This window comes from Cyanistes caeruleus, chromosome 2, assembly GCF_971803275.1.
Source record: "Cyanistes caeruleus chromosome 2, bCyaCae1.hap1.1, whole genome shotgun sequence".
Lineage (NCBI taxonomy): Eukaryota > Metazoa > Chordata > Aves > Passeriformes > Paridae > Cyanistes > Cyanistes caeruleus.
The window spans coordinates 73,448,787-73,520,875 of record NC_141702.1 but is presented as its reverse complement, the minus strand read 5'-3'; the positions used below and the strand labels follow the sequence as shown (position 1 = coordinate 73,520,875).

At 42.0% G+C, this 72,089-nt stretch overlaps 1 protein-coding gene across 1 annotated transcript; it reads right to left on the bottom strand.

Moving 5' to 3' along the window:
- Positions 1 to 57,502: 57,502 nt before the first annotated feature.
- On the bottom strand, positions 57,503 to 71,506 carry DACT2 (dishevelled binding antagonist of beta catenin 2). Its single transcript, XM_086877881.1, has 4 exons — positions 70,063 to 71,506; positions 64,289 to 64,421; positions 62,586 to 62,873; positions 57,503 to 60,113 (listed from the first exon to the last, which is right to left on the bottom strand). Exons 1-4 carry the CDS (start codon positions 70,633 to 70,635, stop codon positions 58,315 to 58,317), a joined length of 2,793 nt encoding a protein of 930 aa, XP_086734007.1. The 5' UTR covers positions 70,636 to 71,506; the 3' UTR covers positions 57,503 to 58,314.
- Positions 71,507 to 72,089: the final 583 nt, after the last annotated feature.

Here is a 72,089-nt window from a genome sequence, read left to right as displayed (position 1 = left end):
TTATGTAGTAGCTTTCCTGTTGGTTCCCCGTACAAAAATTGCGCAGGGTTTTGTGCAGAGGTTGTCCTTAATTCCAATCCTGGCGAACTGATTAACATGGCTTCATATTTCAGAAGCCTTGAATCGGTCAACCATTTCTCCGCTTTTTGTTGTAAGATATTTCTTACATCATGTGGAGTATAAACTATCAGGGGAGCTCCAAACGTTACCTTTTTGGCTTCCCCAACCAACAGTGCTACTGCCACAATTGCTTGCAGACACGTGGGCCAGCCCCGACTGACTGGATCTAGGATTTTGGACAAAAACCCTATAGGTTTCTTCTTTTCTGCCCATTCCTGGGTTAAAACTCCTTGTGCTGTTTGTCCACTTATGTCGACAAACAGTTGAAACTCTTTTCTGATGTCTGGTAATGTTAAAACTGGAGCAGTGACAAGGGCATTCTTTAGTTCTTGAAATTTAATTTCGTCTTGCCCTGTCCATTTTAATCGATCTGTATTTAGCCTTTCATACAGAAATTTCACCTTTTCACTGTATCCCTCAATCCACTGTCTGCAATATCCCATGAGCCCTAAAACTTGCCTAATTTGTCTCTTGGTTTGTGGGGCAGGAAGTTCAAGGATTCCCATCACCCTTTCGGGATCTAATTTCTTTTTCCCTTGTGATATCCAATGTCCAAGATATTTTACTTCGGGCTCAGTGAATTGCAGCTTGGATTTAGACACTTTCAACCCCTTTTGTCCCAGAAAATTCAGCAGGGAAATGGTACATTTCTTCACCTGCTCTTCCGTGATCCCGGCGATTAGCAAATCGCCTACATATTGTAACAGTTTTGTCCCTTCCTCTGGAGTGAATTGGGTGAGTAGCTGCTCTAAGGCTTGTCCGAACAAGTTCGGAGATTCAACGAATCCTTGTGGAAGGACCGTCCACCGCAATTGCTGATTTCGATTGGTATCTGGGTCCTCCCACTGGAAAGCGAAAAAATCCCTACTCCCTTCATCTAGAGGACATGTCCAGAAAGCATCTTTTAAATCAATTACACTATACCATACATCCTCTGGTGAGAGTCTGTTTAGTAAAGTGTAAGGATTTGCTACTACCGGAAACCTGGTTCGGGTTCTAGCATTTACAGCTCTCAAGTCCTGAACCAATCGGAAGTTCCCATCGGCTTTCTTTACTGCCAGGATGGGGGTGTTATGTGGGGACATGCAGGGCTCGAGCGTGCCTCCTTTAAGCAGCTCGTCAATTATTAATTTCAAACCCTTCCTCCCTTCGGCGGGGATGGGGTATTGTCGGATCCTTATCGGATTCTCTGGATTCTCAATTTCAATTTTGATGGGAGCAATATCTAATTTTCCCACTTCCCCCTTTGAGTGCCATACTCGGGGGTCAATTTCCTTTTCATCTTTTGAAGTTAAATGCAACACCTTCACTACTAATTCTGAATTTTTCACAATGATATTTATTCCTAAAGCTATAATCATATCTCTTCCCAATAGGTTGTAGTCGGCTTCTTCTACAAGCAACAAATTTCCTAAACATATCTTATTTTCTGACTCGATTTCTACCTCCTTGATTACCGAGACTTTGAATGGATCTCCTTTTGCGCCAATTACAATTACTTTTTCTTTACTCGTTTCACACCCTATAGGCAATTTCTGCAGGGTGCTTCTCTCAGCCCCGGTATCAACCAGGAAACTCATTTCCTGGCGGTGGGGACCTACCTTCAATTTTATCAAGGGCTCCTTTGCTGTTACTGTCCCCATTTGGAAGAGCCCAAGACCCCCCTAATCTTCTTTAAATATTTGTTCATCTTTTATTCGTTTCCTGCAATCCTTTTTTATGTGTCCTACTTTCTTACAGTAGAAGCACTCAGGAGGATCCTTTCGAGGAGGAGTTTCCTCCTTTTGGGATCCTTTTTGTTTTTTAGGTATCGGCTTTCCCTGTTTCTGTTCGTGTTTTTGAACTTCTTTTACTGCAGCCACTAATATTTTGGCTTGAAGTTTCTGTTTTTCGTCTTCTCTCCTCATATAAACCTTCTGAGCTTCCCTTAGAAGCTCTTGGAGACTCTTCTCCTGCCATCCATCAATTTTCTCCAATTTCTTCCTAATGTCCTCCCATGATTTAGCCACAAACTGCGTTTTCAGCAGGACCTCCCCCACCGGAGAACTGGGATCAGTCCCGGAATAAATTTGCAGACTTCTCCGCAGCCTTTCTACCCATTCGGTAGGGGATTCCTCTTTTCCCTGACATTCCCCAAATACTTTGCTAATGTTCTGTCCTCTGGGGACCGCCTCTCTTATTCCTTGCACGATGATATTCCTCAAATCCATCATGCTTCTTCTCCCTTCTTCGGTCTGGGCGCTCCAACTCGGGCTTACGCTCGGCCACTTTTGGTCACCGGGTGTTCCCTGCGGGTGCCGCCTTTCCCAATCCCTGATGCCCGCCTGTTTAATCATCTCTCTCTCTTCCTGGCTAAACAGGGATCTCAGGATGGCCATGAGATCTTCATAGGTGTAAATACTACTCCCTAGAAAATCGTCTAATCTTTCGGCCACTCCAAATGGGTCATCTAGCAGTCGCCCCATTTCTTTTTTGAATGCTCGTACATCCCCTGAGTTAAGGGGCACGTTTACAAATCCAATTACTCCGGGGGCGGTTGGCACTTCCCTGAGAGGGAACATTCGGTGCCCACTTTCTGTCTCTCCCCATTCTCCATTCCCTATTTTTGATTTCCACCGAGTCCTGCCTGCAGGAGGGGAACTGGAGTTTGCGGGAGGGTTTCCCCTTATTGCTGGCGGGATGTCTGCCGCAGCTAAATGACTCAGAGGGTTCCCTTCGGATACTTTCGGTGGTCCCAGCTGTGGTGGCCGGACCGGGATTTGTGGAGGGGGTAAGCCCCATCCTTGCGTCAACACCGACTCCAAAGAGGGTGCGGTGGCTGGGTTTTCTGCAGGTGGGGGGGTAGTGAGGGTTTCTGGCACTACTCCCGGTGGTTGAGGGGAGCGTGCCTCTGCTAGTTGCCCCATGGAACCCTCGGGTGCTGATGGTACTACTTGGTCCATCACCGGAGGCTCTACTGGCCCGCGGTACGGAGGGAGTAAGTGATCCAGGGGTTCCCAGGTCTCTGTCTTATGTTCGTTTTTCTGTTTCACTGGAAACAGCCGCACTCTGGTATTTAACCAGAGTTTGGCATACTCTTTCTCCTCGCCGTCTGGCGAGACCTTTTTCTCTACGTGTGCGAGTAATTCCCTGCACGTCCATTTATCAAATGTTCCCAATACTGGCCAAGTGAGACATTTTCTCAATTCTTGTCCTCCCCAGATCTCGGCACAGTAGTAAATCATTTTTGCCTTTGATTTTTCTCGTCTCTCGGGACAAATTTCCCAATTTCTCAACATCCACCCTAAAGGACTCTCTGGTGGGATGTCTAGCATTTGCTTTGATTCTTCTGATGGACTTTTCTCGTTATCTAGTTTCTGCGTTTTACTTTTTCTCTGTCCCATTTTCTTACGATTCTTACCTGCTCTGCGTTGTGTTCGTCTTTTTCTTCGTCTGAAAGTCCTAGATCGCACCAATACTTACCTCTCGGTTAGCTGTACCGGGGTTTTCTCGATGTTCCGACTTTCTAAATCTTTTGGCTGAGAGAGTTTACCAGTTCCAGAGCTCGACTGGACGTCCCTTCCTCTCTCAGCCCCCTTTGATCGGTCCCCTGAGACTCCCTTTAGCCTCAGGCTTTACGAGTAAGGAAAGAGAGACACTTTCACACAGAATCGCTTCCTTCGCGGCCGGCCAATTCCCTCGCGGGAGGATGGAAACGCGGCCTTGAAGTCCACACTCGCTTCGTGACCAGGTCACGTCTCTCACAAACTCGCCCGATCACCCGCTCAACCTCACAGTACTTACAGCAATTTTCCTGCGAGGGCGTCTTCGTGCACGTATGACTTTTTATGAGCTACCAAGCCGCGGCTTTCCCGAAGGCTCCTGCCTTCCCGAGCTCTCTGGATCCGTTCCTCTTTATTATGGTTTTTCCTCAGCCTAAATTTGGTTCGGCAATCGGAGCGAACTGCGGAGGGTCTCTGCTCCCCAGGCCGCTGAAATCAGCGGGGGTACCCCCCTGGACAGCGAGATTCTCCCACAGTTTCTTCCGATCCGAGTCACGGCACCAATCTGTTATAAATGCAACGGCAAATTAAAGATTAACAAAGATTAATTTATTATAAATTAATAAAGCAACAAACAGTGAGGAAAAAACCACAATAAATGGACAGCGCAGCGCTGGGTGGACAGGGTCTATACGCAAGGTATAGGTGTTCCCAAATCCACGTCTGAGGGTCCCCTGGCCTGGGTTTTTATAGGGATTTTATGTCCCCAGGCTAGAATTCCAACCAGTTTCCATTCACCAAATGTCCCTGATTGTCGGGTGAATGGATTTCCTGGCCTAGAACACTGAGTCAGTAAGTATCCGGGCAGAGTCTCCTCAAATGCAAAGTGAGTCTGTATGTATTTTAACATATTTCATCACAGCAGGATTGAGAGATCCGGGCTGGTGCCGATGGATATCTCAGAGGAGTAGTCTCTTCTTTGTCTTTCTTGATTGAGTTTCTGTAGTATGGGTTTGGCAGGTGTGGTGTTCGATTCTGGCAACGACCGTCCCTTTTGTCTTGCTTGATGGTCTCCGGCCGAAATCGGCCGGGCGTTGCCTTTCTCTGGAGGTAGACTTTTAGGCTGGTTCTTTTGTTTCTGTGATGGCCTGTGTCCTGTCTTTTCCTCCGAGTTGATGAGTCTGCTGAAACCTGTTATCTGGGGGGGGTTCTTTTGCAATTCGTGGTTTTTGGAAAAGGAATTCTATCTCGACCGGGAGGAGAATTCCTTATTCCATACTTACATTTAGTTATAATTATACATACTTTATTTAAACTTCTTATTCCGAATTTTTATTTACCCAATTCTTTATTACACCTCTTTTTTCATGTCAAGCTCTCAGACAGGCTGCAATTTTTCCCCTTTGGTAGCTTAAGCTCTGTAGAGCCAGGATATATTCTTTTCTGTGGTGCGTTCCTTTAGAGGGCCTTTAGGGACTGTTGTAGTAAAGGCAGTTTTATCCTTTTCTGTGCAGCAATGTAAGTAAGGGGGGGGGAGACAAATTCAGCAGCTCCTTACTGAAGGAGATGAGATGATGATTAGCAGAGACAGTCACCCCATGAGACTGATGCCTCCCTCCCACCTGGCTGAACTTCTCTACAGACATACATACATATATCTCACATTTCTTTTAGTATGAGTTGAAAGAAGAGGGTGAAAACCCAATAATTATACAAGTATGCTTTGAGATTTGAATTGTGCTTATGCCTTCAAATGTCTTATTTAGCCCCAGGCTTAGTTTACCAGCTGCTTACCAGAAACCAATTCAGGTTCCCGTTTGGTGCCTCTTCTTGCAGGATGCCTCTGCAAGAGCTTTTAAATGATGGTCCCAGCACAAAGAGAAGTCAGAAGGCACAGCACAGTAACCCAAAAATTGAGAAGGTCTTTTGTTCTTTCAGAGGGAGTGGAAGTTGAAATTATTTACAAGAGGTGATTCAATGGGATTTTCAGAGCTGGTCTACATGGATGGGTGCAAACAGGTCCAAGTTTCTTTTCTCTGACTAAACCTGGTTCAGAAACTCTGGAGCTGTGCTACTGCTGTGCTTAAGTTGACTTGCCTTGTTGAGAAGCTAATATAGAGTTGTGTGGCTTTCAAGCCGAAGCTGGCTCCTGGCCAACCAGCCTGGAGCACAGGCAGAGTGAGCTTGTGTCTGCCTCCACCCACCTGTGGAGACAGGGCATAGAGGTTATGTTTAACATAACTGCAAAGATACTGCTCTGACATATTCCAGGCCTCAGTGAGCATCAGGGCTTTGGGTTTGCCTTGACCAGAAAGGAAAACTGATGCCAAGGATGTTCCAGGGAACATGAGCTGAAGGCAATGGAGAAAAAGAGGACGCTTGAATTTTTGAATCACTTGGAAAATCTTGGGTAAACTCCTTTCCAGCTGTAGCTTACTGTATGACAGTGCTACCTCAGCAGAGGATATAATCTTGTTGAAGCTTTAAGTGTTTTGAATTTTTCCAAAATTAAATTAGTTTCAAATTGGTTTGTTTTCTTCCAGTATCTTCTGCTTTTGTTTATCTTACACCAATCTGAGGGTTCTGCCTTGAAGTTTCAAACATTTCAAGATCTATCACTTAAGACTTTGTAAAATCAATCTGCTAGACTCTGTAGACAGAATCTGTTTATGTATGCTCAGGCAGCAATTGCAGCTTGTTCTTGTTCTAACATCTCAAAAAAGAAATATTTGCTTTCTCTATTCTGTTAGCTTTAGTAAAGCAGACAAAGAAAAAATTTGCATCTGTTTTCTGGAATCTTTTTCCATTACTTAGCTATAATCTTTTTGAAATCATGAAGTTCCTCTCAAAATACTAAAGTATGATTAGGTTGTGAAATCTGAATCAAATAAAAGAAGACCCTGTGCTTGAAGGATGCATTGCTGTCATGAAGCATGAATTAAATTCCAAAAAAAACCAATATTTAAAAAGTGGTATCAATTTACTGACATGTTTTCTTGTAATTAGCTTGAGTACAATAGCCATCTGAATATGTAGATACTTCTTAAAATCTCTCTTAAGTGGCAAAATGAAGTTGATTTCAAAACAGAAAATCAGTAAGGCTATAACTTCATAATTAATTTTTCATTAAAGTTCCCAAGCTTTAATAAAGCAGTAGCATCATGTCAGTTTGGACACAGGTACCTAAAAAATTGTTCTCTTCTTAGGTAGGGTCACACTACTCCTGTGGGGAGTGACATGAAGATGTAAAGTTGCCTTAGGGGTGTGGTGCTGCCGCCTGCATGAGAGATCTGAAACTCAGAGCAAACTGAAAGGTGGCAAGTCCTGGTTCTCAAGGATTTCTGAGATGTTCTGTCCCAGATTTGGAGTCAATGAAGTTTTATCACAATGGCTTCCCCAGATCTTCCTTGTTTTGGGATAGCTTTCCAGCCTGGCTGTCACAGCTTCTTCTCCTAGTTGCTCAAACATTAATATTCTTTTCTGAACCTTGCTGAATCTTTGGGCACACAACGAAACCTTGAAGTAGCAGTAAGTGTTTTCTTAGGAGTCTGGTCTATTTGCATTTTTATTTTAAAAGTCCTTTCAGCCTTGATTTACACATGAAGAGCAAGCACATGTAGCAATGGTTCTGAACTATTAATTTTTTGTTACCACTATAGTGTCCAATATACATCTCTTAAGAGTGAAGACTTTTATGCTTCTTAAACTCAGCTCTTGGCCAGGCTCTATTAATTTTTTCCCCTCAAAAAAAACTTGGGAGTTTTTTTGAGATGCTGAACAGAATAGGATGTTCATAGAGAGTGCTTATTTTCTCAAAATAGTAGCATGTTTTCAGCATTGTATTATGGCAACACAGTAATTTTATTAATTTACCAGATTGCAATTGAGGACTGATCAGAGACACTGTTCCTATGATCCCTGAAATAGGTTTCCAATCTCTCCATCCTCCCATGTTAAGCAGATTTCATCAAAAGTAGCTGTGATTTCACCATGAAGCTAGTATTAAAATTAATATTTTATTTATATATATATATATAAAGAATGCAACCTGTTAGAGGACTGTGTTTTCACCAAGGGATTCCAATGACTTTTTAAAGCCAATGTCATGACTTTCAAAGGCTGGACTTGCCTGTGTTTGTGAAGCTTGTCTGAACAATGGTTAGTGAATGTATACAAACATACATTCATATCTCCTTCAGGCATCGATGATGAGCGCTATAGGTCATAATAAACACCTTACGTTTGAAATCAGACATAAGGTTTCACAGAAATAGTAGCAAGTCCCCACTGTCTTTTTCTGTGTTAAGCCAGGATTTGGTCCTTGATGTTGGAATAGTGTAAGAGGTTGCCAGATCAGCAACCTTTAAGGTCTGTTGTTAACTACAGAGTTGCCTAAAAATGTATGTCTCACTTGCAGAGCAATCCTGGTTATACACTGGAGAACTGAATTCATTCCACATACATGGATCCCCCACTAGCATGGAAGAAGAGCAAACAGGCACAGATATAGATGAAACAGTTCCTATGTCCATTGTTTCCTAAAGTCTTGTCAGTGAGAGGGAGGGTATCCACTCAATATGAGTGATATCAAGTGAATCATAAGGAAACTCACACTTTTGTGGTTGCTATTGCAGTCGAGCTCCCCACAGGCACCATGAGCAACTAAGGTCTAAGGGCTGACAAGGCTAACTTAAGACCAGCCTTTGGAGGTTAAGCGCCTGCTTTGCATGGAAGACAAACACTGGAGAGTGTCTCTGGCAGTGTGCCACGTATGCTAGGACATCTGCTCTGTGCCCAGACATCTCCTGGGATGCTACCAGGGAGTCCCCTCCCTACTAGAGGGTGGCCCCTCCAGGAGCCAGCAGAAACACAGACAGATGGCACGGCACTTCACAGAATAATAGAATAATTTAGGTTGTAAGAGACCTCTAAAATCATTGAGTTCAACCATTAACCCAGCTTTGCTATGCTCACCATATCCCTCAGTGCCACATCTATGCTTCTTTTAAATACTTCCAGGAATGGTGACTCAACCACTTCCCTGTACCGTTCTGCACAGTACTGTTCCAGTGCTTGACAACTCTTTCAGTGAAGAAATGTTTCCTAATATCCAATATCAGCCTCCTCTGAAGCAACTTGGAGCCATTTCCTCTTGTCCAGTTTGCTCAGCTCTGCTCAAGTGCGCTGCTTGGGTATTGAGGACTCTCTCATCAAGCTGGTGGACTCTGCGCCCTGACAGAGGTATGAAGATCTCCCTCTCCTCATGAGTTTTATCACCCAGATGTCTCTCTGCTTGCTCTGATGCCTCTTGCATTTATTGTGCAGACCCCTGGCCAGCCTAACCATGAGTTAAACTTCTGTCTGCAGCCCTCAGGGTGGCCCTGTTTCTGGCCTGAGTATCTCCCAGACAATCTGGCAGAAGCTTTATACTCTGCTATACTCTCCTGCCACTCTGAAAATATTTGAGAGGACCAAGAAAAGATGATCAGCAACCTCATTTTACCCAATGGGATAAGTTGGTCTAACTTAAGATTTCTGGGCTGCCTCTAGATAATTTGTCCTTGTTATGTCTGTTTTAGCTGGACAGGAGATGTGACTATACTGCCATAGTTTTTTGCACTGTACCTGAGAAACATCAGAGTCTCATTTAGCTATGGGATAATATCATATTAGACCCTGATAAAAGGGCATTTAAATGCTGAAAACATTTCTATAAGGACATCTACATGTGTCAGGCCTTTTCTTAATTCACCCATTAGTTGAAGAGTTTGAGCCAAACTAATGTTTGTTTGGGCTGGTGATTTTAAAAGGTGTATGTTTACAGGGGGCTGACAGGATGTACTCAAGGGTTTTATGAGTAACTTTGTTTTCCTCCACGCTGCTGAAGAAAATGCTGGAACTGCACTTTTGAACAGCAAAGAGCTACATGGAAAATTACATGTCCCTCTTGCTTTTTTCCCTAGATTATGAAATCAACTTAATTTGTAACTGTCACCTGTCCAACCCATTATCAATATTACACGGTAACACTTACAGAAGGACTGGTAGGACTGAAGTGGGCAGAAATGTCAAAATAGAATAGGCAACGGCCAATCTCTACCCTCACAAATATTGAATTTTGTGCTTAATTTCTTGTTGAAAAAAACATGAGGCATGACTTGTGACAAAGTGGGGAGCTACCACGTTACTTGTCATATGATTAAGTGCCTGATCTTCCCAAGTTGTTTTCAGTAGGAAATTATGGAATTAAAAATGCTGAAATGAAGGATACATCATAGCAACCATTGGAGAGCTACAGGATATATAAGACCATCTTAATCCTAAATTCCCATCCATGACTTTATGAAGAGCGGTCAAAAGTGACGGTGGACAAGGAGTTGGCAGCAGGGGAAGACAGCTGATCTTGAAAGGAATAGGAAAGGAATGGGCAGATCATGCTACAGTGAAGGTACAATAAAATCACATAAAAATCAGTATTGGGCCAGATCAGATGTCCGTATCTCCTACGTGGCCAACAGGAGCCATGAACACAGGCAAGCAGATAACAAACTTCTGCAGTATTCCCCCAAATATTCCTCAACCTCCAACAAATCTCATCGCAAGGACTTACCAAGTTTGATTCCTCTCACCTTCCCAAGCTGTTCATGCACAGACTCCCCTAAACCAGGGCACCTGGTCCACTATAGGGGCCTGTTCTCCATAATTCTTCCTTGGCAATAATTTTCCTGTCTCCAGTTACTATCATGCTGAAGTTTTAAAGTTACATTTAATTGATAATGTCATATTTTGCTCTGGGTTTTGTGTACGTCCACAATGTCTACACTAACAACCAGTTATTATTAATTAATACAGATATTGATATGCATATACACATGGGTATAAAGATATGTATGAAGTAAATAATTTTAAAATGCTATTAACTAAAATTCTTTGAACAGCCTAATACAGAGTAAAAAAAAAAAAAAAAAAGCAGAAACTCTCAAACTAAGCATAGCCAAAGTTGTCAGAATTTGAAATCTTATCCTGAACATAAACCTCTCTGACAGTACATAGTTTGAGAGACTCAGAGAATGCTGACTAAAATTATTCCTAGTTGTGTAATGTAATATTGAATATTTACTTTACAGATGATTGCTATTGTTACAGAATGCACATAATCATGTTAAATTCAATAACATCCAGTACCACAGTACTGTATAAGGGATGATTTTAATTTCTTTAGGAGGGCAAATCCATTGATTTTCCAGGTCTCATTGCTACTATAAAGAAATTGAAATTTTATAAGACTCTCAGCATATCCTTTTTCTTGCATTGATTTGCTCTTTTCAGTAAGCCAGGAAGATGTGAAACATTTTAAATCCCTTTCTTTCCATATTCCCATTAGTGAATAAAAAATCAGCTTTGTTGCTGAAGTTTACAGGCAAGAGGCAAAGGAACACAGCACATCTCCTTTCAGAAGATGGGTACTTCAGCTCAAAGCATCTTCTTCCTGAGTGGATTCGACAAGTCCACAAAGTAATGAAGCATTCATGTTCAAAGTCTCTTCTCTTCACCTTGTCTCTAAGGGTACTCATTGGCGTTTGGAAGAAGTCTAATTGCAATGAGCTAAATTTCCACAAACTGAACTGGCAGAATTAGATCATAATGGGTTTGCATATGAAATGGCCAGAAAATGTCACCAGGAAACAAAACCAGAATACTACCTGTGGATTCTTGTATACTGATGTATCAGAAAAACTCTGTTACAGTGTAAAATACCTCTGAATTATATTCAGTGTCCCTTTCGAGAAGGTGTGCTTAGGGCAAATGAAAACAATTAGAAGATATATATTAAAAGATAGATTATATAACTTTCTGGGCAAGGTGATCACATTTTTCTACACACAGGATATAACAGAATGCAGCAAGTTAAAATTTTGTAGCATCTCCGGCCACTGATTAATCTTTCATCCGAAGGGTGTTGGATAAGGATTAAATGGAGCATTTTCAACTCTGGGAGAATCAATGCCCACCTCACATTAAAAAAGAAGAGTGGGTGAAGAAACAGCTGCAGAAATGAGCTGAGGTGGGTTTACTAGAACTAAAGAAAGGATGGCTCATTTATAATGCATTAAGAGCCTTGGTCTTATTGAAAGATAAGTATTCTGTCTTCAATACTGCCTTACCCCAGCATCTTTATGTCCTTGGTTTTGGAAAATACCCAGATGAAGGCCATAAGGATATGTAAGGGGAGAATGTGATAATGGCTTTGAGATTGTAACTTGCTCAGCCTATGCGACATGTAAAGGGAATCCAGCTGGGATACACAAGCCCTCATGAGAGAAGTGAGAACTAAATTGCCATGGAAGTTACGTCAGGTGCCTCCACCGCAAAGCCCAAGGTGGGTGTGCAGGTGCAGTCAGCGGTGAAGGTGACCGAGGATGGAGGAATCTGCTCTGACAGGGAAACAATACCAGGGACAGAGATGGTCTGCAGACAGACTCTCTGCTCAGGGCCATGCAGTGGGGATGTGTGTTGAAAAGCAACTTTTGGCTTCTACATGTCCCTGAAGAAGTGCTTTGAGGTGAAAAACTCAGGGAATATCTGCCTAGCCAGTCGGCTTTGCTGCCTGACTGGTTGTTGCAAGATAGAAAGTAGGGAAAAGTGGGGGGAGTTAAGCTGAATTAGAGAGAAAAGACACTAGGTGTACCTGCCAGACATTACAGACAAAGCCTGCAGTTAAAGTAGAAGGTGTTCAACAGGTTAGTCAGACTAATTTTTCAGCTGTTCATGAACATTGCACTGAATACATAGAATTGGGTGGGAATTTCCATGCATCAATGCATACATGACTAAAGGCCATTATGAAGGAGTTAAATTCTTCTACTGACAAGCTGAAATTAACGTGACTAGAAACATAACCATCTATAGATGCAGAGGATGTTGTAAAAGAAGCTGTTAAGCTTCTTTTAAAAAGCAAGCATTAAAATCAATTGCTAAACTGTAGGCCTGAAGAACAGTGAATTTGAAATTTAAATTTGTGGGGTAGTTAGAGCAGCAATAGAATGATGAGTCTTCAGTGGGTGGCATGCTATTTTAAATAGCTCTTATAAAACCACCTAGCTGAAAATTAGATGATTACAGTAATAGTGCTGATTTATGCCAGAGGAAAACCTTCCTTCCAACTATAAAGATTCATAAAGTGTCAACAAATTAGTGAGTAAAGGAGCACTTGCATATATAATTATTTGGATTTGTCTCAAAGTCCCTCAGCGAGGCTATTAAAGAAAACCAGGCACCTAGAGGGTGAAAGGTAATGTTCTGCTGTGCTTTGGAAGTGGGCTAGGAGACAGCAAAATTCAAAGGAAAAAGAGAGAGCTTTCATCTTGAAATGAGATTAATAGTGAAGTGTTTGCAATGCATCTGCTGTAACTGAGTCTGTTTATTAATAATCTCACAGCAGGACATAGAAGCAAAATTTGCAGATGACGCTAAGTGATTTAGATCAGTCAGGGGTTAAGATATGCAGACATGACAAAATAAAGGCACCAGGCAATGTATGTGAGTTTGAGTCTTGTTCTGTTTTTGTTTGGTTTGGGGGGTTTTTGGGTGGGAGATTTTTTTGTGGGATTTTTTTTTTAAGGCTTTTTTTGTGAGGTTTCTTTTTTGTTTTGTGTTTTTTGGGTTTTTTTTTAATTCAAATCAAATTCATAAGCATTGAAAGAAACTGTGAAGTTCCTTGCAGCACTGGACTATATTCTAAATGAAGTGATGAGAGTTTCAGAGTGAGTCTTGCAAGTTGTTACAGATGGTCCAGAAGAAAACTCTACTTAATACCAATGAAAGAAAAAGGACTTTGATTTAAAAAGGGGCAACAAGAACAGAGCAGAATTCTATATGACTGTCATATCTCAGTCCTTATCACCCCCTCACTCTTAATAATGTTTGCAGTTGTAGTCTGCCAGTCCTCATCAAAGTGCAGACAGTGAAGGAAATCAGTTCCATGTAAAGAGCAGCAGATATGATCTCCAACAAGGAAATATTCCCAGAGACTAAGAAAGATCAATGAAGACAGTAATAAGAGGGAACAGAAGCTGAGAGGCTCATGAGAAGTAAAGGAATGCTCATCAGCTTGAAATAAAACAGCTTCAATACAAGAAAAAGGAGAAACTGGCGAAGACTCACAGTTTTGAGATAGAAAAATAGCTATTCATGCAGAGAATGTAATGAACTTGCATAATTTTCTGCAGGAAATATTAAAGCAAATAGTTCATGAAGACTGTCAAACTGAAAAATAAGTGTGCCATCAAAATTCAGTATAATAGTCAATGGATAAAATTTGGAAAGATGCATTTTTACAATAGTGCTGACTCAGAGATATGAGTTAACCTCTATATAGGGTTAGGAAAATTATTTTCGCTGTAAAGATTTTTCATATCCTTGAACAATAACAGTTACATCTGCAGTGAGGCACACAATTTATCACAGACCTCTATTGTGCTTTTATTCTCCTCCATTGAAAGACTCAGGCCAATGGTACCCTCCAGCCTGGAATATCTATATTTTTATTTAATTATCTCAGAAATAATTTCAGGCAGCAATTGACCCTCTTCAATGTTCAAAAGCTTTGCATTAAATATGCCATCTGAATGGTACTCAAGCTGTTGTCTGCTTCCTTGGAAAAAGTAATTTTGGAAAGACTGGATGGTACTTAATATGGGAACATTATTTCAATTGTGTTATTATCGTCCATAACTTAAAATTAAATGAGAAGGAAAAGAAATGTAGAGAAACTCCAAAGAGAAATAGAGGAGTGTAAGAGTTCTGAAGATACAAAATTAATATAAAGGTCAACAGGATGAAGATGAGACACCTGGAAATTCAGAAATGCCTTGTCTTAATGTATTGTGGCAATGCCCATTGACAGTCAGGTAACTTTTCCTTGCTGCCTTCCTTCTTCTCACCCCAAATTATTTAAAAACAGCCATCTACTTCTGTATGATTTCACTTCCCAACAGGTCCAGTCCAGTCCCACCTCACACAAAGTGTATCAGCACCAACTGCTTTTGAAGGTCACGTAATGCCACTGCAGAAGGAAAGTCAGAAGCCTTTATTTCACACTAGAACCATCCACTCTCATTTATGGACATGGAGGCTCCATGCAGAGATGTAATTTCCATTTTGCAGGCAGAGACCTGGCAGTGAGGATCCTTTCCCAAAGGAATAGAGCCTGCGGAATCCAAGGCTGCAAACCAGTCACCGCATGCCTTAGGTCAGGCTCAGCTGTTCTGTGTCTGGGAACTATCTGGGTCCAGGTGGGAGAGAGGGGTAAGAGATTAACCCTGGGTTCATGCTGCTGAGCTACAGCTGTGTTGTCCTACCCATCCCTTGGCATTTGGAGCAGAGGAAGTTCCTGTATGCCACTTTCAGCACGGTTACAGCTTGCTGAGCTCACTGAAACAGAGAGATAGCCAGTTTGGACTGTATGAAGATTTGCTTTATGCTCTTTATCATGGTTTTAATTCATGCAATGCAGTGCCATTTTAAGGTGTTTGTAAACTTGAGCAAGCATTTATAAACTGAACTGGGGGGATTCACAAACTGATGTGCATAGAAAGCACTCTGCTCTGGACATACAGTAGTGAGGTTGAGGCAGAAGATACAGATTTTTACACTAAGACAAACAGCTCTGGCTAAATAACCTGGTAAATAAGGAAATGTTCCTAGTGCCAAGGTGCAGGTAGTCATACATGGTCAAGTTCCCTCCTTTCCTAGGGTAGATCAGGGCACATCTCACCGCTATTCTTTCCCATCTCCCCAGCACATCTTCCCCATGCTGAGGATCCCTACCCATGACAGGAATTCAAGAGAATGACAGATACACTGACTAATTCAGTAGAACCCCAAATAGGCACTATGCTGTTGTTTTCCACTTAGTAGGGCTATTCCCCAGCTTTCTGAAGTCTTAACAGAGAGCAAACTACAGAAATCCTAAGTGAAACATGGATTTGAGAGGTTGTGCTGGTTGCGCACGCTTATCCTTTTTCTCTTCCCTTGTCTGAATTTTCCACTGGATACCTCACCAAATGCTTTGTTTTGCACAAAAACAAAACAAAAGCTTTCTCTGAGGCTGCTTAACTGGCACAATCTGCCTGGAGGTGTACCAGGACCTGGGCAAGCTGTGTCAAAGGCCATGTCCTCAAGGTCACAGCAGGGCAATGTGAGATGTTTCCCTTCACAAGCCCTTGTGCTCCTGGGCTGCCGTGCACACTCCAGAGACAAGGGAGCTCTGCTCTCAGGGAGCAATGTAAGAATGCAGCTCTGAGTGCCTTCCTAATGCAGTTTTGATTTATCTGCTGAGCAGCCATCAGACTCCAGCTTTATGCTTATTTATAAGCAGGCTTTTAAAAAGAAAAGGTTTTTCTGTAAATGGCTACTACTGGACTTATAAAAGTCTGTAAGGCCCTTTGAAGCTACCACATGGCTCAGGGTAATATCATCACACAGTAATACCCACCTGCAGGCTCGCTCTTTTTCACATCTGCTCATTCCTCTCTGCACTTATTGAGATGCAAGAGAGACAGCCAGGTTCAGAAGTCACTGACAGAGCCATCACTAGGGGATGTGTTGAGATGAGGAGGAACAGGATTCATGTCCCAGACTTCAATAAGGTTTTAAGGTTTTAATGACCATCATAGGAAGTAGGTTCATATTTTCAGCTGTGATCAATTAGGATAGTTCTGCATATTTCCAAACACTCAGGAAAATTCATACCTCCCTGGTTTTGTACTAACTGAAGGTGTAAAGCAGGGTCATAATTCAGTAATAACAGCATTAATTTTGCTGTTGAGGTCAATGGGATCCCACCATCACAACTTTAGAGCAGTAACACAGCACATGACTGATTTCAATGTACTGTCCTCTTCTTGCTGAGGATACTTTTTTCCTTTGATGTTGTATTTGAAGAGCTTATAGAAACACACCGGTAGCAGAAAAAAATGAAGTTTGGAGTTTAGCTAATTTTGACCTCGTCATGGTGACAGGAAAGTCACTGTGGGAAATATCAGCAGCATTCTGCAACCCAAATCAATAAATCGATTTTCTAAGTTAAAAGCACCAGGGAAAAAGGGTCTTGCTCTTCTGCAGCACTTCCAGAGAAAACACTCCTGACTGGACTACTATCACAGAGAGTTCGAGTTTTGTCCTAAAATTCCAGAGATTATGATTTCCTTTTGTATTAGAAACTGGCTAGCACTGAGGCTTTGGAGAGAATTAAACCGAATTTAGCTGATCAATACACAAAGCTTAGGTAACCATGCTTTCTTCTGGGTGGGGGAAATTCTTCGATCCATTATTGTTCAGCTTCATTCTTCAGTGAATTAACATCTCAAATGGCTATTCAGGTCATTTAGGTTCAAGTCGCTAAGGCAGGAGCATCTTTGCCTCTTGAGGACGACTATTGGGCAGCAGGGAAGGTAAATAAAGGGGTTTGTTTAATGTTTAAAAGAGCCTACTAATGGACAATTAGCCAGGAGAATTGAGAGTAGTTTTTAAATCCACAAAAAAAGCAAAGCTTCAAACACTCAGCAAACTCTGGGCTGTGTTTCGGGCTAACACCACAGTACACATCAGGGAACCCGTGATTGTCACAGCTTCTGCCGGGAAGTGGTGACAAAAAGTCGCAGGTCTCTTGAAGAGAGTAGTAGATAAGCGAAATGAGTTTGCAGGGCAAGGAAACCTCTATGCTAAAGTGTTGGACCAAACTTCCAACTTTGACTGACTCCCATCTCTATCACGGCTGCGATGCCATTGTTTATAATCTAGGTGATGTGGGAAGAAACACCGAACATCTGGTTCAAGGAAGTGTAATTAATAAAATTAATAAAAGAAACAGCTTATTTTTGAGGTCTTTCAGTGAAGTTCTGCCTCTGAAAATAAGGTGAGGCAGTACAATACGACTGGCATTTCACCGTGTCCGAAGTGAGATGGCATCTCCACTAGAAATGAAAAGCAAAAGGGAAAAAAGAGGAAAAGATGGCACATGTGCTTAGGAAAAAAAAAAAAAAAAAGAAAAAAAAGAAGAAAAAAAAAGCGCTATGTTCCAAGATACTATTTTTTTTATTATTTTTAAGTTGCTTTTAGAGGTCACGATTTTTATTATTGGGGTTTTTAGTTCTGTTGCAAAAACATAGCCTGCTTCCAAAATAAAATTAAGTAAGAAACAATTAACTAAATTATAGATTTTTGTCTCATATGTATCAGATAACTTCTCAGTTTTCTGAACTCTAAGCGGGTTACTTGATCTCTGATGAAATTGGGTGACAAGAGAAAAAAAAAATATATTGAAAAAAAGAAATGAGAAACAGAATCCAAATAGTCAAGATTACTGCTGTGAACCTGCCCGTGAAACATATGAAAAAAAATTAAATTCAATAAAGCAAAAAGATCTGAGACAAAAACTTCTTTCAAATTAGGTTCAACAGGTATGAGACATTAATTTGTCCATCAATCTGTTAAAATAAATCTCAGAGAAAAGTCTTAAAGGCTTTCTGCTGATACTATCATCTCAATGAATTATTCAGCTGCTGTGAAAAGCAGGGCATTTAGTGTTGCCTGTTTGTGATAGTAGCTGCTAATTAGGAATTTTACTTCCTCACAGGTTGCCATTTTCTAAGCCATACTCATCCACTTTTGAGATGCCCTGCTAAAGTGTAGAGTGTGGTAACAAGTTAACGTTTTCCAGACATTGGGTCGATTCTTGTTTTCTGTACATGAATAGACCCAACTGAATCCTTAGTCCACATGAGACCAGGACAAGGATGTCAATAAAATAAAGTCTTCTCAGCTGGAAACTCAATGAGCTGGCATTTCCCGAGAAGTTCAAATTTCTCAAAATGAGTCAGTAAGTCAGGTTCCAGGCAAGGCTCACACCATGCATGGGCAAACCTTGAAGCTGTGGGTACATTGTGTTTGTATTTATACTTCTGTAAATCCATATGTACACTTCTGTGTACATAAAATGAGCTGCATGTTCCCATTATGGACATGTCAAACCTGAAGAAATGACTTATTGTGTCAAGATAAAGCCCTTACAAACCTTTACTAATTTTAAACTGTCAGAGAGGAAAGGTTATAGTACATGTTGAGGACTTCATTTGAGCACATCTTATTGCATTATTTTCTTCCAGATTTACTAATAAAAGATTATTTATTTTTTTTATTGCACCTTCAGCAGTATAGATACTACAGCAGAAACAAGTTGTGTTTAGTCCTTCCCAGACACAGCACACATGATCTGTGAATATTCAAGTGTTTACAACCTGTGAACATCTTTGAGATCTAAAGAAACCTAAAAAGAGAGAGACTCAGAAACTGGATACTTTTATTGCTGAAAGGTATTAAACTCTCAGCGAAAATATTATTAAAAGATTATCCAGTACTTTAAAACACATGAACTGTTTCATCTAAAACCCTCTGCAAATATCTGTATTTTTATTGGATATGTGTGTGATGCTAGAATCAATTTCTTGTTTGTCAAAATCCAGTGAAATCACATTCTTTCTTGAATCTGTAGCCAGGTTTTCAAAGTAATAACATTTTTTAAAATGTTCCTTATGCAAGTATTTTGGTAGCAGTACCAGCTGTGAATTGTGCTGAAGCTGTAAGGAGCTGATGGCTACAAAGGCATTTGTGTGTTAGGGGCTGCATCACAGGTCCCAGTAACTCTGCAGCCATGGCCAGTCCTGCAGCTGCTCCTGGCAGCCCACCAGCCAGCCCAAGAGCCAAATGCAGCTCTGAGGTGTTTAGAGGTGTACCAGACTGACTGACCTCTCTGACAGATGTGTAGCTTGGGACAGACAGCAGCAGTGATTACAACCCCAGTTATTCCATGACCCTTCCTTGTCCCACCCCAGGCTGGTGTCTGTTCCAGTAAGGAGTGCTCTAGTCCCTGGGGCTATGCATCATTAAAAGGTCCAGGGGTGGGTCTGAGCTGTGACATCAGCGATCAGCACTTGTTCCCAGGCTTCATTCAGACACTGGCATGGGGCTGGAGCTGGTGCCATCCTGTGTTGAGAGGCTGCTCTGTTCTTGCTGGCTGAGGACAGGGGACAGCAGCAGCTGAACCTCAGGAGAAGCCCTTCATCCAGTTCAGATGAAAACCTGAGAGCAGCCTGTTATCAGCAGGAAGGCAGCAGGAGGAGAGCACAGATAAGGTGATACTGTGGTCAGTAAGAGCACAGCGAGTGCCAGGAACGTGTGCCACCCCAGGTTTTTAACATTTCATCTGCCTTTAGTGGGAAGAGTGATGGGCTCACCACTGGTGCTATGAACTTCTCAGCTGCTACCACACTTACAGGATGCAATGCATCTTCTCTTGTCTAATACTTAATTCTTTTATAATGTAGTCTAACTGCCACTTAATCAGGACAAAACTACCATTGTAAGATAGGCAGGAGCAGAACAGATGTTTGGAAACAAATTTTTCTCCTTAGGAGCTGTGGCTGTGCCTCAGACAGTCTCAATAAACCATTTTTTATTCTCCCTACATTTTTGTATGATGGCAGCCAGGTGTAAATGTATGCTTCACATCTGTGGAGCTTCTAACCCACTTTCATGGTCCATAAGAGACTTTTCTAAGCTGAAAACTCTTTTTTGTTCCAAGAGTGACTGGTGGAAGCTTCTGAGGGAGACCAGAACAGCCCTGTGCTCACTGCTTTGCCCTGGAGACACTCAGTGTCTTGTGGGAAGAGTAATCAGCCTAATTTAAGGCCAGTAGGTAACAAGAGAGAAGCAAACTCAAATTATTCCTGGTGAATGATGTAAATAAGGTTTGTGCATAGTTTTTAGAAAGTTAATTCAGTCTCCTATGCTCAAAGGACAGCCAAAGAATTTAGATTAAGGTTCTTTCCAAAGAACTAGTGTTTAAAGTGTTATGAATAGTTAGAATTAAGCAGCAAGAAGGTTCAGTGCGTTTGTAGCCTTGGTAAAGTAATTTCTCACCTGGAATGTTAAGGGAAATAAATATTTTTCAGACAGTAAGGAATTAAAGCTGAGGTGACAAACTGGAGTTATAAATTGGAAGTGAGGGTTTCCAACAGATACACCTTAGGCTTAACTGGCCTGTAGGTATGCAACTCAATTAATAGCTTTATCACTCCTTTACACTCGATAATTTGCCTTTTTATGTAGCTATGTACTTTGCACATTCAAAGAGTACTTGAGAGCAAGGAAGTCTGCCAGTTTGGAGGATTTTCAATTCCAGCATTATCTTGCTTAGTTTACACTTCCTCCCTTTATTGCTAGACTGATCCAAGTGTCTGCTTTCTATCCTGCAGATGTACCTTCTCCAAACACATCACTAACTTCAGGTATTTTTGCCTCACAGTGTAACCTGGGAGCCAACATTATCCCCACTGCACACATGCAAGACAAGGGAGAAACACATCAAAATAATCTGCCTGGGTCTTGGAAAGCTTGTCTCAGACCCAGCAGCAAAGCCGAATCCCCATGCACAGGGATGAGCCAAAGAGGGTGAGCATTTGTAAAGAATCTTAAGAGCCTCCAGCCACAAGCTCTGAGAAAGAGGAAGGATCCAGGCTAAACCACTTCACTAAGGGAGCATCAGATCAGCTCTCTGCTCTGCCTCATTCCTGAAGGGATGCCTGACCAACTGGTTATATCCTCTGCAGCCATCTCTCTTATAGGATGTGTAGGAGATGACTGTGCCCATCCCATAACTGCAGCAACACCAAATGGGTATGAAGTGGCCTGAGGGTGACTGCAATCTTTGCAAGCTCTCCAGCTGGTGTGACACAGCCTATCCTTTGTCTCCAGGATCAGCTCTCACAGAACAAGGCTGCATTGTACCAGTACCTGACCACAGCTTATTTGAGTCCTCACAGCTCCCATTGCAAGAGAGGAATAAAAAATCTTTTTAGGGTTATCAGTCTAGAATCTCTCATAAGGAAAGCTCTCTACACAGCCCACCCCAACCAAATCTTGAGACTGAGTCCTTATTTTTTTACTGAATTGTTTTAAAATTAATAAAAACTGAGAATACTACACTACTTAGAAACCCTTGGTATCTGTAACTCAAGAAGATGGGTTAATATTTCAGTACTCAGCATCAAGAACTGTGGAGTTGTGTCTAAAACAGACAAACCTTCATTTTTCCAGAGGTAGAACTGCTGCTGACTAGCATGAGAGAACCAGGATCACCCTCTGATGTTTGGATTTGTGTCAAAAAGAGGTGATCAGTAAAGTCACAATATCAGATGATAAAACTGCCTTACACTATTGGATTTTGCAGAGGTTTTTTTCTTTTCTGCTACTGAGGAAGCACATCTACCCAATGACAACTAGGAATGAAGCTGTGGCCTGGAAAAATAGAGTTGTACCATCTGAGCACAACTGATGAGGTGATGAGGTGACATGGGCAGGGGCCAGGCATCTGCTTCCTGACTGCAGGCTCGTGTCTCTGCCAGGTCAGAACTGGGCTGGGTAAACCTGTCCTGTAGGCTGGCTTTTCCTTACTGTCAGTGGTACTGGCCAGCACTCCTACACTTAGTGAGGAGGCCTGTAGGGAAACATGTTCCTTGTAATGAACCTTTGCCTTTTGCTAAATATGTTTGTTTAGTCCTGAGGGAATCAGCCTGTCACTGATCTAATATAATCACTGATCTAATATATGAGATTTGACTTTGAAAATACAGCACCATGCTCTGTAAATTTCAGCCAGGTGTATTTGGCTCCATTTCATTCATTGTTCCCTATGAGAATTCTCTTTCATATTTTCCACAGGCAAAAACATGAGGGATAGTTTACTGCACTGCTCTAACATACAACTCTGGGACAGCTTGAAAGACTTTGATCATAAACCAGGAAACATTTCTCAGACCTCAGACAAAATTCACTGCAAGAAAAATGTTATGGAAAGAAAAACACCCAAACCCTCTGCGAAGCAGACTTTAAATCTGCAGCTGGCCTCATGGAAGAAGGTAATTGATACATGCCTTGAACACTCTTTTCCATGTGCACTGGCCATTAGTTGATAGTGCTTAATTATTCCTTTTGCTACCACAATGTTTATTTTCTGGATGACTATCACACATTTTTTTATATTTTGAATCTATTTACCTTCACAGTCTGCTGACAAGATGCTAGAAAATAGTGTGCCTGTTCCTTTTGATTCAAAGGAATATTGATTTCTAAACAACTTATTTGATAGCTGACAGCTTTTTACCAGTACTTGATGTGGATGGTGCATGAAGAATCGGCTGCTGACTGCTGGACTGGCATTTATTTTTATTGTCTACCATATAAATGTGTCTATGATTCACAATTAGTGTAAAAGCAAGACTTCTCATTATGAAAAACAAGGTGAGTCAGATGTTGATGGGAGAAAACAAATTAAAACATACTCAGGATAAGAAAACAAAACGGGCCAACCACGTCAATTTGATAGCTGCTCTGTTGCAAGACTGAATTGCTATTACTCAGTTATTACATGTGCAAAAACGTTTTTCTCCTCTTATTTATGTAAGAAATTTTATTCATACTTGAAAGAACACTTAAGCTCCAAACAGAGACTGGAACTTGAGGTTATGTGTCTCTGAATACAGATGGCAACAAGAATGTGGTCAAGCTCTTGTACTGGAGTAGGTGAATACCTGCAGTCCCATTCTGAGCTGTCAACAAAGAGCAGTTTATCGTACAGACAGAGAGGGATAAAGCCTGCACCTCCTGATTTTGGTCCACACAGACTGTCCAAGCAGACTGGCTCCCTTTTGCTACAGATGCGCAGTAAAACCACACAAAGAACAACCACGACTGTAGGTGAAGAGACTCAATTTCCTGAGTGCACAGACATGGATCTGCTCTGTACTTGGTGTTACAGAGGAAGGTAACCTCTGTGGCCTTTTGTGACTGCAACTGAACATTTTAAGTAGCAACATTTAGAGAAGAAAGAGGCAAGCAGCTCTTTGTCACCGGAGTTTCATTGTCAGAAATGAAGGTACTGTGGTAAAGGGCTGGCATGAAGCACTTGCTCCATTGCTCATTCTAGAGTAGTTTCTGTGGCAGAAACTGTAATGAGGGGGAATTAAACTTACACACAGCTCACAGTGACCCAGTTTCATCTTATGCCTCTAATGAGGATTGATCACAAGATCATTTTTGAACAAAGTGCTAAAATCAGTACTTACATATCACACTTTTTAATCCTGAGAGATTCGGTGTACTTAGAAGACAAGTAAGTAATTTATCTTTACACTGTCTAAGCACCTGGCCTGTTGAGAGTGAACGTGAAGTGTTTTAGCATTCATCACTAACCCTTTGAAACATCAAAATTATGCCAGTCCTTCACAGTGTTAGTGCTGACAGAGAAAGGTGTCCTCTTCATGTGCATCTCTTGCCCAGAGAAAAGAGAATGCTTGCAGGGCTGAATGAACAGCCAAATTGGCCAGGTGATTTTTGCCTAGCTGCTGTACACATTGAACACTGGGTAGCCTCTCTGATTTGTTCTAAGAAGCACTGAAAATAGAGTCCTACTGCTCTTTTCATTTTACACAAAGCCCTGAGGACTGCTCTAGCAATTTAACAATGAACTGTTGAATTACATTGCTCAGGAATGTTCCCTTGCACTGTTTAATTTACTAGTGTAGGCATAGCCCAAGTCCCCCTAAGGAAACAGCCCTTGAAAGATCACGTAGCTGTAAGTAGTAAAGTCTGAGCAGAATGGAGTGCTGCAGTACATGTAGGTGGAGGGGGTGCCTTTACCACTCCTGGGTTGATTTCCTGGGCATTGTAAGTGTTGGCTGGTTGCTTCAACTGCTGAGAAAGAATGGTTCTGTCTTTTGACACACACACATAAGATACTGTCTCTCCTCCTCTCATTTCCACCCTTTGCAAATGAAAGCCTTTCTTGAAGCTTTTAGCTCTCCTTGGAAAGACTCAAAGGGATGACAGGAGAGAAATGTGTCTGAGAATCCTTTCTTCTAGTTCCTGATAATGGCAAAATTCCCTGATGTGAACGAACTTCTACTGCTGTAGATTTACTGTACATTCTTAAACCCAACTGCCCTGAGACAAGAAGATCTTCAAATAGTTGCATGTTCTCCATTTCCTAACAAGCAATACTTTTTTCTGATTTAAAAGCCAAAAATCTGTAAGGTATGACTTTTTGAACCAACTCAGCTGAAGAGAATGGTTTTCCTGCTTTCATGCAGATCCAAGTTCTGGAAGTACTGCACTAGTTCTTCTTATTAATATTCTGCTCTTGTTTTTATCAATCTCTTTTCCAGCACAAAAGCTCATCTGCAAACTATTAGAGTCCCACCTTTGGAGCTCAGATCAGAACATCTGTTGCTTGTGAGTGGGGTTTGATACCAGTGAGAGTTGACTGTATCATCCATCAGATTTATAATTTTAAGTGGGAGAAAACCTGCCCAGCTGAATATGCTGCTAGAAAGCATACCTGTCCCTTAAGTAAATATACCTCTGTTTGAATTTCCTATTAGTCTGGAGACTAACAAAATAAAAATCATGGGCTTTAACTGCTCCCGATAAATCACCATGTGCTGTTCTTGTCAAGGTGGGCAGACAATATAATTTCAATATTTCCAAAAAGGGTTTACTGGAAAAAAACCCCACTTTTTCTTTCATATTTTCAGTCATTATTTGGATCTATTATATTATTAAAGCATGTTATAGTTTGGTTTACAGTTAATTTTAGATTTAAGAATACAGAGGTGATTTTTCTTGGTAAGGTATTTAGACATGTTCTTCTGCTGTGTGCTGCATTAGACCTTGCTGTAGAATTGGTTTTGGTGTGAATACTTGGCATTCAGAAGTCAAAATCTGCCTGTTGGAGAATATTTTTAAAAGTAAGTGAATCAGTATTATGGTGCTTGCAACAACTTTTTTTCCCTGTTCACTTATAGGAATAGGTTATGTTTGCTACAACAATCATTAATTAAAATATAGTATTAAGGTGTACTTAGTAGTTCTTCAGGGGTTTAGTGCCAGGACTTCATTCAAGAAAGCAAGCAGAAGCTCATTTCACAGCACTAGGAGTCTTGATAACAGATAAGCAAGGATATATCTGCCATGAAAAATGTGACCACATCCTCCCAGACCTCCCAGGACTGTTAGAAGTGTTGCAAGCACTTGTGTAGGCACACTTGACAGAAATAGACTAGCTGGAATCTTTAATTTATAAAAGCTCTTGGTATTTTGTCCCCAAATATCAGCTTGCTCCGTGCAGGCTTCACCTTGGCATGTTAGCTGAGTATGGCTAGAGGTGCTCAGCCCCAGAGCACCCCAAGTTTGAAGGCTTCAGCTCAGCTGGGAGCACTGGCAGCCCTCACTTGCTCCTGGCTCCAAGGTTTTGGCAGCAATATTTACTCAGCTTCAACTGCAGAGCAGCACTGGATGCTGGACAACAGCAAAAATCACTTGCAAAAATCACAAGCTTGCTTGCAAAATTATAGGCTGAACTTGCTCTGCATGGAAAGGTACTCAAGTCATGTTTTATGTATTTCCACACACAAGCAATAGAGGTTGTTTTCAGACAATTTGTTAGAGGAAGAATCTACATTTGTTAAAGCAGTTATTGCAAATGCAGTACTAGCAGTACAATAAAGCTTCCTTATCTCTTTCAGAGCTGGTCAATAGAATGTCAAGAGAAATTGAGGAACAAATGGGAAATTACCTCATTCAGGGGCATGGTGAAGATGTATGACTTTTTTATAGTCAAAATCTCCCATTTTAGGGAAGGATTACTCTGAAGTACTGGAATATAGAATATATAGCTTGTACCTGGATCCATGAACCCCCAAACCTCAATTCATTCTCTGATTCAGAGTTTAGAAGGCAGATAAAATGGACACTCCTATTCAGACTTCAGTGATGTATATTCCAGAGATTGACTAGAGGCCAAAGAAAGTCTCTGGCAACGTAGAGACTCTCCTCTACTTGCTCTGATGTGCACAAGAGTTCTCTATTGTATCTAGTATGTTAAACAGCTTAAGAAAAATGTGATTTGCCCTTACCAACCTTGCTCTGCTTATGAACAAAGGTACAGGGAGGAAAGAAAAAAAAAAGGTAAGACTTAAAACAACTACAACTATTGAGGATGTTGTAGCATAAGTACCCAGTAGAGACCTATCATGCCCTTGTTCAAGCTGAGTTAGCACAAAGTCTTCTTTCATTCATGAAAAGAAATAAACTTAGGTACCTCAGTTATTGCTGTTCAGTAACTGATTAGTTTGCAGTATAAAATAAGTGCAGCTCCTGGGATGCTTTGTTCTGGCTGCTCCCATCATGCATTCACTTTACTTCTGTTTTCACAAAGTAATATGTTCCTTGACTTGCCCTTACGGATGAATGAAAGCTCAGTTACCAACCCAGGAGTTACCGCTGGTGAGGAAATGTTTACTCAGAATAGAAGTATTGTGCCACCAGCTGTGTTAAATTGCTGCCTCTAAGCTATTGCCAGACAATTCAAGCCTGTTGTAAAATAGATAGCAGGAAGGCACGTGTGTTGCCTAGGAAACCCCTGGCTGCAAGTTTATTGTATAAATAACACCGGAGTGGGGAAAATGTGGCTAACGGAAGAGTGGGGGAAAAAAAATGAAGTGCCTGGCATGTCTCAGTGTCTGAGGGAGGGTCGTGAGCAGAAGCAGTGAGACAGATTTACCAGTAGAGCAGTTGATCTTTCTTCAGCTGGGAAAAGCAAGGAAAACAGGTCCATCATACAGAGGTGACTGGGGAAGAAAATAGAGGCTGTCGGTAGTAACATGACCATGATGGGCAAGTCCGTGCACCGAGGGGTGGAGAAGCAAGAGTAGCCCTGCACCTTATCATATTCACTAGAGGAAAAGAGGCTGGTGTAAAACCACTGCTGGATTTACAGGAGCTATGCAGGAGAAGAAGCAGATGAAGGTCGTAGTGGCAAGTAGGAAAGTAAGGGAAATTTGAAAGATGGAATCATCATAATTATATATCTAAGCACTGGGACAGATTCAAAACCAAGAGCAAAACATTTATGTTCTATGTTCTCCAAAGATTATCTGTGTACAACGTCTTAAGGTTGTGGACAAGGATGCTACTAGAATTCAAAGAAAAGCAGCATGCAATGAATCCAACACACTGAACATCACACGTATGCCAAGACATGAGGAGTGTGTGCTGAAAGCTTGTCTCTTCTTTCAGCCTTTTCAGAGAGTGTCTGTAGCTCATCAGCAATTTCAACAGTCATTAGTGAAGTAGTCATATTAGCTTTCATTTATTTTATGGGCTTTACTGCTTCATGCATAGAATCTGAGCAGTTTGGTGCTATGAGAAGTCCAGCTTGGGCTGTGGGGTCTTTGGGAGAAATGAAATGGCTTACAGCTCAGGTGAAGGGCTGGTTTCCTTCCTGCCAGTGATGGGAACAGGTCATTTCAGCTCCTCATACCTTACATGAGTCATTCAGTAAAATGGGATGACACTGCTCTCCCTGTAAAGCACTTTGAGCTATGGGTCAGAAGAGTACTCTATGAATTACAGCATTATTAATTTCAATCCAAATTGGATGCTTCAGGGCAGATGAGCGACAAAAGTACTTGCTGGGCTATGGCACACTGGATGCTCCAGCATCCTGGTCACAGTGACCAGAATGATTTTGCTGATCTGGACTCCTTTCATACTGCAGATGCTTACAGCAAAGACAGACTGGATGGGAGGCAGTAAGCACTTGACACTTGTGATCCTTGCTGTTCACCTTAGGCAACCGGCTTTGGTCACTGGTGAAGTGTGCTGCTATTCCTGAGCTGTACCAGATACCACCTATGCTCAGAGAAAACCCACTGCTCTTCCAGTGGGATGATCTGCCAGATTCCTTGACATCTGGCTGTCATGGCTAGCACCCATCCAGCAGCCTGGACTGATGAGCACAGTCTGTGCAAGGTGGTGCTGCTCTGTCGGTGTGTTCCAGGCGGTGCCCCTTGGGCACTCACCACTCAGCTACTGCAGGAGGAAGACACAACGCTCCTGCCCTTGCCCATGGTTCTTCTTTGTTCTCCTGTAGTTGTTTTTTTTTGGGTTGTTTTTTCTTTTTTTCTTTTTTTTTAGCATAATACCTCACAGTTCTAACTGCCTATTTAATACCCTTGTATGAGGGTTGTTGGTCCCTTTGGAACCATTACAGAGCAGGACCTCAGCATGGGAAAACTGCTTCTGGCTGTGGAAGACTACTGAGATCTGCTCTGTGCAATTTGCAGGACTGAACCCACACTGCCCAGAAATATTATGAAACTAAGTCCAGGCATTTGCAAACATCTTCCAAATGCTTCAAGCCAAGTTAGTAAGCATCTGGTTTAACAAAAGTTGTTCGAAATACAATGTTCCATTCATGAACTTCATCAGGTCTCCTCAGAAACCAGGGCAAATGGATGAGCCCTTTAGGTATTTTGCTTTTGGAAGCTGTCATGCACTATTCAGCACCATCATATTTAGTGCTTATACAACAGCACTTCCTTGAAGTCACAGTTGCTAGATTTATGATACAATTTCATGAACTGGGCAAGCTTCAGAACATATTGTAAAGTGACTTGGGGAGAAAAATAATCTCTCATGCTTAATTTATTAAGTGAGCTACAAATGAACCTATTAGATTCCTGCAATAAATTGTTTTATTTTTCAATTAAGCTGGAAATAATTCATCCAATTTTACCTTAATGAATGAATGCCCCAAGTCAGCAACCATTAAAAAAAAAAAAAAAGTATTTCAGAGCAAGTTATATTTACTAAAAGAGATGGTAACTTTTTTCCTGTTTCAGATATTCCATTGCTTTCAGAGGTATAAGATGGAGAATCCAGGATGAAATAGATACTGAAATTAAAAGTGTATGTCACTGTCAGTAGATCTTGGGGGATTCCTTGCCTTCCCAGACTATCTGTCCTTATTTTAACAAAATACTTATGTCTAGGTGGTGCTACACTATTCCAGTAATTTCTCTGGAATTTTAATAAATACTTACTTTGTTCCATTTCATTTCAGTCCTCAATAGTGTCAGGGTCTTTAAATGTTAGGTTGAACTGCAGCTAAAAATCCCATATTCTTTAATGTTAGTCTGAACTGTTCCTTTAATTCAGTTTCATTTTGCTGTCTCTACACAGGTAATAAATATCAGTTTTACATGAAGAGTTCTTTCATGTAGTAATTTATAGACATATGGTATTTTAAGCTTTGATGAGTTCAGAATTCCTCAGATGAAGAAATATTAGAATAATTCTCAATGGAGAAGCTGGTAGGTCTTGTATACTTGCTGGGCACTGAAAAATCTAGGATTTCTTTTCATTTTTATTTAGATGAGAAGAAACAAGCAGTTTACATGGATTCCTGCTTCATGGGAATTTAAATATTTCACACTAATCACCATCCTTTATTTGCCTATAAAGCACATTCCAATTTTTTATTGTGAATTTTGGTAAGATTTCAGATATTCAATTCCAAACTAGAGGAAAGCCAGAGATTTCACGTTTTCTCCTCTAAATGAGTGATTCATATTTATTTCCTCCAACATCAGCAAACCTTTTAAATACTGGGGTTTCAAAATCTGTTATGGATTTTGTCCTTGCTATGGTGATTGTTCTGAGTGATAAAGTGCAACCTAACATATGATACAAGACTGGCAGCCAGGGAAGTGGGATGTTGGGTGAAACCCAGGTCATGCTCTACCCTGTTTTATTGTGGATTTGGGTGGGACTAAGACTTTACTTCTGTTCCCAACCTTGAGTTACATCTGAGTTCATGAAAAGGGTTCTGATGAATTTGGATAGCTGGACTGAAGCGACTTATAGCCAAGACTGCTACTCAATCCTAGAATACTTTTGCTGAAGAAATGGTGATGGCGCAATGTGCTTAAATGTTTGGTACTGTGGAATTTTCCACTCCTGCTGTACAAACCATCAGATGTATACTGTGTCTCTAAACTGTTGGATTGTTTAAGAGCAGCAATTGCCCCTGGTTCCTGCTCCCAGGGCATTCAGTGTTGACTGTGGTACACATGAACAATGATCCAGGTGAAGAGAGTAGCAGAAGCATCTACATATGAAGAGGGCAATTGTTTCAGGTTGGCTTTGTCTTGTCTTTACATGTTTTCAGAGGCTACATGTTCCAACAGGGGCCGCATATCAAATATAATGCTGCTAGTGGACTTCATGGAGTGACATCCGTTATTCATCTCTTGTTTTCATTTTCTCTTGACATTCTGCTTGTCAAAAACCACCTTCCTGAAGTTGAAAAAAGTCAAATAATCCTTGTGGAAAGGCAGAAATAGAGAAAAGAGAGTGATTATATATGCAAACAGATGCAAACAAAGCCCTAATAAATTCTTAAAGACTCTCATTATCAAAGTGCATTGAAAAACACAAACAGATCAGTGCTGAGGTGTGTGAATGCCAGAGGTCTCCTCCACTGAAGGGCCACAGTCAAATGCCTCTTTCCTTTTTCTAGTCAATCTTTGTATCCTTTCTGAAAAGCATTCTCAAGTGCATCTCTTAAAACCATTTCAGGCAGCTGCCCCAACTTTCCCTTGCCTATCAGTTGTGCTCACACATTAGCCTCCTTGCCTTCAGAAGAAGTGAAAGGCCAAAAGTCCACAGAATGAGCTGCAGATGAGGCAGACTAATTGGTCTCAGAATCAAAACATATGGCTTCTTTCAGGATCTTGACTTTTTAAATACTTGCTTAAAGTAAACATTTGCAATTCCTCATGAAAGGCACTTTCGTCCCCAAATCCTCTTGACCCTCAGTGACCTTTCTTACCAATTGCACACTGCTTCACCCTTGGGGATGATTAAATCTTGAGAGGCTTTTTCTCTTTTCTTCTTTTATTCCTCACATTTGTCTCTGAGGACTAACTTAAGAACTGGCTTGAAGAAAGCTAACCTCAGTCAGAAGGACAGAAACATGCCAGATGCCCACCTGAGCATCCCAAAGAGGTGTCTGAGGTTAAGGCTCTAAGGGAAGGTTCACACACATCATCACAGAACTCTGTACTTAAAAAGATGGACTACAAAAAATGATCACCAAACACTGATTCACCAAAGCTAAGTTTGAGCTAATCTTTGAACTGAAAGCCAGCTCTTGTGCCCAATGGGCAGAGGGGGAACACAGGGGCAGGGAAAAGATGGCCTGAGGCAATGTCATCACTGAGACAAGATATTTTAAAAATATGGCCTATGGCTGTTATCTCCTCTGACAAAAAAAAAAGACTGACAAAAGTGATTGACTCCAGGCTATAATCACTGGCAAAGGCAGGCAAACCCTCCTTGTTTGTCTCCAGGGTGTCAGTACATGAAAGTTGATGAAAGTCTCTCTGAAGTCACTTTATTTATAATTTGTGTTGCAGGCTCTAAGTCACTTCCAAGCCCTTGTACAAGTGTTAGAGCAGTGTCAGAGCTTGTGCAAGGCCAGACATCGCACAGCTGCTCACACCCTGGCACAGAGAGCCTGATGCTTGCTCACAGGACTGGAGGAGTTGCTGTCTGAATGTAGGCAACAAATGTTACAACCTTTCTTTACATTCTTGTTTGCCAAGAAGCTGGGAAGATTACTTCTTGTAAAGAGCTTAGTTTTCAAAAGCTCTTCTGCCTAACACCTCTGTCTGTCAAGATAGATGCCAGCCTGCTCCTCCCATCCCCAGTGCATAAATAGAAACATCTTGATGGGGCTGCAGCATGTGACAGGTGATGCCCACCGTGCACAGCCACGTGGAGGCAGCAGGAGCATCCCCACATCCCTGTAAGCAGACAAGTGAGAGCCACAAAGGCAACAAAACATTGTGCTGCCAGGCACAGATAACCACATGGAGAAGAAGGCTGGTAAATCAGCTGGATCTGGAGAAATCTGCATTTTCAGGCAGGTCACGCAGCCTTGTGTGATGCTGTGATGCTTTCTGCCTCACATTTTGGGAAATTCCTAGGCCAGTACCTCCCCATATGCTGTGCAGGCAGAGATGGACTGTGTACAGTGCACGTGGCATTGCAACACATACACTTGCCTAAGCCTGCTTCAACCTATCTGCTGAGCAGGTCTGCTTTATGCAGACTGAATAGGAATCTTGTCTAAATAGAGAGAATTTTGCTAGGTTTTGTTCTCTGGTGAGTGCTGCAGCTTGACTGCTGTGTTCCCCTTGGTCTGTCAGAGATTTGTGTATCAGAGCAGGGAGTCCTACATGGAGGCTCCAGCAAGCAGGGCAAGAACTGGCAAAGGAATCTTTGTCAAGAAGATAGTGGGTGCCAAGTTATGGGCACACACAATATGTGCAAGACACCTCTTTTCACCAGTGATTCCTCAATCCATTGCTCCAATAAAGGATTCAAAGGGAAAAGAGACATCTCTTTTACAGAGGGAGGGCTCTACTTCACAAAGACCTGAGATGTGCAGGAATTCCCGATTCTACTCCTTTGAATTAGGACCTTGATTCCAGATTTCACATGTTGACAGGAACTACCCTCACTTCCGCATGCTGGATACTCTGTCCTCTTGGTTCAATCTGTTTTCAGTTTGTGTAACTCAGGATTGAAGGAAGATACTTGGTTTGTCACATTGTCAAGTGCTTTAACCCCCATGCTATGAAGTTTTCTGATCTGATTAATATTTATTGTTCTTGAAGGCTGGATTTTACTTCTGAGGAAGAGCTCATGTCTGATTCCCGTAGCCTAAATGCTACCTCTCCCACCAGATCTGCATTCTGTCCCCTTTCTGAGCAGGGTGAAATAGGCTCTCCTGGGTTGCAGGAGAGTGCCTTAAGTTAGGAGGTAAAATAGTGACAGCAGTTGCATGTTATCAGGGAGATGATCTGAGAAGATGAAGTAAGGAGTGTCCTTCAAGCAATTGATGGGGAAAAGCAGAGTCTGAGCATCCCACTGGACTTTAGGCATTTGTCTGGTCTCTGCACAGCTTGGCACTGTCAGAATGCAACTTGTCCAGGTTGATGGAGAAAGTATTGGGAGTTTAGGGACATTCGGGAGTTGATTGATCACCCAGGATCTGAACAAATATCTAAAGCTAGATCCAACAAAGTACTGATTTAAAGCATTAGAGTGACCTCTTCTGTGGACCTGCTCTTTCATACCAGGTATGAAATTTTGCATGACCAGGTGTTCTCTTCTCTTAGAAATATATGCTCATTTCTGTTTTCTCTCATTCTCAGGTATTCCTGTTTGTCAGACCTCAATTAACAAGAGTCTCTTAACATTAAAAATAACATTTGTACATGAAAGATAGTCTTATACAAGACACTGGGAGAGCTTGCTGACACTGGGAGAGTATTACTTGAAATTATTTCAGTCTTCAGCAAAAACAGTAGTATTTGGAAGCCCTTTTATTTAATCAAGGAATAAATAGATAATTCAGTGGGTAAGGTATTACCATAGGATTTAAAGCTAAAAATTGAACCCATATTTATCAGACTCCTTCTGGACGTGTTCTGGTGCCTCATTTCTTCTCCATCTGCAAAATAAGGGATTCTCTCTCAGCTGTGCCCTATGTACAAATGTAGCAGTGGACTGGAAGTGATATAGCCAAGTTAATTTGAAGCAGGGGTTTAGCCGATCTTAAAAGCAAGAATCAATGAACAAGCATGACCTAATGTGAGGGCTTGCTGGGACTTGACTGAATATATTTATAAGCTTATTTGTCAGTTTCTTTCATAGGCGAGGTCTCATATCTGGTGCATCCAGCCATACAAGGTAGAAAATGTATTCAAAAAGTATTCTACATCATATGCCAGAGAGCTGCACAACCATTCTATAGGGAACATTTCTTCACAAAGCTGAATGCACACATGCCTGTGTTTACTAATTATCTTTGCTGATGAAGTTATCCCTTCATTTTATTTTTTTTCCCCCCTTAAAGGAACCAACATTTTATCTCATTTTAAGTCCTGGAACTAGGTGGGGAAAATTCTCTCATGCTTGCTGATAATGAGATTCCACTATCTCATTTTCAATGCAGGTGATAGGGAGATATGCATAACCTGCCTCTGACTACATCTAGTCTGTGGGTCTGTCTTTTATCTATATCTTGGTATGACTGGAGTGTGCTCTATCTAACTCCTTGAAGACTGCATGCCTGGGTTTTTTGCTCAGAGATTTGGAAAAGTTGCGTATACCCAAGACCTCCAAATTAGGCTCCAAGTCAGGAGCTTGGGTGAAGCTGGAGCATCCTCTTCTGCATAGTTCTCCACAAGGTTCACACAGGGAGCTCATGAAGGGCTACCCAGAAGGAAGACCATTCTCAAACTCTACAGGGCAGTACAAGAGTAAGTTATTATTTAAAGTTTTTTATAGAAAATAAATACTACCATTTCAATCTGAATGGAGGTTCCATTATGCTTTCAAATATTGAGACTGCCACTGTGTACGTTCAATGTTGAAGATGTTGTAAAAATAAATTATATAGTAACTTGGAAATAACTGAAGATGTGCAAAGCAGTTTCTTCATCTAAGTTATCTCTTTAGGTGCAGATAAGAAATTCCTTCTTCTCCACTCCCACCCAAAACCTCATCATGAGCCATCAGTGAAAACAACTCTCCCAATCTCCAGAGAGGTGAGGCAACTCCCTGCACACCACTGTCTAGCAGTGATATTATTATATTTATACATGGATTCCCAAATCAGTATGGTTCAGTTAGTGTTGAATGAAGAGAGCATCCATCTCTGGGGCTGTCCCTGAGCCTCCAGGCTTCCCTGTTGTCGTACTCCTGACCTTTAAGAGAATTCTTTTAATCGCAGAGGACCAGGCTGGGAGGAGACTGTCCCGATCAGTGTCAGACACATTCACACAATTTCTCTGACTAATTTGGCAATACAATATAAACAAAAGACACACTTCATGGAAAAGGCATGAGGCACACCCTGACCCAGTTGTTCTGCACACTCGACACCCTGCATACGAAAAGGCTGCATAGCTAGACTGTTTCCATTAGCTGAAGTAAACACTACTTGAGTGAAAATAGGAGGGAGACATGCCTCACACTGAAATATTTGAGTCCTTGCTGAAATGGAGATCTTTCAAATGTTGACTGTCTTTTTCCTAAGGCTGTTTATACTTACTATTAGTATCACACAGTAGTGGTGCCACCCAGCACCCCTCTACTTTTTCACGAATGAGATTTTGAATGGACTGGTTCAGATTCTCTTGCTGGGGGAATATATCTCATGGAAAAAACAAATAGCGATTTTGTTTATAACCTGAGACTTTTGTTTTAGTGGTAATAAAACTTCACTTTTTAAATTGATCCTGCTATAGTTTTCCTTTGTCTCAGATTTTTTATCTCCCTTAAAACTGAAACATATTTTGGCTATTCTGATAATCAGAGAATCAATATGAAGAAGACTGCTACTTCTCCAAATTGTGTATCAGCCATAGCCCAAAGGCTGATTCCTGGGTTGAGAAAGAGATGTCTAGGAGGTGCCTTCTCACCTTTCATTGCCCTTTGAAATTCCAGTCCCTGCTGTTATCTGCACCATTGACTGCAGCCCATAAACCTCTTTGCAGGATGGGATTAGCAGGAATACTCATCACTTCTCACTTTTTTTTTTAAATTAAGGTGTGTAGAACATGCATAGGGTCCCAAGCCCATGCCATGCTAAACAATGCAGAGGCAATGATCTTGCTGCCTTCCCCAGCAACAGCATTAACTGGGGCTCTTCTTTTAAATTGCTGTAAAGCACATTCCCCTCACCAGAAATTATGAGTTTTTACTCTAGTTTTCTCACTGGTAGTCTGTGAATGGATTGCTTTCCAGCAGTCAGTGATAGCCATTTCTACAGCTGTGCTTTTGATTCTGAATCCTGCAGTGTGGCTGAGCTGGTAGGAATTGAGTAATGCTGCAGGCAATCCACAGTGAGAATTTCTCGGTATGGAAATTCAGTCGTGAACAGTCTTGAATATAAAATCTACATTAATATATGTCTGCCTGAAAATTCCAGTTAAAAAACCATACTCATTTTACAGACTGACTTTTAGATGGTCATTGAGTGATTTGGGACCTTGGCATCTTGCTGGCAAAGGATGAAGCATGGGGAGCCTGGATTTCTGCACCAGCCCTCTGCTGCTTTGCTCTGTGTTCTGCAGGGCACTGGCTCAAGCCCTCGCTCAGGCAGGAAGGACAGGGATCTGAAGTGAAGGGACAGGGAAGAACAGGATCTTCAGGTGTTCCCCAGCCTCTGAGCTGTTCTCTGTTGCCAGCAAGCTGAGCAATCACCATGAGTTTCTGAGCTGAGCAATGGCACAATTTCATTCCTGCCCGCTTTTTTTTTTCTCAGCCAACACTGCTCTGTTGTCATTTTAACTCAAAGGTCTGCTCCCATGATACTCACATGCTTTCCACTTTGATGACAAATAGGAGATCAGTTTGTGGATTACCGAATACACTAAGCTCTGCTTTGATATTCTGTCCATCTCTAGCCAACCTTATCCCTAGTTATGCACAAATGGAAGAGCTGCCTCCTGCCACAGCCTGGGCTGACCCTCGAATCCTTCTCCATGACTTGTTGCTCTCAGTCTGTAACCACAGACCTGATCTTAAATACAACACAAAAGTTGTATTTATAAGGAATCTTTTCTGGGAGATGGGGGTCTCTGTAACCCTGAATTTGTAGAGGTCCTGTTAGGATGCTGGTGAGGGTCACATCCCAGTTGAATTACAGATTATTAAACCTAGGCCTGGAGCTATATGAGTGCAACTCCGCAGTATTGATCTATTCTGTAGTGGGGACACAGTGAAACTTCTGCTATCCAAACACCCAGGGGATTATCTTTCTAAAACAGGAAGGACAATACCTCCCCCAAAACTGAAATGTTGCACAGAAACCTTTGCAAGGCTCTCAGATGCACTTCTGATTTGAAACAGACCAGCAACAGAATTTGACGGGTAGGTTAAAACGTGAGTTTGTGAACTTCTAGCTTACCTTGACTACTCTCTAAATGTGAAGTACTAAAGAACTTTGCTGCTGAAAGTTTTAAAAAAGATTAATCTCTCAAATAAAGATCTATCTTGTTGCAGCTGAGGGAAAACTGTTGAAATGTTAGAATGACTGATTTCACTAGAACAAGCACAAGTTATCATTGTGTGCAACTAACAGCAAAATTCAGCAGTGTGAAGGGATCAATGGAAGAAGATGAGAATATAAAGCAGCTAAAATCTATACCACTATGTCTGTGTACTGAAAATTCATGTGCATGAATTATGTGATACAATGAACACCCAACTGAGGATTTCAGCCACAATTTTATAAGCTTTGAGTGGTTCTAAATAAAGTGGAACAGAAGAACAGAGCCAACAAATTGCAGTCATATTTCAGATGAGTTTCTCTTATTATATATATACTTTAAAAGAGCATGAGTGTTATTATGCAGACAGAGAAAAATGAAGAGTGATTTTATGCTCTTTGCAGTGATGTGAAAATAATTTTGGCTTAGGATGTTAACAAATCACTGTTGTTTTAAATTTGCCTCTGACCTATCTACTCACTGTTGCCCCTTCAGCACTGTAACATGGCTTTCTTTGGGTTTTTGTAGTGATGTGTAGCAAAAGAAGACAGCACACTCCAGACTGACCTCTGCACATAGTTTTGCAAATTGGTGTTTCACATCTGTGCCTGCAATTAGACGGTGGTAACCACAAATTAACCTTTCAGGGCAGTTTCATGCTTTCCAAAACTCAGATGGCTGCAAAAGTCATGTCTCCAAGCACTAAGCACATTGCTAGCATTCACAGGTGCAGCTGTGGAATCAGACAGCTGTTTTCAAAACTTTGGCCATAAATGAGAAAAGAATTACTTTTTTAGCTGATGGAACAAATGTTGACTTAGTTGAATGTAGTACCCTATAGTTCAAAGGTGAATTAAACAGACCAGAAAAAAGGCACAGGGCTTGGGGCCACATGGCTAAACTCTTCTACCCTTAGAAGGTTTTCCAGGTCTAAATTTTCTATTTGGAACAGACTCTGGCCCATTCTGCCTCCCTAAAGTATGTCCATCCCATAGGCTGATCAGCAGGAGCCCAAGCCTAGCTGGGAAGCCTGATAAGCACATGCCACTGCCTGAGCCAGCACCTTGGCCCTGCTTGGCTCACTGATGTAAATGCAGTGATGACAAGGGATGATGCAAGAGCAAATCGCAGCTGCCTCACACAGCCCCAACAACAAAAGGCATCCATTTGGTGGTGTCAGGAAACCTGAGCCTGTCCTGTAAACTTTTTGCTGTTCAGCAGCATGGGGCATATAAGGAAAATGTCTTAAAGCCCTTTCTCCTCTCCTTGTTATTGACTTGCTTTGAAAGAGAGGAAGAGAAAAAAGAGGAGGAAGAGAGAAAAAGCCGCGCACAGGTTTATATAAAATATTAACTTAGTATGTAGGGTATAATCTGACCTGCCCACAAATGGGATTTTAAAACCACTTTTGTAGCCATATAAGAGTGTATCATTGATTCAGGAAAATCTCTTTCCATGTGTGCTTTAGAAGATAATAATGCAATTGATCCAGGCTATTTTTAATAAGACCTTCACAGTTATCTTTTTTTTTTTTCAAAGAAACCTGAGAGACTGACCAAATCCTAGATATAATCCCTCTAATCCTTTAAACAAAAGGGCAATATTGACACAAGAACATATATGTACAAAGCAGGTAAGTAGTGATAAGGAGGTACCCAGGGGGAACAGAAGCAGGGGACACACAGCACTTGGGGATATGGTGATATCGTGATATAGTTGCAATAGCCAGGAGTTGGACTTTGAGTCCAGTGAATACTTCCCCACTCCTGTGCTCCTGGGACATCACTCTATAAATAACTTCAAATAACACACACACATTTTTATTATCACGAGGCCTTACGCTGCCCAGTCTTTGCTCCACTGCATCTTCTCTGTAGAGAGAGAGAAAAATATAGTAACATTATTTCTTTAAAAACTGTAGTGTTATAGGAGAGATAAGTTATCCTGTTTATATATTCAGTCTCACACTGGTCTGGTAGGTTGATTTGAGATGTAGAGGACTAGTATCACAGTTGTTTAAATGAAGGTTAGGAGGCAACTTCCATTTCCACTCACTGAACGTTAGCAGCAGAAAGAAAAAAAAATCAAATTAAACCCAGGAAAATAAGTAAATATTAAACACATAAATTTCCCAGAATAAAGAAATGTCTCCACAGACCAAAGATGCTGTGCTTCCTCCCAGCAAGCTCTCTGGCTGCAGTTCACAGGCTTTTCAGGTTCTGAAACTATTACTGAAGGTAGTCTGAATATATCAAAAACATATCTCATCTTTGTAATATCTTAATAACAGGCTACAGTCTCATAGGATATACCAGGGACATTATCTTCTGCTATAAATTAGAAGAATTACTTCATTGTTTTCTTGTGTCCTGAGCCTCTAAATACTCCCAAGGAGGAAGATGAGCCATCCAGGGTCAGTGATGGCTGAAGTATTTGCATGTATCTAGGTCACCTTGGGAAGCATTATTAAAAATAAGCAAAAAATCAGACATTTTAATTGTAGGTCTTCCTCAGTGTTTCAAAAACCACAGACCACTCCATTAATGAGGCAGGATGCAAGGGAAGCACAGTACTGTTGGGAAACACATTGCACACTTCCTTGGAGTGACCAAACCATCTGAAAAGCGACGGAGTCTACTCAATTTAAGTACCTTCAAAAGAATCATCTGTCCAAATACAATTAATGTCTTAAGCAAAAACACATGTTCAAACCAGATAAAAGAGCTTTATCCACCAGATAAAGTAATGGATCCCAGCACAGCCTCAATTCTGCAGTCAGGGTCAAGGGATGGTACAAATGCTAAGGAAGAGCAGAGAAATGCACTACTACAGTAGCTTGGCCTATACTTGCATTTATCAGGTTCTCTTCTCACCATAAGTGACCATGGCACATTTTTTTCCCACTGGAAAATGCCAGCTAATCAAAACAGAATTTCTGTTGTAATGCACTTTAGCTAAATTTCTTCAGGACATCAATGACAGGAAGTACTTTCAGCTCAGCGAAGGGAGGAGAAATGCTCCAGAAGATCCGAGCACCCAGGAGTGACAGTGCTCACCTTGGCCAAGAACAGACTGGTTCAGTGAATTAAAATAACTGAAACAAATAATGATTGGTCTTTGGCCTGGGGTTGAGTACCCTCTGGAGCAGAATGTGGCTGGACAGGAGGAGCCAGAAGAAGCAGCACAGAAACACCATGGGACATATTTGATCAAGGAAACCTCATAGCTTAATTTATTTCAGGACTGGATTGAAAAAAGGCAGTCCATGGAAGAGCTGAGACCCAGCAGCAGCAACCCCACCTATTCTACATATTTCTGAGACACCACTTCTTCACAGCCAGTATTTCACCTGCAAATCAGATCAGCCTTGTGCAGCTTTCTCTAAAACTCTGGCTTCAGGGGTAACTTTAAGACAGTAGAATTTCAGGAGGACTACAACCAGGAAATGGAAAATAAGTGAGATTATTTGTTTACAGAAGAAAAACATCTGATTGATCTGGGAGAGGAATTTATGAAAGGTAAAATTTAGACAATAGTCTCCTGTGACCCTCAGGACAACCTAACACAGATGTCTTGCTACACTAGATTAAAAAGAAAGAAAAAATGAAGAACAAAAAAAGAGAGGACTGTGAACTTAATATCATATTCATCAGCTGAAGCAGTTGATTCTAAATTCAGGTGTCCTGTGTACTTTAACAAGCACAATGATCTCTTAATAGGCTAGGTCAGAACTAAAAATCTGCTTTTCTGGCCCTTTCCTACTTTCTTTCAACTGCCTAATGGCTTCCCCTCAAAAGGTGTGACAACATCATCCCTTCCTACTTCAAAAACTGCTTTTCGTTTATGAGTTAATAATTTACTAGAAGCCTCAGGTAGTTCTTCTTTGTAAAAAATGCATGGGCAATCCCAGCTGCAAAGTCAGCCCTGTCAGAGTTACACCTCCACACCATCACTAAATTACCTTAAAGCTGCTCGATACAAGGTAAAGAGCCTGGCCATTGCATCTCTGCTTCATCAGCACTTGTTATCAATATAATCGGCCTCCACTTGCAGGCATCCTAAAGCTCCTGAAACAATCATCTAACTTTTGCACCAAGAGGTGGAAAGTAAGTCTAAAATTGCTGACAGCCTCCCTGATTTTGCAGCTTCTGCCCAGAGGATCCACGCTGTAGAAAAAGTAGACCTTGGTGTATTTACTGTCAAAACACATGGAAATTCAAGTGGATGTGCCCTTGCCATGCAGTGTGAAAGGCAAGCTTTGTAAAAAGGGGACTGCACTGCTGCATCCTATACCCATGAAAGGGAGGGCTGAAGGCCACTCTGCTGAGTGAGGTCTTGGAGATGTTCAGTGGGGCGAGTGAAAGAGGCCAGTTTGCAGAGCAGCTTCCCAGCCGCACTCAGCTGGCAGTAGTGGTGAACCCCAAGCTGCTTCAGGCACACTTGCAACACACAAAAATGTTTTCCCGTATAGAAATGCATGTCCGTGATGGGTCAGGGAGGGGAAATGTGAATCTTGGACAAATGAAAAGGGTAAGGATATGTAAGTACTGTGAGGAAACAGGTGAAGCTGGTCGCAGGTATGGATTGCATACGTCAGGCCTATTTTCACGGCAGAGCTGAGGAGGATTTGCTGCTTCCTGTTAAGCATTAACTCTCAGAGGCCAAATACTCTGCTCCCCAAAACTGGCATACTGAAACTGGGTTAGTTAGGGTTCTCTGCATATCTTTTCCTGAGGCAGATCAAGTGTTTTCTTTTCAAGCTGGAAATTAATTTAATGACAGAATTCTTGGCTTAGGTAAGTTTTACTGTAATGTAATTACAAAGGATATTCTTCAGGGAGTACGTTTTATAGGAAATCTGACTATTAATATCACATGCAATATAAGACTTACTAGAGACTATGTAGAAAAAATCTTATTTACATCACTTATATATTCAAATAATAGAGGCAAAACGTAGTAAATTAAACACAATTCATATGCAGCTTCACTGAAACAAAGATTTTGTTATGTACAGTCTGAATGCTCTAAACATTCTATTTTTCTTCATAATTACATCAAATGATTCCTGCCCCATGTCCACTACATGGGGAAAACAAACTTTGTGTAAATAAACAAAATTTAGTTTGTGTCTGTAAACTTGCCTTACATATACAAATACATTGAAAACTACGAATGGTTTCATACAAATTTTGGGAGGCGGATCAATGAACAGCAAGTGTTAAAATGCAGGCCTCATACACGTGTCTGTATATATATGTACATATAACTGTTCTAAGCTAAGAATGAGTGATGGCTCTTGCCCAGAAAGAGCTGTATATTGTCTAGAGTAGACTTTCCGTGTTTAATAAAAGCTTTTTTCATGTCAAGCTGATTTAAAAACTGCAGCTGCTGCATTTGTTGGGAACTCATTAATCCTGACAGAATGTTTTATATTTGAATAACTGCAGTGCATTCTTATACTTCTTTTGCTCATTTGAGTTTCTATTACCATTACACAGACTACAACAGATTTTTGATAGAATTTGGAACCTGTTGAAAGGGATAGATGTCTAGAGAACTTTGCAGGTTGTATGTATAACATTTTTAAAATTCCTGAGTAAACTATATTTCTGTGCAATACTCCCCTGATTTTTTTATTGGTCTCAGTCAGTAGAGTTTATATAAGTACACCAGTCTCGTAGATGATGTACAAACCTGAACCAGATTTTCAAGGACTGTTTCATGTAAATTTTTTTGGAACTATTCCTTTTGTAGGTGATTACAAAATTAAAAAAAAAAAAAGAAAAAGAAAAAAAGGCATGATCGTTCTTTTATTTTCACAAGTTCTACCTTGTAGCATTTCTAAATTAAACAGTGTCTTTCCTTTTCTAGATCCCATCTTCCTACCATTTATCCTTTTATGCAAGGTGCAATATATTATCAATATCTTCATGAAATTTTCCTGTTACTTCTCCTCAGTCTTGTTCTTTTTATCTTTTCCCATTATTTATGCTGCCAGTACGCACACCCTACTCACACTTTTTTCATGGCACAAATGTAATGCATTGAGAGGACAAGAAAATGAAGTCTACTACTCTTTGTCAAATCCCTCCTCAGCCCCAGACATCTAATACAAATTTAAGCCTTCACAAAGTAAGAGGCTCTTTAAAGACAGAATTACAGTCTGCATAACCTATATTTTGACACATACAAGATCCTGTGACCACAGCTGATAAAAAAGAGAAGGCTTAATGCTGCACATGAGCTAGTAATGTACCTAGAACTGTCCTGACAGATGTAGCCTTAAATTGTATTTTTAATGTACTCAAATAAGCTATACATAATTAGGATTAACATTGCTATCCCTTGACTGATTCATGATTAGTATGTGTGGGCTTTAATATTGCTTAGGAGAAGGATCAAGTGACCCTAATTGCATCCAGCTTGTCTATTTAAGTGCTTGATTTTTTTCTGAAAGAGTTGTTCATATAAATAAAACAGCGAAGGGAAGCTGATCTTGTTCTGGTAAAGTTTCTTTTAAACATGGTGTAAATTACAATTTCAGTTTTTCACGTATTTTGTAGGAGTGCCCTTCAAAACATTTCACATTAAATTCACTATAGATGACGAGGCAATGCATGAAAATGTAGAAAATGAGAAACCTTATTCATATGCGTCAGTATAATTACTCCAGCATCTAGAAGTGTTTCTTCTTCGAGCTAAATATTTTCTTTTCCAGCTCATTGTTAAAGCAAACAGAATATGTATACTTTTTATTTTATTGTTGATTGAGAAAACCCTCCTAAAACCCTGCACCAGACCTCAGAAGCATCATTGTGCAGCGACAAAAGCTTTTTATTGCTAATTGTAAAAGCAGGCCAGTCTCCAGCAGAGAGTTGCTGGGTTGCTGACTGATGCCTTGACAGATAACAGACAATCAGTGCGACACTCCAAGATTCCCGGTGGAAAAACAAAAGAGGCTTAATTTACGAACAACAACCAGGCATCCACTTAGGGATACCATTATGCACTGGGCTCGCCACAAAGTAGGGAAAGCGTTGGTTTGCCCGTGTAGGAATGGCCATGACACTCATTAAAAGCCCCAAACCCTTCTTTCCCAGCTCGGGTGGGGCTGTCTAGTATTCACACAGCGGGTCTCGGCAACAGTGCAGAGGTAGACTGTGCTCACACGGATATTTAGACTGGTTTTAAGGGATTTTCTATCCCTCAGTTTGTCACAATGGGACCATTGGTTATTTCAGTCCCCTTCCTCACTGCAGTGGGAGGGTGACAGCAAGTGAAGGTACCACAGGTGAGGCACGAGTCATCAGGACACTGCAGACATGCAACAAAGGTCCAATGATTAATGGGGCTTCTGAAGCTTCTCAGTAGCTTATTACAAGCAGGCTGTGTCTGGATCCTTCTTCTTTTGAATATAAATCTCACACCAAATGCAGTGCAGGAGGAGTATGAAATACAGAATTGTTATGTCGGCAAAGGGCAAGTTTTACTGAAGCAGCAAGGCAGATCTAAGCTTGTTATGCCTGCTTACTCCATTAACAGCCCCTCTTCACCCTCCATCACATCTCTGTTGTTGTTATTATTTTTTTATTATATTATTTTGTTATTATGGATGCAGACTGTGATGGTAGGAACCTGACAGCCACAAGCAAAACTATGAAGACAGAAGTAGATGCAGGCAAAGAGGAAGAGGAAGAGGGGGGGCTCTGCCCTATAGCACCAACCACATGTCACAGGAAAGCTTGGACAGGTGCCAGGGAAATGTATGAGAAAAGCAGAGGATGCCAAAAATTTAGCAAGCATCTGAGGGAGATCTACAGATCTTTTAGAGCAGGAGCTGGCTCATTCATAGTGCACGAGAAATTCTGGGTAGGGCAGAGCTATCAATGAAGCTCTGAAAATACAGGGTCTCTGTGCACAGCAGTTTGGCTACTGTCATTTGTTTTATTAGGTCTTTTGCTTTTAACTCCAGCCTTTTCAAACTCTGTTGTCTCATTGAGCGCCGAGCTGGGTGTGAAGACTATTGCCTTATGGAATTCTTTGTAGCTGCAGAACAGGGCAAGAGGAAGTGAGGGATAAAACACATCCAAACCCCGATGGCTACAGGAAAGCCTTGCTCCCACTCCTGCTGACTATGCAATTAAAGCCACACAGTATACCAGTGCCTCATGGAGCACTATGATAGAGGCTGGACATTTCCAACAGCTTGTAATTAAACCAGAGGCAGGTTTCTCCAGACATGGGGAAGGGGGCGTGTGGGGAAACAAATCTGTCAGACCCTCAGCATGAAATCACACCAGCTGAGAAATTTCTGGAGAAGAGCAGGGGCTTTGTCAACAGATAGCCAAAAAAAGCCATCTGAGGAATAATCATAATGTGACAACAAATTACTGGCTGGGCTGAGGTTTGGTCATTGCACACACTCTGCATCTGGTACAATGGCAAAGCTGATTGGAAAACTGCTCCTCCCTGGTATTCCCATGTAAACACATGCAGCTTCCTTACTACTATCTAGACGCTCTGCAGCACACTTGAGAGAAATGGCAGGTTTGAATCAGCTCGTAGAGTGGAACATAAGCTACATAAGTTGAGACACAAGCGGTGACCTTTTGACCATGTTTGGTGGTTTTTAACACTGTGCTGGAATGTACACTGAACAAAGAGAACAGTTTCTATGAAAACAGGTGCATTTGAACTGGTCAACCAAATACTGCTGAACAAAATAGAAATGCTACTGAGATTCCTGCCAGACCCCCTGGGTGGGAGCTTTCAGTTAAGACCAGAGGAAGCTATCTCTTGCATAAGATACAGTTAATTCCTGTGGCACCCTATAGCTGAATGACCTGCCATCAAAAGCTGCCCTTCTCCTCTGGCATGCAGGAAGATTGTCCCTTCCCATTCATATGTACACTAGGAGCTCATGGAGCTTGCAGGAACTTGCTCTGAAGTTTGTTGTTAATTTTTTTTTTTTCTAAACACTCCAACAATATCTGAATTGCATTCCAGAGCTGAAACAAACGCAGCAGTGCAACTTAAAACTATTCAGCAATTTCCCTTACAAGTTACGAAAGTGCACCTCTTACTAAAGGAAGAAGAATGCCTGTTACCTTTATTCAGCCCACCCAAGGGAGTATCCTGCTGGTAAAATCCCTGTCTGTGGGCCCATAAGCTTCTCTCCTTTAAACTTCTTTTCTTCAAGGTTTGTTTTTTGTTTTTACTCTAAATTACGTCACAAGGCTTCAAAAACTGAGTACGTGTGCATGCCAGAGTAAACTTTATTGTAAATTTAGTTACTTACACATTTTGTACCAGCAGATGAAATGAGATGCAGCACTTCATGACTAGAGTCCACATTTCACATGGATGTTTGTGATAGGAGGTGTAAATTCATTTCATGAAACTGTGTTTGGGTAAATCTACAGAGGCTTGATGGTAATTCAGACTACAGCAAACAGTATGAGGGCAGACCAGTTATGTGAAGGAATTAGAATAGTCATACTTGTGGGGAGGTCCCTGTAAAATAGCTACTTTTCCTGTTGATAGAGTATATATGGGACTAGTAGACATCCAGGCTACCAAAGACGTACTTTGTCTTTCCAATGAACAGTTTTATGGAAGTGGAGAATGAAGCATTGGTCATGCTTTAGATTTTGTACAAAAACAAAATCTAAGATATTTTTCTTTCACCTCTTTTTTTAAAAAATATCTTTTACCGTGAATTAAAGGGTGTCTGGTATTTAAAAGTCATTTAAATGACTCACACAGAGAGAGTCTGTTTTACCTGTTATTTCTTTTCTTCTTTCCCCGATGCAAAGAATGTAAGTTTTCATTCCTTTTCTTTTGGAACAATGTATGAGAAATATCCATTTTAAAAATCAGCTGAGCTTTTCAAAGCCTGTGAAAACCAATTATGTGCAAATTCCCTTTGATTTGATTTAAGAGACTACATAAGGTGCACAAGAATGGTAATCTGGTCTATTTGATTCTTAAACAGATTATTGAGCAGAACAGTAACTAAATGCCCAAAGAAAGAGGGACACAGCTCTATGTGCTAAAGTCTAAAAAGGTGGATGCTGCAACTTTCCTGACATTATTAGGTATTACTGAGTTTTTGCAAGTCTGTTCAAGCTACAGTATCTTCTGGAGTAAAAAATAATTCCTCATCTCTGCAAAAGTAGAAGAAGAAGAAAGAAAAGCACAGGTCCAAGGGATTTCTTAATGTAACAATTTTTGATTGAGAGATTCCTGTTTTATTTCTTTATTCTTAGATTAATCCAGGGTTTGGACATAATTTAAAACAACAACACAGGTCTACACTGTGCATGTGCTATGGCTTGCCCTTACTTGTATCATTTGTACATTTATGTGCTGTACCTATCCTGAAACTTATTAACAGCATTTCCAGCACTTTCTAAGTAACTTCTTTATAAAAATCCCCCCCAAACATATTTATCCTCTTCCATTTCTTCTAACAATTCCTTAGATAGCACAGTGACAGCCATATACAATCAAGAGAAGATACCCACACCCTCAGAAATCACATTTGTCTAATCTGATGTTACTTATTCAAAAGTCAGGTATTGTTGAACTGAGTCATTTTGGCTTCTCATACTTCCCGAAAACAATTCAGCCCACCTATCTGGGAGACCTTGTTTGGAATGAGGTAATTTCCTTGCTGGCGTCTCGCTGTTCACTCTGCTGGCAATGTGAGGTCCCTAGGAGACTGGTTTAGCCCAGATTCCTAAATTTCAGATGCCTTTAGACAGATGTAACAAATTCCTTCCTAAATCCATTGCTGTTTGCCTTTAAGGCATTAGAAGCAACTTCCTCCCCTAGCTTGCTGGGAAATGTTTAAAACTGCTTTCTTATCTAAGCATTGCTCTTCCCTTAAAAATGGAAATACTTTATAGGAAACAGAATAAAATAAAAAAGTTCATGGAGTAAAGCTCAAAAGGATTATAGAAGGATTAGTCTGACCTCCTGCATATTACAAGCCACATACTGCACATGAGACAAGAAAGATTTATTTTTTCTGAATGACAACATGGAAAGTGTTGCTTTTAGAGGAAAAAGGTCTTTTAATGAAATAATGGAATAATTTCCATTGAAGGCAAATTCCTGGCAACATACAACTCCCCTTTATAGCCTTGTCTCTAGAAGAAGCAGTATATTCTTCTAGAGATTTGGTTCAATCTGGCTTGAACTCACAAATGCTTACTGAAATGCTAGAGGCGAGTGTAAAACACAGAGAGAATTTTGGCTCTGAGTCTCTTTAAAAAACAGGGTTGTTTTGGGGAAGATTTAATGATCTGTTTGCTTTTTTAAACACGGTTTTCTAACTTCTCGGATGAATATTCAAAGGAAACCACAATCGTTATCCACAGGTTTTTATTGAAGGAAGCCAAGTAAATCATAGATAGGAGACTTTGTATCTCAAAGACAGACCTTTAGCTTTACAGGAACAAGACGCTTTTCCTACGGGCATTTGAGTAAGTGAGAGCAATTAAAACTGACGTGGCATTGTGCAGCTACTCAGGCCAAACATACAATGACTGTATTATATATTACAATAGACACTTTATTTGTTGTATTCCTGCTGTGGATTTCTCTTAGCAATACACGTCTAGTGAAGACAGCAATTGTCCTAGCTGCCTTCCCTTTCTCCTTGTATAAGTCTGTATACTTACACTATACACAGTATATATATATAAATATATATATACATAGTCTGCATACAGACTTGGCCTTTTTATACCTGGAAAGCTGACGTGATCTGAATCCATAGGGAAATACAAACGGGGCCCTTTGTTGCAAACCACATTATCACATTGAATTTTATTATAAAAAAGGGATTTTATTCAGTGCAATTTAGGCCCAAATAGGTCTTGGAATATGCAAAAAATAGCATTCTGCATCAGAGAATCAGGCAGTGTCAACTTCAAATTTAAAGAGAAGCCACTCAGGAAGCAAAGTCTGCTGTCAGAAAGGAAACTGCAGGCCATGTCTCTGCTTCTCAGCACGTTGGGACAGACAGACAGAACACCAGAAGGCACTCTTGCCTCTGAGCCTGAGGTGGCCATATCAGAAAAGTCAGGGAAAGCATTTTGTATAGGGGAAAGTGGGTGACACGAGTTCTTGAGTTATAGTATGCAATTATAGGTAACGGCATAGAGAACAGTTTGTATAAAATAGATGTATTTTGTTTCTATTCTTCCTCGTGGATGTCTGTGGAGCTAACAGCTCATACCAACCAAAAAGGGCTTGATATTCCTCCAGTTAGTAAAGCTGGAGATCACATATACCTATGTCAAGGAGCAGAACTGATGCAGTGAGGACACTGAGGGATGGTGTGTTAAGCAGGCTCATTCTCCCATGCATTACGCAGTCCCAGATGTGTCACCAAGATGTGTGGTGGCTGCATGGCGTGAAGTATTTGGTTGCACCTGAAAAAAGGGACAGTGGAGGCCCTGTTTGTTGCCTTTTAGGTTTTGATTTCCTGTCCCAGCTTCATCCTTCTCTTCAGTAGCTTCCCTTGCTTTCTAGGGGTTAACATCCAAATTACATCCAGTGTCCCCAAATTACATACCCCAGAGACAACCATGACAATGGACACGAGCCAAAACAGTACATTTCTGCAGGCTAGTTGTGCCGAGGTGGCCAAACATTTTCCCATTAAAAGTTCTCTGCATACTCTGAGGTTAAATTTTACAACCCGATGATTCTTCTGAAAAAAAACAGGGAAAAAAAAAAAAAAAGGAATTCTTCTGGAGGAAAGCTCTTGGCTGCAGGCACAGGGCACGTGGCAGCCAGGGAAGTGAAGAAGGCTGGGTGGAGGGGTTGGGGTGCAGGAGCAGCTCAGAGGGAAGGTGACCCCCAGGCAGCTGACACCAAAGGCTGGGGCTGGGAGAGAGCCTTTGGCTGCAGATGATGCAAATGCATTTGGGATACTTGGCTCCTAAGCCTGGAATGTTTCCTTGGTGCACACACCTTCCTGACAACCACAGGCTGTTACTTAATGTGGGAGGCTGCTGTGATTATATACTAGCTACAGTGCTAGGAAATTATTAACTCTCCTATAACAACAGAGCTTTAAAGTGTCCCTTTTTATCACTCTCCCTGCCTATCTTGCAGCTTGTGTCAGTCCTCTACTTATTTAACACCATCTGTGTAGAGCTTTTCCCCTTGATTTGTAGTGACTTATCATCAGACTTTGAAATTGTTTTCCTCTCATCTCAGCTCTCCTGGAATCCTTTCTATTTCTGGTTTTGTAGATTTGTTCTGAAGCCCTCTTCATCTTGAGTACCTAGGAGACAACATGTGGGTTTTCAGCCTTTTTTGATTTGTGAGCTTCTAAAAATTTGTAATGTAAATTCATACTGTGGACAGTGTAGTTAGGCCTGCTCACATTAGGCTTACTATTCATAGTTACCTTTCTTTGACCTTCTAGAAGCACCCTGTACACTATAAATACCGGTTATAAAGCTGTGGTTGTAAGCATACCAGTATTATATCAATTTCAGTGCCCCAGTGACAACAAAGGAGACCCAGGATGAAACATAATCAAAATCATAGACTCTAAATGTAGTGTGAAGAGTTAGAAAAGCCATCATAAAATCATACCCATTTTATTAGAGGTAATTTGCACATGTGCAACAGAAGCCCACTTTTTTTTGTTAGAGGGAGTAAAAGGGTCAAAAATTTCTAACAGATAGTTAAATATGCATTTCAGATGATTCAGATTTCAGGTAAGCATAAAGAAAGCTTTCCTGAAGATCTTGGTGGAATAAAAAAATCACCAAATTATTTTCAATAAACTCAGCTCACTCCAAAGTTATACTTAATAGAACCATCCCCAAACTCAATAGCTTCAGCAGATGTGATTAAAACAAAAAAGGGGAATAGTCACAGTATTAATCACCAATATCCCATTATTAGTACCTCTTCAGTTTTATGACCTTTTTTCTTTGGAAAATACAGTCAGAGTCAGTGACAAGACACAAAGTAGTCTAAAAACCCTTTGTGCTTTGATTCCCATTGTGGACATAATCACAGCTACCCATTCAATGAACTGCCTCTTCCCAAATATCGATATATACATCTAATGCTAAGAAGATGTACAGCAAGTTTCCATTTCAAGCAATAACTTCATAAACCTCATTCCTTATGAAGAATAGAGAGTTCTATGTCAAGGTGAAATTCTCAGCAGTCAGAGGTCACAGTGTGGTTGGATAAGCACTTTGTTCTTCCACTAACACACAGTGGACTAGAAATACTGTGGAGACAACAAGTACTGGTTTGGTTATGCACAGAGGGATGTTGAGCAACACAGTGAGCACACTTAGTATAGAATCAGAAAAATCTTCCCTTTGGGAATAATTTATCTTCATGTAGCCATAAATGGCATCTGAGATAAGGAATTTGTTTAACTCAAATGATCTCAGCATAGGAGACTTTGTGTATGCCCTAGGCATTAACTACTTCCCCTTTCTTGCATTGATTTGGTGAAAACGTGGCCTTCTGCATTGCATTTTTAAGATACAACCGATTTTCATCCTGACTGCAACTGTCTCTGCTCTTGCTCTTCTGTGTGTTAAGTCAGATGATCCTTCTAAAAAAGAGCATGAAATCGAACTTCTGGTTCTCCTCTTTGTATTCCATAGGAAATGTTAAGAAGCAAACAGGGGAAAATGCATAAAACTCCATATTACTGGCATTTTCTGCCAAATTCCATACATCCAGACAGTGGTTAAACTCTTTTTCATAACTGAGCTTTTTGGCTTTCATTAGTGAACAAGTTAATAATCTTAGAAACTGTAAGATATTGTTTGTGTTTTGGCATCACAGTGGTCAGGACAGTCTTGAAGGAAAGCTTCATTTTGATGCTACAGCTTGTCTTACAGGGTGCAAGTTTAATTTCTGGATTCCTGCTGAAGCATAGTTCTTATTGTTATCATTCCACCTTGCAAATTGTAGGATTTGGTGAGGTCTTAAACATAACACATTGCATGAGTTAGAACCTTTAGCTTTTTAAAATTGCTTTTGGGACACTAGGAGTGGAGAGAAACAGTAATGCATATTTCCTCAGAGCAACTTGCTAGCCTGACATATCCATCTTGGGCTGAAGAGTAGGCATCCAGAGTCATTTGACAGAGCTTTTGAACACATCCAGTTGCCCAAGTCTGCTGGAACTATGATTCTTCCTTTGGGGCTTCTAAGACCACAGTTTGAATTCAACATTGCCTGATAAACCCTGCCTGGTCAGTTTGATCTGTGGCCTTTCTGCTCTTGATTTGTAGCTTTACAGGATCAGCAGACTGCTGATACTCTTTCAGTTTGTGTTTTGAAAACCAGAATAAACATGAAATTCCATTGCTGTGCAAAGCCCTAACCATAATCCTGATTCATCACTACATCACTACACAGATGTGATATGGCAACAGCATTCTCCCGAGCCAAGATAGCCATAAACAGTTACTTCCACAGACTGCAGCACCCTCAAGAATGAAACTGAGGTCTGAAATCTTCCTTATTTTCCATCTATCATGCCAATCATCCCACTTGCTGACATCTTGAGAACAGCATGAGGAGGATAAATGAATCTGTGGAGTAGCTCTAGTGACTTCCCAGGAATTAATTGTGTCATGGGTGAATTTGATGCCCTCCACCACTAGTTACAAGTGCTGAGACAGGAAAAACACTAGAATGTTTGGGGGGGGGTGGGAATCATTATTAGCTAACTATAGTCTCCAGGCTTTATTATCATGACAACACATAGAATCAACAGAATTGATGGAGTCTGGACTTCTGCTCATTTCCACTGTTATTCTGCTGATGTTCTGCGTTGCAGTATAAGGAGGCATACTTATACGATACTTCATACTTATGTCATGGCTTCAAGCATAATTACAAATGCCAAAATTCAAGCCTTAGCTAAGCATTTTCCTGTTGATCACTCTTCATCTGCAGCTGATGTACAGCTACAGCTGTACAGAGTAGCAGCTAATGGTGGAACCCTAGGTGTCCTTAACATCCATGTAAGATATGGGGAAGCTGCCTGGATTCTCTGTTGGTGTCATTGGATGTTTGCATTCCTCACAGGCAAATTTCAGACATAGCACTCCTTGTTTTTCCAGAATAATGATGTTCTTCCCTTCACATGGTCATTCCAGCTGCTCATGTCAGGGCAGCTTCCTTGGGATCATGCTCAGTGAGGAGGACTGAGTTTGTGGAGCAATAGGAACCACAGGTCTCTGCAGGAGCCAAAGGCTTTGCTGTGGTGTCGAGGGCAGAGGGGGGCTGTACTTAAAAGCTGAGCTGCTGTCTTCCACTGAGCACAGCTGGAGTGAATCCTTCAGCCACAGTGGGATTAAGAAGGGCTCAAAAGGGGCTGGAAAATGAAAGCCACTGCTATTGCTTCAGAATAGCAGCTGTAAAATAGTGTTTCCCTGGCATGCTGTTGTCCTGTTCCCTATCAGACAGCAGTCAGAGATGCCTTATTTTGCTGCAAACTTCTTTCAGAAAACCTTTGCCTAACTGGGGATTTTGTATTTGGTAGTCTGGAAGGACTCTGGACTGGGACACTCCCTCATCTTGTAGCTCATGAGTGATGGGCCTATGGTGACCTTTGGGTGCTGGTGGCCTGTATTTCAAGTGCAGCATCCAAATCACAGCACTGCCACAGGAGCAGTGGAGGGGCTGGGTTACAGCCCTAAGAGGACCTTAAAGAACCTACCAAAGGCCGGTGGGGCTGGAACCACCAGAGCCCTTTGGTGCCATGCTCAGTCTGCTTCATCCTGTTAGCAACAACTCGCTCCCCAAAGAGCTGCTGCTACCACCTGCCTTTCAGCAGCTCCTGGAGCACCTCTCTCCTTCAGCCCTCACCTTCAGAGCTTCAGACTAGGATGGGGAAGAAAACAGAAAAGACTCCAGCATAGCCTTGAAATGGCCCACACTGGGCTCAAGTTCATCAGCATGAGAATGATCCACAGCTGATTTTGAGGTTTAAAACTGCCTCTCTTTTGTCCGGCGCTCTGCCTGACCTGCAAATCACTGCAAATGAAAGTCTGAAGGATGGCGTCTCTGACAAAACATCAGTTCTCTGACTCTCTCCCATGGTTTCAATAATGCATGTGGACTTGAAAATCTAAGACTGTGTCAAGGCCAAGAAAACTGGTAATTATCCAGTTCCAAAATTGTTTGTGCAATAAAAGGATTAACAAAAGTTTTTTTAAATCATAATTATGATCTATTCTGCAAATTGCTCCTAAATCTTCTTTAATTCCCTTTCTATTCTCTTTCTTACTTTCTTTTCATTCCTTTGTGGTTTAGGAGCAATTTGCTCCTACACTGAAGTGTAAATGTCTGCGTAGTACAGAAGGAAAGTGCTGATCTGGCATATGGATTTCAGCAGTAGATGATTTTCTTTCACTAGAGCTTGGAGTGATGATGACAGATGTTAGCTCCTGCAACAGAAACTCTGCATAAAGCTGCTCTGAAGCAGCCATTAGATCTATACACTTGCTAATCAAGTCACAGTAAAAGTGCTAAAATTCTCACTCCCAAAGTTTACCAGGTTTGGTGCTAGACTTCTAATTGTATCACCAACATTTTTTGCATTCTCTTGGGCCTTCATAGTTGAAGAGGCTGTGAGGTAAAAAGGTTTTGTAGATTTTTTCTGAAAAGGAAAACCATGAATACTTCTATTTTGTATGGCCGTGATCCCATGGTTGGGCATTCCTTATTTTCATGATGAGGCTAAAAGATATTTTTATGATAGCTTTATGATGTTTAGTGCATACATGCAACAGAATAGTGTATCAGAGTATTTACTGACATTTGTTGATTTTGTTTCAGCTGTGTTTGCTAAGGTGGCAGGTATTCTGGTGTCCTGTCAGCAGAGCTAGCCCAGACTCCAGTGAAAGAGGCATCACACTTGTACCCAGTGGCTATCAAAATTCTTGATGTACTTGCCAACAAAACACTGCAGTACACTGAACTACCATATTTTTGTGTCAGTATACCTGAACTATTGGCCACCCAAGTCTCCTGCCCTGTTTTGCACTGTCCTACTTTTTCCCTCCAGAGTTCTAGTCCCAATGCAGTTTCTGCTCCAGCAGACAAAAGCAGTGTTTCCAAAGGGCAGTGCTAGGGAGAACATCCACTGTCCTGGAGTACAGAGGGCAAACACCACCTGCTCTGCCCTTGCCAAAAGCTCAGTAGTATCACTGCACACAGCAATGTCTCAACACCCAACTGTGGGTTCTCTGCATTATTGGGGTTCTCCAGCACCACAGGTTTCCCCTGGATCAAGTGTGGGCACATAATCGTATTTCTGCCAAATTAGCCAAAGTACAGGATGATGTTTGGGCCAGCTTTAATGCCTCTGTGTTTGGCCTCCCCTCTGGCTCTGGGAGGAGAGATGGTACTGGCAGAAAGCGTGAGTCGTAAAGGCAGTGATACCTCACCTGGCAAGAAACCTGCCAGTACAAAATCAAGTCATCGTTTTTCTTTATTTGAATTGGCAGCCCGAGTTCACTCTGGATCAGCACTTTCATCATGTGTCTGGCAGCATTTCTGACGGAGTCTTAACAGCCCTAAAGCAGGATTTACTGAGTTGTGGGACCACAAACTTATTGTTTGAGCTTACTCTGATAAAAAGGCAGGGAGCTGCTGGGTGGCAGTTTTTACCAGGTTTTCAGAACACTCCTACCCAGAGCACTTTTCTACTTAAGAATCATTTCCTCCTTTATGAAAAAAATGCCCTCAAAATTCCTATCTAACCAATAAACCCCACCCCAACATAGAAAACCCCTGGATTAAAGGATCATATGTAACTTTTGACACACTCCCCCAAATGAAACCTTTTGTGTAAATGGAGAAAAGAATCCTTTCATGGTGTAGAAAGTCAACAAAGAATAAATCACTATTTTGTTTGTTCTGTTGCTAGACATGCTGAACAAGAAACCACTGCCAGACCTGTGAAATTCTCCCATTAATCCTACCAGAGTATGTCCAATACTCTTGGAACAATGAAAAAATGTTCAAACATACTCCACTGACTAAAATGTAATGTTTTCCTAGTTACAGTAAGGATGGTGTTATGTGCTAGTTAGAATACTTTAATTAAACGACTTTACATACCTTTTATTTTTGTTCTCATTTTCCAAAAATTATTTTAAAATAGAGTGGTTTCAAAACGTAACATAGCTTCCAAAGAATAGAAGGCACTGGGTGAAAGTCATCTTTCAATATTTCTGTTTGCTACTGAATCCTTGGAGTAAACAATTACTTTTACCCAGTTTCTGCAAAGCACTTACCTTTTGTTTCAGACCCAGTACAGGCAGCTGAATGAGGTAATGCCTACATCTCCAAGCCCGGGAGTGTACTCAGACTGAGCACTGAAATGGAGTAGGAGGTTAATAGCTGCTCTTTTGTAAATTTAGGGTGAACTTCAGCTCAGCTTTCAGATTGCTGTATTCAGAGGAGAGAACTCAGACTGCTTGTCTGAACACCAAAAACTGACTTCTCCAATTTAGACACTGAAACAAAGCTTCACATCAGTGCCCTCAAATGCAATCAAAACACATCTCGTATACATAAATGTATATTTTAAATTAAGAGTTTCTTGCAACAAAATTGCATCAGTTTAAGTGAGTCACTCAAACACTACCCCATTCTCTATAAAAATACCATTTTCAAATGCTTTTAGAAGCAGGTGCTGAAACAGCTTTCCTGAGGTAGAGGGTGAGCGGACCCTGACTGAGCCACAGTGATCCTCTGAAAATATAAAAACCCCTCTGCAAACACAGAACTGTTTCATATTAGAGACCAGAATAATTTTCTTTAGATATCAAAGTCAGACAAGCGTAATTTTCAGAAGTACATTAAATAGTATTTATTGAGTTTGCAATTTCAGGGGCAAAGCAATAATCTCAGTCTCAGCTAATTACACACCGTGGCATGTTGCCCTCATGTTCTTTCATCCATTAGACAAATGAACAATAACATGGAACATTATAATGAGGGGGGTTGAAAAAACAACCCTATACTTTTTGTTTTGACAAAAAAGGAAACAAACTGAAGTCTTGTTCTCATTCACAAATACACTTGCCTTCTTGATTAAACATACTATGTTTTTATGGAAGAACAGACTCATTCTCCTGATGTTTGGGAGAAGGTATGGGGTGGCTGATCTGATATAAAGTAAAACTATGTACAAAACAGAGCTTTTTCCATATGACCACAATAAAAGCTAGATGGCTAATACAGACTTCAGACTGCATAGAATTCCTCACAAGAGGGAAGTATAGTTTCTCCTTAGCAAGTCCTTGTGTCTGGACTGATTCTGTGGGTACATATGGTTAAAAAACCACCAAGGGCCTGCCTATAAAATCTTATAGCAGAGATTGTTTTCATTTTCACCATGGTGACCCTTCTGGATAATTAAAAAAAAAGAAATTATACACAGAGATTTATTCATATTTACAGAATAAATGGCAAGAGAGGGATTTAGATACAGTGACATTTATGTCCAGGCATTAACAAACAAGATCCCTTGCGTAGACTTGGGGATTATTCACAGCTCCTTTAAGAAAGTCCTTTTCTCTGCACATGAGTCCTCTTATTCTGCAAATGAGAGCCACCAGGGTATCTCACTGTAAGAAATAGATGCATGCTCTCCCTTAAACCATGGTCATGACCTTCAGAGAGGCAGGTTGGAACCTCCTTATCTTTTTCTTTAGTGCCTTTGAAGCTTTGATGCGACAAATTCTGGGCACCGGAGGAAGAGGCCTGGAAGAGGCCTGGACAGTCACGGATTGTCTGACTGAACCTTCTGGCCAAATCAGCTCATTTTCATCCCCCTCATCATAGTCAAGAGCAAGGCTGCTGCTGTTACTGCTGCCTTCTGAATCACTTTCACTGGACTCACTGTCCCCAAATCGGTTGGTTGTGAAATCGCTGACCTCCCCTTCGCTGGTCTCTGCGATGGTGGAGTGGAAGAGGGAAGAGCACTCCGCAGAGTACTCGGAGTGGTCTGACTCGCTTTTGGCAGAATCTCCGTGCTGCTGGCCCTTGGGCTGAGCCCTCATGCTGACGGTGCGCAGCACGCCGGCTCTCCTCGCCGGCTGCCTTGGCGCTCCCAGGCCAAAGCTGTGAGACAGCCCTGGCGGGTGGGCCCTGGCAGAGATCTCCACTGTGGACTGCCACTTGCGCTGCTTCTTCCTGTTGGCTGTGTCTGCACAAGCTGCTTCGAGGGAATAGAGTGCATTGGCAGAGGCTTCGTAGAGCTCTGGCCTGGATGGCACAGCGGGGAGCCTGACCTGCACTGGGAACAGACTCGACTCTGAGCATGATCTGCCAGCCATCTCACCAGAATACGAAGGTCTCCGCACGAGGCTCTTCATTCCTTGTGGTCTTTGGAGCTGATGCCACTCAGCAGGCAGTTTGGTGGCCCCGTGAGACCCTCTCACCTTCTCCATGCAGAAGGTTTGCTTCCCAGGCCGAACGGCTTTTTCGCTGTTCCTCCTCTTTATCTTCACCGCCTTTGTTTTGGAGCTGGCAAACTTTACCCGGACTTGATGGGATTCTGCGGGGACAAACTGAGCGTGAACAAACTCGGCTCGTGCCACTCGTTCATGACCCCCAGCGTAAGCCAATTTGGCATTGCCACACCTTTTGATGGGCAGTTTTTTGGGTGGGACAGCTTTAGCATTCCAGGTGTCTGGGCTAGAGTCCTCTTGACACAGCTGTGAGTAGGACAAACTGCGCTCCACGCTGCTCTCTATTGCTTCTGCCAGAGGAGAGCCCCTTGCTGCTGACTTGGCAGGATAACAACTATTCACAGCTGATGGCTCTGTGTCAGGCCGAGTGGATGACTGCTCTTCATTCATACAGCTCATGGTCTCCTGCTGCCTGGCAAATTCCCCCTCTGGCACCTCTCTTGACAGCTTCCCTTCAGCTTTGTTACTCTCCAGAGAACTCGTCTGTTTTTCCAGCTGGCTACCGCTGCTGTTAATTTTCACTCCGCCGGTGCTGGGGGTTATAATGAGTCTCTGGTGCACTGCGGCTGGCTGGCTCTTGGGCGAAAGCCACTCGCTGGCCTCAGCCTGACTGCTCCCTTTGCATCTCGTCAGCTGCAGTAATTTATCAATGTAACCCCCTGGCTTGACCTCGAAGGTTGGCCTAGTCTTAATCAAGCTGGGACCTGTCGTACTAGGCATAGGTTTGCTGGGAGGAGCTTGGAAGTCTGATTCTGGGGATGTTCCCACCAGGGAGAAAAGGGGACTTTGTAAAGCCACTGCATGGAGGGGGCTTGGGTAAGGATACACATCAATGCCATTCTTGGAGACCAAGTCATTCTGGAATTTGGGGTCCATGCTGAGCAAGTGCATGTCTCCATTATGGCACAGAGGCAACATGGATTTGGGATCCATTTCTTTCTGAAATCTAGCGTCCGCTGGAATGAGTCTTTCCAAGTCACCTATATGAATGGGTGAAAATAAACAATCTATTTAAATCACACACAATTACGTCCAACCTGGTTCTTGCTAGAAGTGCCATATCAAGAGAGATGTAATAGCTTTTACTAAAACCAGTAGCATGGATAAAGAAAGCAATTTCAGTCTTCCAAGGTCAATGAATTTCTTTAAAGCTTTTATCACCTAAGCATAACAGAATTTAAAATGCCTTTTAATGCCAATAATAAAACCCTTACCTTTGCAGGAAATTTAAACTGTGCTACTTGGATGAAAGTAAATCTGTGCATATACCAAAGAATTCTAAAATGTCACAGACCAGCAGGAACCCAACCAGACAAAAACAAGGGATTATTTTTATTTCTTAGTAGAAAACCCATAGATGAACTGAAGAATATTTATTTCCACAGAGGAAAAAAATCTAAGATGAACTACTTAGGCAAGTGGGAAGTGTAGTCCCTGAAGATGACATTTGTAGACACCAATTTCTATCTCTTCTATTTTGGAGAACAGTCAACGGTGCTGTAATTTACTCTTGACTGCAGCACCCTCCTGTCAGAAGCATCTCCTGTGCACAGAGAGGAGAGGCTGTGCTCTTGTGTGAAGAAAGGTTGCTCCATCCATAGAACACTTCACTTGTGTGAAGAAAGGTTGCTCCATCCATAGAACACTACGGTGGCTGGGTTACCTCTGGGACCAAGAATACTAGAACCAGTTACCTTGGATTTCTCTGTACTACGATGCAGACTTGAGTGCCAACAAACCCTCAGCTAACCAATTTCCTGGGTGCTTCATGCTATCATGAAACCCAAGCATCACATTCAACCACATAATTCATAAACTCTGTGAATAGTCACATGATGACTATCTATGTCCTGTGACAGGAAGCTTTCGAAAGACCGCAAAATTTTGGGGTGGTCTGCAGTGTCCTACTTATGCACAGACCTGCCACAGCAAAGGTTAGGATGACAACCTAACAACCTAATTTCATAATGAAAATTATATAGGAAATTGTTGGCAGTGTGTAATGCTGTGTTCTTTTGCAAACAAACCAGGCAGGAGTCAAAAGCACGCTGCGCTTGCCGTGTCTCAGCAAGCTTTCTGCTTGCTACTGAATGAAAAGGAAATTGGTCTGTACTTGCAATTTCCTCTAAGGAGAGGAAAAGAGAAAATTCTTTCCCTCTTCAAATGATGATTTTCTGAAGTAAAATCCTGCTTCACTTCCTGCAATGTGGTCAATTTTGTAAGAATTGTTTCTTCAAGACTATACCCGCTACTACCCCACTACTTTTGTTTCTCACTCTGAAGGTAGTAAGAGGCTGTTGCCAGGAAGAAAGGCTGAAGGAGGCCTGCAGTCTCTCTCCCACATCCCTGATCTGTATCAGCTATCTCTTTTTGTCCTATATTAAAAAACACCTTTTTTTAGGTTTCAAAAACATGTTTCAAGGCAGGAAACAGAGTCTCAGCAACGTGTTTCAAGGCAGGAAAGCTTCTGAGAGAACAAAATGTCTGCAATCTGGACATGGAAGCCATGGTTCATTAACCTCAGCTTCATCGCCAGCCTTTGACAAGCCTTTTATGCTATAATTACTGCCATCCCTTCAGGTGTGTCTACACATCTAAGTATAGAATAGGTGGTCTTAGTTTCTGCCCCAAGCAAGCCAGAGGTGAGTGAGGTCAAGTAGCTGTGGGAATGACTCCAGAGCAGCACAGTACTTGAAATGATGTTCCCCATAGCTTCCCTGTTTCTATAATGGAACTGCTACACATCTCACTGGATCACTCTAGGAATTGTATTAACAGTAGATTGCTTTGAGGCCATGGAAGAGCCCACGATAAGAAGTCACTTTACAGATGGTAAACACAATATTTGGAATATTAATAGACTTGTCCATGTTGTTGAAGGTATGATGCAAATTCATGGCTGATCCACTTTTAGGCTCATGACTGCTTTCTAGATAGTCAATTAACTTTTGGCATTTGTTGTCCCTAATGGTACATAATAAATTATGAAAAAGAGTCATTGTGTGAGTCAACATTAATTTGTTTAAATAGGGAATTTTGAGTTTACTTTAAATCTTTCATACATCCCTGCACCTTCACAAGGTATTTCAAATACATTTCACATGCAGGTCATTAAAAAAAAGTATCTCAATACTCTTTACCATTTTATCTCATACACTGGAGTATTTTTCCATTTCTAAATGTGTTAAGTCCTCATATTTGTTACCACTTCATCCACAAGTTTTTTATTGATTCATTCTAATATTTGTTACTCTTTAAAAGTATCTGGAGTATGGAGACAAGGGGAAGTTGGACAATGAATGGTTTGTCTCTGTGGTTTTGATCCACTCTCACTTTGTGTATTGAAAATGAGAACTATATATTGATTACGCATGGCTAATCAAGGTCCTAAGAGCAATAACCAGGAATCTGCCCTTCTCCTGAATTAAGTAACCCGTTCTGCTATCAATTACCTGTGGAAACTGGCCTTGGTCTGGATCTGGCAGGAGTCCCAGGAACATCTCTGCTAGCTGCAATCCGACATCCATCGCTGACATAGGCTCCCTGCTGCTGGAAGCTGGTGGTGTGCACAGTAGTTTCATCGGCAGACTTGGGTCGGTAATCAAACACGCTGAGCCTCGCTTTAGGGTGCTGAGAGCTGGGTAAGAGACTGGTGTGGGAAGAGGAGATGGACTCACTGTACACAGAGGTGCAAGAATTGGAGAGCGAGCAAGAACCACCGTCACTCAGGTCATAGAATCCTGCAGAATAAAAATAAATAGGATATTTTATATTTACAGCAATTAAACATGCTCTGTAGAAGAAAAGTGCAGAGAATAAAATAAATCTTCATTTTCTATGTGCCACAAGCCTAAATTTATGATCATTTATTAAGGTAACATCAGCAGAGGTAATCTCTAATTCAACCAACATTTATTGAGTTTCTGCATATTTACTTAGGCTCTGAGCCAGCTTGGCACACATATGCCTTCTTAGTTCTGAGGGTGGGATGGGATGAAGTGCTGCACCATCATGCCCATTTCTTCACTGGAGAATGTCTTTGGGGATTATGATGCAATTGGTGTAAGACAGGGACGTCTGACATCGTTGTAACTTGTACTAAGTGTGTACAAGCACAGGTTGGATAGAGCAAAATTAGCCTGTGATCAGAGCTTCCAAGTCTGTGAGAGCTGGAATGTCTAAGGGCAGAGAATGGAGACTATCTTCTCTCTCCAGGTATTGAGATAATGTCCAGTAATTGTGGAAGCATTAAAAAAGGCTCTGTATATATTCAAGGTAGGAAATTTTAACATTCCTCTCTCTAACAGATAAGGAATATTTTCTTTTGAACTGTGTGCATGTGCTTAAGCACACAACTCCTGAACTCAAACACACAACAGAAACTTGCACATTTTATATGCACTCTAAGTACCAGGCTGCAAATCCATATGCTGTATTCAAAAAAATAAAAAAAAAATAAATCTCCTTGTCTCACTGAAGACTTGAGGCTTTGCAAAAATTCTGTTTAAAAGAACTATTTTCATTGTCTCTGACTAGATAACAGAAACCGGTTTTAACAGACATCTTGGCTATAAAAGTCTGCAGTACAGCTCTCTCTGTGAATCAGACCAGAAACCCGATACCCAGTTATCTTTCTGTCCATGAGAGCTTCACTCTATTTGGGCAGTTTTTCTCAGTGTCTTTTAACAGTGCTGTTTTTCTTCTACATAAATTCATCTGACAGAAGCACTGCAATAGTGATTTTCAAAGCCCTAGTGAGGTTCAGAACCGTGGATTCAACCAGAGTGTTGATGTTGGTCTCCACCTTGTTTAAGTAGTCTAGCCATTTTACCAATCATCATTCTACACTGTACAAGGTAATTAATAAGAAAATCTGTCTCCTTCTCCTTCCATGTGAGGCTACAAGGTTCACTAAAAAAAAAAAAAAATTAAAAATCCAGAAAGAATACTGCTTGAGTGAGCATCTTCCAACTAAATCAACTTTGCAGGAAAATTCCTAGCAGTTCACAGTGTGAGCTCACTCTGTGCCAGATAACTATTATCCACCTCAGCCTTTTCTGACAAAATAATACAGAGAGAGTTTTGCTTAGCAGCTGACACTCTTCAGTTCTCCTAGCACCATACTGCTGGGAGTAAATAGCCAAGTGCACATTACCTGAGCTGGGCCGGCTGTCACTGTCCAAGTATTCACTGGAGGTCTTACTGACGTCCAATTTCAGCTCACTTATTCGCTGGTCGAGCTGATCCAGGTGGCTTTTCAAGCCGACATCCTGTCTCCTCAAACGAGACTAAATCAAGGGAAGAAGGAGGAAATGAAGAGTAATCACAGTTAGAATCTCAGCAGCAATGCATGAGTTCAGGCCACCTGTGCCAGCAAGATTCTATTCTCATGAAGTGTTTTCCTCAGCTAGGGACTATTGGCACTCTGTAACAAGACTGACCTAACAAACAAGGATAAAACATTTAGTTTATTAGTATGTATTGTCTTCTGCCCAGCTAAACATGTTCTCAAAACTCACTCTGAAGGTACTTACTTTAACTTTTGGCTTTTTTGTTACACCCATAGCAGGAACTGTGTCTCTAAATAGGACAGAAGTCTTTTAATTAATTAACATATTCTTATTGCACTGCACTTTGCCATACACTGCCTCTGAGCACAGGAGGAGATAAATCTTATGGATTGTCTGCATGAACTCTTAAGATGTGCTGGATTAAAGGAAACCACTGTGGCTGAGGTATCTTATTTCCCTACCAAGTACAGGCAGCATGCCCACTCCAGTAAAACCCTTGGCTTTGATGACATGTCTTTAAAGTTGAAAGGATACACTGCCAGAATTGTGACATCTATTTTACTGCAAGTTTTCCTAGCTTGTCTTGTGGCCAGTTAGCTCCACGCAATTCCTGGAAGGAAAAGGTGGCACTTGAATATGGTGGGGAAATTACTGTATTTAAAATAAATGGTGTCTCAAGCTTGTGAATAATCTTCAGAAGCCAGCAACTAGATCTGCTGCCTGCTGCATTCACTGACCAGGCTGATCTGAGGTAACAGCTCCCACAGTTGCTCCCCCAGTACTTATGCCGTCAGCTTGGCAAGGCAGATGGCCAGGCGTGAGGTACCAGCCAAAGAGCCACAGTTGGTTTCTGTCACAAACTTCTCACATGACACCTGGCAAATTATCTAAAGCCCAGTCACTATTTGGGCAGCTTCTAGTTATATCACACCTCACCAACCATCCTACAGTACTTTACAGAAAGGTGGTCTCTTGAAGTTGGCTGTAAAGTTGTGCTCAAAGCCCTCAAGAGGATGGGTTTCCACTCAGTAATGGTAAGAAAAACATTATTAAGATTCTTCTTTATGCGTACATTTCTTACTTAAAAACACATGTGGCAGTTCTAGCAGCATTTCCAACCTGAAATATATAGAAATAAAAACTCTAGGTCCCCTGAACCAATTAAAGGATCTTAAAAATTAAATGACATGCAGAAAATCAAGATCAGCATGTGCACATTTTTGCCTCCTTCCTTTTGTACAAATTATTCAGCTTTTAACATTTGCATAGGTTTGTCCATGGCTATAAATACTAAAAGAAAAAAAAGGTAAAATCCTGAGGTAATCAGTAAATTATTGGAAATTGTAAGAGAAAAAAATATAGATGCCCTGAGTTTCACAAGAAAAGTCTTGGGGCTGGTGATGCTGCTGAGAAGAAAAAAAAAAAAATAATATTTTTAGCTTGTTAAAGAGGACTGGAGGAATATATAAGACACAAGAAATAAAGCCCCTTTTTCTCAGAGTCACACATCTAGAAAGGCTTAAACTCAAGAGGCTCATTACTGCTTCCTAGAAAAATCCATAGCGATTTTCCCTCTTCCCATTTCACATAAACAAAAAAGAAGGGAAGAAATGGATCATAAAGGAGATTTTCTATTCCATCTAAATGATGAATGTATGACCTCCTCAGTACTTCTTTATTTCATACTAAAAAAGCAAAACCATGCCATGCCTTCTTCAATCCCACCTACTCAGGAAATCACGAAGTTTTGTTTCCATGGCTGGAATTAATTGCTTAATGATTAATGTTTTGCCAGCCAATCCCTCAGTCTGTGGTTTCTGATTAATGACAGAGAGGCCACAAGGCTCTCAGGTATTCAAACATTATTTATTATACCTCCAGGTTCTGTCTGCGTTTTCACAGCATTTTAACCAACACACATGATTTACATCATCGTTTTTAACCCTTTTATGGTGCCTCACACCATTGGGTTTTCATGTTTCCAGCCGCTGACCCAGCTTTGATCTTCCAGTTAACTGCTTCTGCACTCTGAGAGGCATTCCTCAAACCATTTGGATAAGAATGACTTTTCCGGTGTGTTTGTTTCAAGCTGTTATTGCTCCAACACCCAGGCTAGGCAGCACTCAAAACTTTAAACCCTAAACACACTCTTTCTCTATTCACAACGTGAATTTTACACCTGACAAAACCTCACAGGTAAAACCATCTGTTTGCTTTGGGCAACGCAGCTGTGAAGACTTCTGGACACTGCACAGCATGGGACCAAACTCTCCCAGTCAACATGTACTATCAGTGGACTGCAGTTCTGGGGAGGCAAATCATCATACCACCCATTTTTCAGAAGGAAGAACACTCTCTGAAAAGCAGGTTCCTTTACACCAACACAGGTGGGCACCCCCAATCAAGGTATCAAAACCTCAAAAGGTCATACTTAACTATTCTTCTCAGCTATTGATCTCTTCAGTCAAAGGGGGGCTGTTGACACTTCTTGGTTGTAGATTAGCATCCTGTAATTCTATTAATCTGACTTCATTCTGGAATGCACAAAACGTAGCATTGTTTTCTAGTTTTGCCCATATAAAAATTAGTCACCTATGAGTCTTTTTGTAACTGATGGTGCAAAGCAACCAGTTTCAGAGGGGAATTACTATCATCTACCCCAGACATCTGTAACAGAGCAAGGGAAATTCTTTCCAGAAGGACCTCTTTCTCTCAGCTGACAATTTTTTTTTTACTTAAAAAAAAGCCCGTTGTTTAAAAGATGTTTTCTTCTATTTAAAATCATCTTAAGGGGAAAAAAAAACTGGGTAAAATGCAGGGTACCAAATGTTTGGTTTTTTCTCCTAAGTATAATGTGTACCTTCTCACATTTCTGTAACATCAAAAACCACCTGAAAGCTTGCAAAACAAAATCATCAGATTCAAATCAAATCAAATCAGATTTATAAATATGTCCTCTGAGGAAAGAGCTGAGAAAATACTGGATGTTGCAGCCTTCGATATCCACCTACACTGACAGCAATCATAGATTTCTTTCTTTACATTAGCCTGAATTTGCATCTCTTCTTTTTCCTCTTTGTCACCATGATACAGATTGGCTAAGAGAAGTTTAGCACCTTCAGGATCTCTGATAGTGGGTGGCATCACTTAGCTCTGCTCCTCTTCTGCTACAGAATTGACCCTGCCTGAACTGTAGTAATTTGCAGTTGCCAGAGAAGACATCAGCCACCAAAAGGAGCCTTTGGTTAGGGCAAAAAAGGGCATGACTGTCAGGAGTAGCAGACTCCACAGCAGAGTGCTAGAAGGCCAGCTGATCACTGTCTCTGGTAAATGTTGATGGGGAAGAGACTGAGATTCTGGAATGGCATCCACACATGGTGCCTAAGGCATCTGATGGCTCTGCTCTGTTATTCTCATTAGTCAGACTTGAGTCCTTAAGGTTTCTGCCTCTGCTCTCCTGTTTTGTACCCAATCATATTATAGAAGAAGCCTGGCTTGACTTTTTATCTGCCTTATTGCCACTGCTAAGATCCCTTGAGCCACTTTCAGCTGACACAGCTTTCTCATTTCACGTTGTGAGGACCAAACTTTTTACGAATTAAACTGTGACCACGCTAAAGCTCAGGGCTACAGTCCTCTTTGAAAGGTACACTGCAAGACAAAGTTACATTTACACTGTTAATGAGTTTCTCAATCTGAAATCTTATAGAGCAGCAATCTCATACTGCATCATTCATGGGCCAACAACTGTTGCTGAAGACGTATCACCCCTTGAGCAATGCTGTGCTTTGCTTTTTTTGTTGTTTTCAGTTTTAACTTCATTTCCTGCAATCATGGACTGAACCTTCATGGGTTTTAAGTGTAATACCCTGCTCATGAGTCACTGGGCAAGTTTTCAGCCTGTGGTCACTGAGATCCTAGATCTGTGAGCTACTTCTAAAAGGACTGTGAAAAGCCTGTTTTCAACTGGGTTAACTTTGCTACTAAGGAGATTTGAGGTATGCACCTCTACTCAGAGATACATTTGCAATTTGCAAGGGGAAAAGAAAACAATAAAGGTACCTGGAGGCCTTAACAGTAGAGTTTGAAAAGCCTCCAGCAGCTGTGGGTCAATACGAAGACCTTTGGATTACTACTTTAGGCACTCACACACCTGTATTTTTGCTGAAGAACCCTGGATTTATGTAGTTCTGAGTCATTCTTCTCAAGCTGTATGAACACTTCCCTCCCAAGAGACATGTTTCCTATAATTGCACTGGCACCTACTGGCGAAATCCATCCCTCTCTGGAGGTGTGCAGAGTTATTCTTGAGTCCACTCAACTCCTGCATTTCTAAAGGGCAGCAATTAAAGGGCTTTTTTCCCTTCCATTTTAATGGCTAGTTTCTCCCACGCTCTTGGAAAGCCTTGTAAGGTGCAAGTAAGTCCTGACAAATTAATTTTCTATTTTAATATTTTATTTGAAAAATATAAGACAAATGAGTAATTACAGCACAACAGCTGACATGAAAAAAGTATGCTCACGATGATCTGAGCTCATTGTGTGATTCTGTTATCCCACTGGCCTCAAACAGGAAATAAATGCCTTCACTTTTTTTTTTTAAATAATTAAACAAAGAAGAAACGTATAGTCATTACTTAAGATTATCAATGACTGGTAATCAAGTGGCTGGCTGTCCACGTGTCTTGTATTTTCTTGATTTAATCAAGATATGCCTGCTGCTGTGTTTTCAGACAGCGGTGGCTAGCTTTCCCTGAAGGTTCAAGCCCATTTTATCCTCCCGAGATGCTGCCTGAGAAAGCTGCCTCAGGGAGCGAATAACCGTGCTGCTTTCACACCTGATGGATAACTGATGGCCAAGACTTGCACCAGAACAGCCTGAATTAAGTCTGAGTTCACTGAAGCGTGTAATTGCCTATACTAGAGATTAAAGCCCTTTACCCTTTGATTATTGTCTCACCTATGAAACTCGTTTCAGCTACAATTCAGAATTGTTTTTTAGTTTAAAAAAAAACCCAAAAAAACCCCAGTGTAAGTAGCCGGTGTAGCACTTCAAATACAAGCTCTGGCATTCAGTTATTCTCCCCTTTTGATCAAGCAATCCGTGGAAAGAACAAAGTACTCCCGTCCCACGAAGCGTTTCCTGGCAGAGCGGCTCCCGCGGGCACGCACGGCTGCGCGCTCCCAGGCGGAGGCGCAGAGGTGTGCGCGCACACACCCACCCAAAGCCCGGAGCGCTTATGCAGGTGTCTCTCACCCCGCGCGTCTCTTGATCTCCTATGCAAACGGCTGCTGCCATCGGGAGCCGAGCGCTGTATTAGCCAAGTTAATCATCGCCTACTCCCCGGCTCCGATGAATGAGCGGTGCCGGGTTAACAACTTCTCGCCCTCGCTGGCGCGGCGCCCGCCCCCAGCGCTGCCCGCTCGGGGCCGCCCGGGTGAGCCCCGCCTGGGCCGCGGCAGCGCCCGCCCGTGACAGCGGCGGTGCCGGGGCTCGCCCCGACCGCCCCCGGCCCGGCCGCTCGCCCCTGCCCGCCGGGGGACGGCGGCTCCCGAAGCGGAGCCGGGTCTCTGACAGCCCAACTCGGCACGGCGGCTGCGCCCCCGGAGCCGGGCAGCGCGGCGTGCCGTCCCTTACCAGCTGCTCCTTCAGGGCGGAGAGGGTGGCCTCCAGACGGTGCTCCTTGCTGTGGGTGGACAGGGGCTGCTGCTCTCCGCCCGCCGCCGGCCGCTGCGGCATGGCCAGGGCGGCCCGCACCAGCTCCCGCTGCTTCTCCCGAAGCACCTGGAGCTCCTGGAGGCCGGCGAGGGCCGCCCGCAGCCTCTCGCCCACCCGGCCGCGATCCCAGCCGCCCGGCCGCGGGGCGCCCAGCAGCATCGTCAGCGCTGGGCCGAGACACCGGCCATGGCAGGGGGGCGGCGGGGAGGACGCGGGGCTGCTCCCGCCCCGGGCCGTGCCTGCGCTGAGGCCCCCTGGCCCCGCTCCGCCGCTGGCACCGGAGCGAGTGAAGCGGAGTCGCAGCGGCTCCTGCGCTTTTGGAGGAGAGGTGGGGACGGGGGAGGGAGGGAGGGAGGGCGGGAGCGAAGGGAAGAGGCTGCGGCTCCAGGCAGCGCCGGGGCCACCTCTCGGGTGGATACGCGGGGAGAGCAGCCAGTGCTCAGCGCTCCCTCCGCCCCGCGCGGGGGCGGCTCCCGCCTGCCCCATCCCCATCCCTGCCTCTGCCCGGGGGGCTGCCCTCGCCTCGTCCTCCGCCCCAGCAGCCAAGAGGGATGGGGTGCCCGCCCTCTCCCGGCAGAGACAGGGGCCGGCGAGCCGGCACAGCGCGCCGGGGCGAGAGCGCCTGTTCCAGCCGGGAGCGAGCGCCGGGGATGCTGCGGGGACCGGAGCCGAGCCGGTCGTCCCGCTGCTGCAGCGCGCCAATTAAAGTGATGCCGGGATACGGTGCTAAGAGCGCTCGCGGGTATAACAACGCTTGCCTCGCAAGAACGTGGAGCTTGTGACTCTATCCCTCCTCCTCCTGGCTGGTGGTGCCTCCTGCCAGGCAGAGGCACAGCACTGGCGCTCCCCATCTTGCTCTCCAGAAACCGACCTAACTGGGATCTCGCGGCACAAGTTCGCTGTTTTGTACTGATTTGTTGATTCTCACTTTGGAAGCAGGGCAGAGTCCTGTCTTGTGAAGTCAAGTGTAGTTCATACCTCCCCTCCTTCCCACCACCCCCCCCCCCCCCCAAAAAGTCATTTGAAGGGCCGAGGATGTGCTTTGAATGGAACATGAAAATGCAGTTGGCCATGGAAATTCAAGACTGTGGTGCCATTCCTAGCAAGAAATGCCAGCATTTAGAGCTCCCGAAACAGGCAGCTGCAGCTTCTTCGGAGGTAGCTGGTTAGCAGGCAGCAAAGCCAGAGTGCACAATCTGTAGTGATGCAGCAGGGGACAAGAAGCCCTGATAGCAAGAGTTTGATGAGCACAGTAGAGACTATGCTACAGGAGACATATTTTTCTGCTGCCTACACAGAAATAGGAAGCATCTACATTTCTGAAGATCACTGTGTACCACACTCTAGACTCATGTAATGTCAGGAAAAATGTATTATTCTTTTGTATATGAAGCAGAGATCACATGCAAAGCCCATCTGTCTGTGGTTATCCTGTGTTCAGTCTGTGGCATATCTTTAAAAGTTATCACACTCTAATTTGAATGCTACTTGTCTTTGTGCTGGGATAGGAGTTGGGTGAGCCGGAACCAGTTGCTCTGTCCTCTGTTCATCAAGTAGTCTCTCTCAATGCCATGTGTGGGTGCCTGTGTCCACCACTGAGATTACAGACAGTTTATCTTTTCCTGTACCAGTCTCTAGCTTTAGGAGTGTTAGGAGTACTAGAGCAATGCCAAATCCACCCCCTGCTGGGGCCAGAGGGGCAAATTATTCATGTGTTTGTTCACAGTCCTGTGCAACACATTTGATGGTCTCAGTAAGACCCAAGCCTTGCTTTCATCGTGCCACTTTCAACAGTTTTCCTGTAGCTTGAAGACTTGAGAACAATATTTACTTTGCAAATTTGAGCTGTGTCAGAAGGGGTCTGGAGAGGTCCTATTCTGACAAATTATGTAGGAATATTCACAAATGTCTCCAGCTGCAGATGGAAAAAGAATGACTGGTGGTCA

Coding starts and splice junctions, on each gene's coding strand:
- DACT2 (XM_086877881.1), bottom strand. CDS start 70,635: ATGGGGATGGGGCAGGCGGGAGCCGCCCCCGCGCGGGGCGGAGGGAGC. Junction 62,874..64,288: donor TGACAGCCGGCCCAGCTCAG/GTAATGTGCACT, acceptor TTTATTCTGCAG/GATTCTATGACCTGAGTGAC. Junction 60,114..62,585: donor ACCAAGGCCAGTTTCCACAG/GTAATTGATAGC, acceptor CCATTCATATAG/GTGACTTGGAAAGACTCATT.